The 52,635-nt window shown below is 47.4% G+C and overlaps 1 protein-coding gene and 1 long non-coding RNA gene across 6 annotated transcripts; one reads left to right on the top strand and one right to left on the bottom strand.

The window, feature by feature from the left end:
* The first annotated feature begins 8,973 nt into the window (after positions 1 to 8,973).
* On the top strand, positions 8,974 to 26,670 carry CUNH1orf116 (chromosome unknown C1orf116 homolog). 5 transcript variants are annotated; one of them, XM_004862054.4, is made up of 4 exons: positions 8,974 to 9,045; positions 14,439 to 14,624; positions 16,851 to 17,034; positions 18,312 to 26,670. In XM_004862054.4, exons 2-4 carry the CDS (start codon positions 14,520 to 14,522, stop codon positions 19,787 to 19,789), a joined length of 1,767 nt encoding a protein of 588 aa, XP_004862111.1. In that variant the 5' UTR covers positions 8,974 to 9,045; positions 14,439 to 14,519; the 3' UTR covers positions 19,790 to 26,670. The 5 variants fall into 5 exon arrangements, with proteins under 5 accessions (XP_004862111.1, XP_004862110.1, XP_087050131.1 ...); XM_004862053.4 differs by lacking the exon at positions 8,974 to 9,045 and adding an exon at positions 9,053 to 9,170; XM_087194005.1 differs by lacking the exon at positions 8,974 to 9,045 and adding an exon at positions 9,276 to 14,259.
* Positions 26,671 to 34,190: 7,520 nt separating this feature from the next.
* On the bottom strand, positions 34,191 to 36,719 carry LOC110345286 (uncharacterized). Its single transcript, XR_002388510.2, has 3 exons — positions 36,401 to 36,719; positions 35,878 to 36,011; positions 34,191 to 34,417 (listed from the first exon to the last, which is right to left on the bottom strand). It is a non-coding gene; the product is annotated as an uncharacterized LOC110345286 (long non-coding RNA).
* Positions 36,720 to 52,635: the final 15,916 nt, after the last annotated feature.

Raw genomic sequence — 52,635 nt, 5'->3', positions numbered from 1 at the left:
TTAAACCCGAATTGTAATCTCCATTGTGAAAAACAGCACTACAATTCATTAGGTTTCTGCCATTTTGAAAAATCTATTTTAAATTCTAGTTATGAAGTGACAATTATAAAAAACTGCCCTCCACCCTTTCAGCTGCTAGCTATGAAATGATAATTACAAAAAAGAAAAAAAAATCACATTTTCTCACTCCTGTTTGCCATCCCATTAGAGTCTTGTGCTCTTAGTTATACGGTGAAGACCACAAAGCAAAAGTCCCATTTTTGTCATACACTCACTGTAAAGTAAAGATCTATGTTACATCTCTAAGCCCACAGTGAGTCAGGAATAGAAAAGCAGGCATCACAATGTATTTTCTATTTTAAACTTTCGTTCTGGTTTGAATTTTCTTTGTCTCTAAAGATTTTGAAGTATTTACCAAATGTAATCAAGTGCCAGCATATCACAAACATTTCTGTAAGATCACTAAAACTTTGATAATTCGACATTGTATGAATATGAAGAAATCAAGAATTCATAAGAAACTTGCTCTTAGAGAATCACTAACCCTCTCTGCTTTAGTGCTTGTCTCTCTCTTAACTGCTCTACCTTTCTGACCTAAAAATTCCTTCTTTACAGCAAGAAGAGTTTTCTGGTTTTATTCCCATGACATTTCTCTGTATTCAATTGGAGGATTTAGTGAATCTTACGATATTAGAGTAGGTTTTACGTTGACTTGTCCATGTTCTAAAATGGTAAAGACCCTCTTGCATATTTGCTGCAGGCTAAAAGCTACTAATTTTGGAGTGACAGTTCTCTCAGAAGTCAGTTTTGAAATCAGTGCTGAAGTTAAAGTACAGACAAAATCATCCCTGATAACCCTGCCTTTCAGAGTGCCCACATGCAACCATATCTCAATCCGATACAGCTCCTCCCACCTCAGTGTTAGAAGATGCTTGCTCATTCCTGGGCCGTAGCCTCTGAGGTCCCAAGCTACAGTGAGTGTGGTTGATGAAGGTCCAGCCACTGATGGGCTCTGGACGCCCATCAGGTTCCTCTCGTTCTATTAAGCTGTCAGAAGTTAATTCTCAGCTAGTCATTCTAGAATAAACAAATGTCTCCAGAGGGAAAGTGACCTCAGATATTGGGCACAGAAACCAGATATCTATCCTCATCTTGAGCCAGGCCCGATAATTAAAATTCATTATGTTTTTAGCTCTGCACTGCCACAACAGGAGGGTTCATCTAATTAACTGGCCCAACACCACTGGAAGTGGAACTACTCAGCAATATCTTCTTTGGATAATAACTGACGACCGTAAAGTTTATAAACGTATAGTCTTGGAAGTGAAAATATCAGTTATGAAACAAATTTTTACCTAATTTTTGTCAATAATGGAGGAGAGAAGGGTAAAAATTCGTCAGTGTCCAAAGGGCAAAGTTGCTTTAGCAAGTAACCATGCAGATGTCTAGCACAGTCCAATTCCATCTTGTTGGATATTTATATTGAATTAAATATAAATGGAAACAAATCATTTTTAGAATCTGTTATTCAGGAAATTACACAATTACCCACCCTAACTGGGGCCAGAGCTTTACAGTTATTAGAGTTCCAAACTTTCTTCTACCTAACTGCTATGCATTGGGGTTGATACATCTTTCTGTTATGCAATTTAATAGATTAAGTTACTTCTCCCAGAACTTGAACATTACAAGTGTAAACTAGTATTATATTATCTTAAGATTAAACACAATCAATGCTATAAAGAGGTAAAAATTTAGGTACTGAAGAGAATAATGGACAGTCTAGGGCAGTCTTCTTGAGAAAGTGTCATTTAAGCTGGAACCTGAGACATGAAGAGGAATTAGCCAAAAAGTGAGAAGAGCATTCCAGGTACGAGGCTCAGCATTTGCAAATGTGTCGTTGCCAGAGGAGGTTCGTTTTTCCAGACCAATCTGACCATAGTGTAGGAAGAGACGTGAGGTGAAGTCTTAAAAACGATCAGCAGCCAGATGTGCAGTATCTTTAGCTATAGTAAGCACTGAACACATTTCATATTCACCAGATTTTATTTTCTGTTTTATATTTGTGTACCTAATAAACGGACAAGCAGCACACTTCACAAGGGCAAACATAAGCTCTATTTGTTACTGTATTCTCAGCACCTAATAAAGTACTGGGCACTTAATAGGCATTCGGTATCACTCGATATGTATTCGAATGACTGACCATATGTATAGATGAAGTCAAGGTGTAAGGAAATACGCACTGAGCTTGACAGTTATCATAGAATCATTAGGAAGACATTGAAACATTTTAAGGAAAGCATCAGATTTATGTTTCTCAAAGGAATTTTATTAGCTCTTGTAACTGGAATTCCATAAGAAGTCCAAAGGTTTTCAACGTGACTAGAACCACAGATTGAAAGGAAGGCTTTAAAGCCTTAAGTAAAATATGTCATCATCACCAGTCACCATTACAGAAATTTCAGAATACTGGAGACAAAGATCCCTGAAATTTACAATCAGAAATGCTTTAGATTTTAGAACCAGCATACATTAACCTAGAACTATACTCAGTCATATTATCAAATGCATTGATAGAATAAAGCTATTCTCAGATATACAAGATCTTATGCATTCTTTCTCAGGAAACTACTGGAGAATGTGTTCTACCAGAAGAAGAGAGTTAGCCCAGAAAGAGCACCGTATGAGCTCCAATAATCCAACAAGAGAGGTGAAAGGATTCTTCCTAGGATGATGAAGACAGACAGCAAAATGACAACAGTTGAACAGCCAAGAAGCCACCCTATCCAAACGGAAGCATTTGTTTTCCAGGGTGAAGTGGACAGAATACCTAATGCATTTGAATGCATGAGGGGAGATTCAGATAGTGGGTCGGGGTGGGAGTGAAAAGATTTATAACATATCCCACAATTCCATTGTCAGAGACAATTCTGTAACCATACAAGGAAACACTATATAGACTCTATGTTAAATGTTATGATATAAGAAAGTATGAGGATGAGAGGGTGGGTTTAGATGTAATGGGGACGGAGAAGTATGAGAAGGAAAGCAAAGTCCCCATATCGCACAGTAGAAAGGAGGAAACATCAAGCCACAGCATGTAAACGTGTTGTATGGACACAAACACCAAACGAAGTTGGAGAGCCCAAAATTGTGTATTTGTGAGTTTTCAGTTATTAGTGTTTTGTAACAAGCCTGTAGAACTGCAGTATTTGGCTATGTGTGTGTAAGAACAGCTTTTGTGAAATTAAGCAAAAAACTTTAAAGTGCAATGGATTCACTATACATGAACAATTCAAGAAAGAGGACTGTGAAGGGAGACAGCAGACATGGAACGTAGAGATGTAGGGTCAAAGGGGAGAGGATCAAGATTTAAACTGCCAATAACTCACACTCGCTGAGCTTTCACCCTGTGCCAGGCAGCTCAGTACTGTACAGTGCTAATTTACTGTTGGGAGTGTCATCAACCCAACTTTATAAACGCGGCAGCTGAGGCCGACGAGGTTAAATAACTCACCAGAGCCACCTGCCTCTGAGTGGAGGAGCAGGGGCCGCGTCCTGGCAGTTTGGCTCCGAAGGCACCACCCAACAGGGCAGCGCACTGGGGCACCTGCAGGAGTGGTTCCCATGGTGGGGAGGAGGGAAGGCTGTCGGGACAGAGCTGCTACGGGGAGGCCGTGAGCGCACGTACCCGTGCATGGTGGGATTTTACAGGCAAAAGTAGCAAAGAAGATTGGTGGCAAGGGCAGTAGGCTTGCAAACTTCCTGGCGGGGACAGGGAGTTCCCCCTGCTTAGCTGGTATTTTTCTTCTACATCGTTAAACTCTGCAGCAAAATTACCGTGGAAAGCTACAGGTGGAAAGTTTGAGAGCTGTAAGGAAAAAGTGGGCTCAGAAATGGGGAATTGGGTTTTCTAGGGGAATGCAATTGCCCAGCAGCACGGAAGTCCTCACCGCGGTCGCGTCTGCCTGTAGTGACCAGTGCGGAGATGCTGGAGGCAAGGGAATCACTCGAATCAACCAAACCAAGGGCACGGTGCTCATGGGTACAGTAGAAGTTAAAGCTGACGTCTCCGGGAACCAGGACCTCAGACAGAAGGCAAGTGGTTACAATCTAATCAGTCTGCCTTTTATTTTTTCTTTCTTTCTCTATTTTCTTTTTTCAGTATAGGAGATTAAACTGAGGGTCTTCTCACTGAGCTACACTGCCCGCCCCTTTTTTATTTTTATTTTGAGACAGGATCTCAGTCAAGTTTAACTCCAATTTGTGATCCTCCTGCCTCAGCCTCCCAGAGTGCTGGGATGACCGCTGTACCTGGATTCATTCTGCCTTTCTCATAGCTGCTGCCAGGTTGTGTGTGTTCTGTAGCCTGGCCTGCTGCTCAGGCCAAGTCATTATAGCAAATAAAAGAAATAGTAATAAATGTATACTAATATGTTGTACCAGTTCTATGAAGGGTCTTCCAAGAGGTAACAAAATAACTTATTACACTGGCAATTTCGACAAGTGACTCTGCAGAGCTGTTAGGAGCTTGCAGGGAGATCCCACTGTGACTCTGAGGGTCCCTGACATTGCCACTGAATGCAGTTCTTTGTAAACATATTTCTTATTTATTAGTCAGTGTTTGGATACCCGTAATAATGAGTAAAGAACATAAAGAGTGCTAGAAGCACTGTAAGAGAAATAAATTCAGTCAGCCTATTACTGCATGTTGTCAGTCATTGGAACACAGCCCCGTCAACCAGCGGCTTCACGAGTATCTCAAGACTCCTCGGTGTTGCTGTGATCGGGTAGGTGTGAGAGTGTGCTTCCAGCAGTTTCGCGGGTTGGGATGTTGGTCTGCAGATGTCCATGTTAAGATGTGGTGGGCCTTTAAGGGGCGGGGCCTGGGTCTCTACCGACCCTTCCCTATGCTCTCCTTCTTCTCTGGCAAAGTGATCTTTTCCTCCACCACGAGGTCCTCACCAGAGCTGGAGTGATATGGTTTGGACTTCCAACCTCTTTACATGTGCCACCTTCAGGTATTTTACTGTAACAGTGGAAAACTAACACAGGCATTGTCATAGCAGTGTAAGGTCAGAAACCTCTGAAAACAATCCTGATGCCCATTACTTCTAAGAGTAATGTCAAAGGACAACATTTAGGGGAAAAAACAGGCAAAATGTAGTAATCAATGGCATATCAACACCACCTCAAAGAATGGATTTGTGTAAAGCAAATCTCTTAAAGGACTTCTTTTGCCAAAAAGTTTATCATCAGTCTTGGCATTAATGTATGACTATTGAGTTATGTACCGAAAATTTTGATGCCCTTCATGAATTCAAAATTTACAGAGAAAGAGGACAGTTACATCCTAGTGGGTAAAGTCTAGAGATAGTCACTTACCATACTAATGCAAAAGAAAGTGGTACTGGAGCAGAACCCAGAAAGGGGGATAAGAGAGCACCAGGAGGTCAGGTGGAAAGGGATCCAAGCATGAGCACGAGTGCAAAGGCTCAGCAGGATGAAAGCGTGGCAGTGTCAGGTTGGATGAGGCTGTAGCAAAGACTGTGAATGCAGAAGTAATTGGAGAAGCACGTGTGGTTGGCTCATGAAGATCTCTATGTCAGGTCGAACCTTGAACTTCATCCTGAATGCTTTGAAGACCCAGCAAAGCATTCAAGAAGAGCAATGGTAACTCAAATGTGGGTCTACAGAGTAGAAGATTATAATAAGTAATTGCTGCCATCTGTTCCATCTCTCATGGTCCATGAGCCTACAAATAGTAAAGTCCTGAACCAGAGGAGAGAGGATGAAGAATGTGAACCAAATATGAGAGCCGTCTTTCAGGAGATGTTCAAGGGGCCCTGTGAAGTACTGGGCCACTGTGGACAGGCACTGTGATGCAGTTAGCTGGCTGGCTGGGGGTGGGCAAGGGTCAGCTTAAGGAGTGTGAGCATAGACAGTGCAAGCTCACTTCTGCACATGGCGCCTGGCGTTCATGCAGAACACTGCTGCTGATAGATGACCTCAGCCTTCCAATTTCCGTCCGCGCTGGGAAGTAAGGGATGGCTGAACCCTCCCAATTTTATGGTAGGTGGACCAAAAGGCACTGCTGCCCAAAGGAAAGGGGAAAACCCTACTCCCAGAAACTACTTCATGGTTCAGTAATGCCAGAACCCCTTCATCCAAATCTACTTCATTCCACCCTTAGTTCCCATTCCATTATTTTAGGATTAACACTAATACTATTTCAGTGATTATTTGGTGATCTACTGGATGTCTTAATCTGGCCTATCAAGCCTATGATTTATTGCTGAATTATAATTATCCTCCTCTGAATCATTTCCTAGTTGTGTTCTCTGTCAAGCAAGCTCTTGGTTCCCCAGTCCCTACTTGAATAAAACCTTCCTGACCCTAGTACTTTAGAGGTGGCACGCAGAGCCCCGCCCCATTATAAACACAGGGGCGCTAACTGTATCCTAAGGATAGTGATAGCGTATTTTCAGAGTAACAATATTTCCTGTAATACTGATCCGTGACTATCTGTGGCTTGTCTCAGTTTTAAGTGGTGGTGGGAGGGGCACTCGGGCGAGGAAGTGCGTGCCTCTCTGGGGAGGTCAGTGGAGGAAGGAAGTCATAAACCAGCCTCTGACACTGAAGGAGATGACTGCGCACGCCTCGACAGCTGGCAGAGATGGTCCAGAGGTACAGAAACTGATGAGTCATCACGTGAGCTGAGATGCAAATAGATTTCAGTTGAGTCATTAGGCAAGAATTCATATACCAAGAGCACACTGCCCCCCAACGATGCCCTACATTAATCAGAGAGCTTTCTTTCAAGTATTTCTGACTTTGGAAGTCCTCCCTTTTCATTCAGCTCAGGCCACCCTCCCACTTCTCTTGGAAGTGTAGAGATCTTATTATTTTTCCAAGCAAAAAGAAACCAAAGCAAAACCAAGATCAGTTCCATGGAGAACTTTCAGGTCATAGAGAATAGGAAACACCAAAATTAGGATACTGCTTTGTTCAGCTAGGAAGCGTTTGTGCTTTGAAGGCTGGCAGGTGGCCAAGGCTGGTAACTTCAGCAGTAATGGTAACGTTTGTATTGAACTTGGTGTTAGGTACAGTGGCATCTGAAACATTTTGTAATTTTCAGGAAGAAATGTTTGAAAGGAAAAAGACAAGAAAGGTTATTTTGTCTATATCCCTGCTTCTACTTGGGAGCAAGTAGAGACCTCTCCTATTATCCTAATTTTATTAGAAACTGAAAAACGGTTCATAGACAAGACTTTGCCTCCTTTCTTCTTTGAGGTTAATACTCACAAATCAATTGTTTGTTTGTTGTCAAAGCAGTTGTTCAAGCAACATCTATGAAGCTGAATCAACTTCAGTGACTCCATCCAGGGGTGTAACTAGTTGTATTGAAGTGATTTAAAGATGCCCTTCCTGTTTTGTTGGTATTATAACATCACACATGTTTGAGTGACATATCAGGAGGAGAGGTCATAGCCCTGAAGTTCTCAGTCAACTCTGCTGTCCTTATGCTGCTGCTAGAGTACTGGGTTACCCCAGGCTTTCTCCGACTTCCTTACTACCATTTCTCCTTCTTCCTATTAGTCCTGCCCCACCTCTTCTTCACGGTAGCCCTAGGATCATTGCACTTCTTACTTCCTACCCAACCATAATTGCAGAAAGAGAAAAGATAAAAGCCATGAGTCACCTTGTTATAAAATATACGAATAGCCAAAGCCAGAGATGAAATAGGACAGGATAGATTTAATGGTTAGAATTAGACTTGCAAATTATCTGTGTGCTTCATGTTTCCCAGTTAGGATTTCCTCCAGCATAGAGGCAGATTGGCACCGTATGGGTGTGCGGCAGTGTGGAGGTCATCCTGCTTGAATTAAAATCCTTGCTCTGCCCTTTCCCAGCTACATGATCTCAATCAAGCTATTTAACCTCCTTGTGAAATTTAGACAGGAATAGTAGCTACCATTTGAAGTTAAAACAAAAATTAACTGAAATAATGCATGAAAGTGCTTAGCACAATGCCTAGCATATAGCAAGAACTTTGGCAATTATTACACACATTCATTTTAATTTTTCTTCCTGCTCTTCTAATTTTAATAAGAAAAACACTTTAAAAGTTGATAGGTATTTGAGATAGGCTGTATCCAAGAAAAACCAGCTTCCAGACAAAAATTGTTATCTGGTAAGAGTGGTTTCAATCCCTGAAGAAGACTTCTACCTGAAAGCAGTGAATTCATCCACCTCCTCTCTGCTCCCTACAGGTGCTAAAATCTGCCCACGAAAGAAGACAGGAGTTGCTAAACTGGTTGGCAGCTTGGTTTGTTTTTATTTCCTATTCATCACCCCTTTCTGTGGGTAGCTAAGGAAGACCTACACAGCAGAGTTCAATTCCCTCCTCCAAGCTGACCTGTCGGTTTTTCATCAGGGCGAGGACCTCTTGCGGGAGAAAATGGTGTCATTTCCTGCAGAAATAAGCAAGGCCACGAGGAGTGGTGGCAAACTCTAGGGTGGGCGAGTGGCTCAACTACAGCATCCCTAGGATGAAGACACCCTCCTGGGTGGGCATGTGTAAGTTGCTGGAGTTAGGAGCTGCTAGAAAAAAGGCTTGGGATGAAAGTGATTCTAAACAGCCAGAAAGGCTGATAGAAAAACTGGCCACAGAGGATTCAGCCTGGAGGAGTCGAGAAAACACTTAGCCGGAAGTCGAAGAAGCCTGTTCTAGATGGAAAACGAAGTTTTAAACATCCATGGACAAGCACACTGCTCAGATAAACTGTCTTCCACGCTCAAACTGGCTCTTGCGCCTCAGCCTTCCAGGTGTTTGAGGTTTTTTAGGGCTCTTTACTGGCTCCAAATGGAGGAAGGGGCGGGCAGGAGATGATTGGCTGAGGGAGACCAGCGTGAGGGCTCTTCCCTCCCACACCCTCCCCCGGAACAGCTGGAATGAGAAGTGGGAGGGGAGGCCCGGGATTGGCCGCGAGTCCGTGGCGGGTGTGGTGAGGCAGCCAGAAGAGGCCTCTACCTGTCTAGGTAAGTCAGGAGGAGGTCAGCAGGAGAAGCAAACGGTGGGAGGAGGAAAGCAGTCTCCGTCTCCCTCTCTGCCCTTTGAAACAAGAGGGTCTCTTTTCTTCTTTGCAGCCCCTAACCCAGAGAAGGTGAGTTCATCATTAATCCACTATTACGATTCTGTAGCAAGAGAACGGACTTCAGGGGAGTCCAGGCTGCAGGGTTTGGGGGGAAGGGGGTGAGTGTCCCTCCACATTCCAGCTAGGCACTTTCTTTTCTTTTTTTATTTTATTTTTATTTTTCACTTTATTAAATTCTTTTATTGGTACATTGTAGGTGTATAACACAATTACATTTCTCATTGGGAACTTGTACCTGTACATGATGCATCTTGGTTCTTATGTTTTCCCCATTCCCTGCCCTCCCTTCACCCCCTCCACCTCTCCCTATTTACACAGACTTTGTTTCCATTTTTTCCATTTCTCAGCATTTTTCCTTTCCCTTCTTTCCTTTCCCCTGCCCCTCCCACTACCCCTACCCCTTTGGACCTTTTCTTCCTATTTTACATTATCGATTATTCATTCTAATCATTGGTACATTTTAGGGATACAATATAATGACATTCATCACTGGAAATTTGCACCTTTCCATAGTCTCTCTTGGTTCTTATTTTTCACCCTTGCCCAGCCCTCCCTTCAACCCCTCCTTTCCTCCCTATTTCCTTTTTTCCATTTTCTCATATTAATCCCATTCCCTTCTATCCTTTCCCCCAGCCCTCCCACTTCCTTCCCCTTTGCCCCTTTTCTTCCTATTTCACATGACCTATTATACATTTTAGTCTTTTCTGTTACTCAATTCTCTGCACCTAGCCTGGGACAGAGGAGCGGCAGCTTCTGAGCTTGGGGACCGGACTGGGACAGTCCCGTTCACTTTCTTAGGCTGGGTAAGCGCATTGTACAAACAAGGGAAGAAAAGAGCTTTGTTTTGGGAAATTTCCACCTCTGAGCAGTTGAGGTTGAGTTGTGGATTTGGAAGAGAATGGTCGGGGTGTAAGTCGTCAAAGTGGGGCATCACTCAGGTGAGTAAGGTGCCTTGGTTTTCCATTGCTTTTGTAACAGGAAACTCTCCCGGGACTTTATCAACCCAGTGTCTCCCTTTGTTTTAGCAAGGGGTGCAGTGTGTTGGGGATTGATGGGGGGTGGCTAATAATGGAGCTCTCTGTGGCCAGGGTGCAAGGTGTGAGTTGTGCTGAGTTGTCTGTAAAGGGACTGAGGACTGGGCATGTGGGGAAAACTCCCAGCTCACAATACCAGCTCGTCTTCAGGAAAAATCCACAGATAATCTAGCTACAAGGTCGAGTTTATGTGGGTTCAACTCACTAATTTTCTGACTTTGCCTGTTAATGGTTGCAGACCCTGGGAAACAGCTCCATGGCCATGCAGGGCCTCACCCCATACTGTTGCACAGCAGGCAGCATGTCTACTCTGGTGACAGCACCAGGTGGGGCTCTGGCCAAGGTGGCATGGCACAGAGCACAGAGAAGCCCCGGACCAGGGACTGGCTTTGCGCTGTGGGTCTCAGGGTGTCCCCGTGGCAGTGTGAGTGGCAGGTGCCCCTGCACCAGGAAGCGGGATGTAGACGTTGAGTCAAGTAGCACATCAGCTGTCGCCCGTCTGGGGGGGTGAACACCGTGGCCCATAGCTCCTCTTTGTGTGGAGAAGAAGGAAGTGGGAATTCTTCAGGGCCAGGCTCTCAGGGCCTGGCATGCCCAGCCCTGAAAGGACATTCGAGTTTCTGGGCCTGGCAGGGGCGCTTTAGCCTCCCCCACAGTAAAGGACCAGCCCCCACATTTGCCGCCCGAGCTGCAGACCTGTCCGCAGCGCACGTTGAGGTACGGCCTGAACACACAGGGAAACTTGCTGTGTGCTCACAAAAAAGGTGTGCATGTTTCTGCCTTGCTGGCACTCAACTCGGTGTGCTCATCGGCCCAAGGACATTTATGAGTAGTCACCAAAGAACAGGCATCCAGGTCTGAGAGGAAAAGAAAACCTCTCGGACCGCGGAGAGCAGGGGGCGAGCTCCTGTCGGATGGGCGAGGGCTCCGGGAGAAGGTGACAAGGGAGCCAACGCCTGGAAAGAACAACGCTGGACCAGGCTGGAGCTGTTCTGACCTCACCCACTTCAGATGCCAGAACTCCGCGTGCAGTTTGTTTACTCTCTTCTGGAGGCCTGGTACTCTCAGCAGAGTGGTTAATATTTAGTGTGTCTTTGAATGGGTGGCCCTGATTATAGGCTGTGCATACTTCTTAACCCATTCCCTCCTCCTCATAAGTCTTCCAAAGAGGTCAAGGGTGAAAAGATACCAAACTTTCACCTTGACTGTTTTGCTGGTTTCTCATGTTTCTTATCGGGCAGAATAGAACCAGCTCCAGTTTCGATGGCTGCCCTGATACAGCCCCCAAGTTTCAAGGTTGTAAAACTGGTAGAAGGAAATACAGCATTTAGGTTGGTCCAAGCTGAAAGTGGGAAAAAGAAAATATGTTTTACTGTCCCAACTTTTCAGATTAGAAGACCAGGTGTAGCACTGAGGGGTCACTCAGCTGTGGCTTCGGGCCAGGTTCCTCTCGCAGTGACTGTGTGTTGCCTGGTGACCCGATCTTCGGTGGCCTTTGGGGCCATTTCTTTACTCTGGAAGCATGCATCTGGTCGTGGGTCCATAAGCTGGAAGTACAATGCACAGGGTTTAAGGACAATGCACAGCTTAAGGGATGAAGTGGAGACGCAAGGGTGACCTCGAGGATTTTCATATTCAGTCAGGGTGGCCGATGACCCTTCATTAACTGCACGGCGCCTGGCACCTTGGCAGCCCCTGAAGCATGCCCTGTGGGGCCCAGATGCACGGGCTGCCCTGTATGTGCAGGTATGGGCCGTTTTCGATTTCCCCTAGGAAGGGGCAGGGGGAAGAGCCCCAGCTTGCTCTTCTGTACAGTGAAGAAAATCTCCCTGCCTTCCTGTTGCCGTGTGGATCTGAAGAAGGGATTTGATATCTGGGAGCAATGTGTAAGCGACAGCTTGCTGCGTCCTTGGGAAGCAGTGCCATTCCTGGTGTCCGTGTCTCTGATGCTGCTTCGGGGTCTGGGATCCGAGTGTGGAGGGCGTCTTTGGGAGGAGGAGAGGCGAGCAACCCACTGCAGAGCACAAGGCACATTCGGAAGAACACCGTACTCATTTTCTCTGAAAGGAAGAGGCAGAATCTGTTCCCCTATCCAGAGGGAATATTATATTAACTACATCAAGTCACCTGAAATAGTTACTGCCCCAGTTTCACATACAGGAGACCTGGAACCCAAAACTAGACCCTCGGATCCACACTGATTTCCTGAAAACAGTGCCTCTGTCTTACGCGGTTTCATACCCCTAGTCCTGTTAGGTGCCTATAAATATTAATTTAACCGAAAACATTGCCCGGATTCCACTCAGCCTTATAGTCTCAGGAGATAAAATATTTAAGAAAAAGCTTACACGAACAGGTCAGAAGCCGAGAGGAAGCCATCCGGCTGCACAGCCCAGTAGACACCAGAGCAATGAGGTATTCGGCCCACGCAGGATTGTCCGAGCGCCTGGTCTTGTGGGAAACAGACCAGGCTGTGATGGCCTCAGACCCACAGAATGTGAAGAATGGGCAGAGCCCTGAGCCGGGGCACTCGCTAACGGCGTGCATAGCTGGGGTGGCCACACGTCACCCATTGGCCCCTCGTGCTCCTGTTGCTTTAATGTTCCCGGCAGTGAGGAGCTGACCTCACGAGGAAGCCCTCCAAGCTGTGTCACCAGGGCGCTTCTTGGGTACCCCTGCCTCCCTCCGTATCTCTGGCGAGGTGCTGGGCCCTTCTAGAGCCGTGCATGTCCGGCTCATTTGGGAGCTTTCTTTTTCTGTCCCTGGTGCCCTGCCCCTCCCACTCTGCCCCTTTAGGGGGCTCCTCCCAAGTGGAAGAGGAGCTCCATGGGCCCTTGCTCTTGCCAGCTTACAGGATTGGAAGGGCGACTCTCCCAAGCTAGCCCCAACCTGATGTTGGCGTGGAAGCACTTGTTGGCAGAGGCCACGAGGACACCTGCCACGGTACCGGAACCCGAGTCGCCAGGTCTCAGTTAAACATTTTACCTTGTACTGGGAGAGCAGAGGAGACAGTTAAAACACAGCATGCTGTTATGGACAAAATACAGATTCAGAATCAGATAAACATTACTCCAGCTCTCCCCTAACCTTCTGTTTCACCTTGAAACTGTCTTTGGGTTATAATTCCTTCAGAATTTCATTTTACATGCAGGAGTCACCTTGGCCTGCTCAGCTGTGGCGGAGTCTTTCCCACAAAGAGGCAAATGCAAACCCTTGGGACTCTCAGTGGAGAAGCAGCCACAGTGTCCTTTGATACTACTATTGTCACAAAGGATTTGGATTTGGTTTTCCCTAAGGATTTGGAGTTGGGGGGAAGCTGCATAGGACATTCCTCTTGTTCATCTGACACAGGCTGGGGAGCTTTGCTGGGGACACAGGCAACAGCAGAAAGGCGACACCCAGGAGGGAGGGAAATCGGGCTCTGTCAGCCTCTGCATGTGTCTGCCTCGGGCCAGGGCTGACGCTGGCCTCGTCATGGTGTTGTGGTGGTGTTGACGATGCTGACTGTGACAGCAGCTGACAGTTGCTGGCCATGAGCGGCCGGAAGTGTTTGACGTGAAGCAGCTCCTTATGGCATCGCCTGAGGGTAGGTGCCGGCCAGGGTGCTGGGCTTCTCTCAGGCCTCTCATGTAACCAGTGCCCTTCTTTTCTAAATTCTTGTTCCCCTTGCTGTAGGGAATTAGTTTGGTCCTAGATGGATCTTACCTTTTTCTTATTACAGGAACAATTTTAGGTATTCGTTAAGTGTTTGAGTATTTACTAACAACTAAACTGTGCTAACTGTTTTCTCATGAAATCCTTCCTTTGACCCCATGCAATGAGGAAAAGCAGGCGTGGTTCAAAGCAAATAACTGTAGACTGTACACGGCTCAGCCTTTTGAACCTCGACCCAAACACCGGCAGGCCCCAAGCTGCCATGTCTCTCCCTGTAATATTTATTGTTTATACGAAGAAAAGTGTAGGTTAGGCTCTCTGGTTTGAAGAGCAGAGCAGCTAAGAAAAGTAATGGGAATTCCTCTCCACCTCGACGACCTCCGTGGCTCCTACGCCTCTGCCTTCTGCAGGTGTTTGAGGCGGCCTGTGTCCTTCCTGCAGGCTGGGGGTGGCAATCAGGGCCCGGCTGGCCACGGGCCCCTTCCAGCTCTCTGCTTGCTTGGTGTCTTTGCCGCCGCGCTGCCCCAGGGCCTGGGCAGAGCCGTGCAGCAGCCGGCCTCACACATGGCTTTGATTCTTCTCTTTTCAGGCCCGGCCTGGGACACTCTTCGCTTCCCTCCGCTTCCCCTCTGGGAGCTCCTATCGCCACCCCTGCCCCTTGCTTCAGGCGATGCCTGAGCAGGAGCTGTGGCCAGAAGGGCCTGGCTCAGCACCCGAGACCCGCCTCAGCAGCTGGGACAGCATGACGAGCGCCACCTCCACCCACTCTGGATCTGTATGTACCGCCTCCTGTCGCCTGGCCACACCCCGCTCTGCTCCCAGCCCTGGTCCCCACACCTCCTCTTTCATCTTCCTCTCCTGCCAGTGAATCACAGCATTAGTGGGTGCCCTCCGCCTCTGAGTCATCCCTAGTCTACAGAGAACGGGGCAGGACCGTCTCAGAGAGGAAGACAATAGGACCAATAAGACTTTTCCTCCAACTTGCACTGGCCTGAGGGTTGAGGTGAGGAGAAGCAGTGGGCCTGTGGCCTGAGGTCGGGCGGAAGCTAGAGCACCCTTGTAGCGCCTGGACTCTTCTCTGCGGAGGGCAGCATGGCTTGGTCTTCTCCAAAGAAGTAAAGTAACTAGCAGCCCAAGTTCTGGAGCCACACACATCTGGGTGTCCTGTTACACACCCTATGACCTTGGGCAAAAGACTGAATCTGTCTAACCGCCAGTCTCCTCGGATTTAAAATGGGGGCCGTACTAACACCCAGTTCATAGGTTCCCATGGGGAAATGCACACAGGATATAAAGCCCTGAGCACTTTCCTCTGCGTAGAAAAGAAAACAGCCCATCTCCGAGCAGAGTCGGAGAAACTCGAGGTCAATGTGTTTGTTTGTGAATGGCATGTGATAAACTGATTTTTCTGGGCATGAATTCAAATCTTGGTTATTGCTAAGACTGGTGTGAAGGACTAAGTCTGCCCAACATCCAAAAGCAAACACTTCTTCATTGTTCATCCTTGTCACATACGTAAGAACCTTAGAGAATGTAGCCTTTCTTATTTAATGTTCTATACAGATATCCGAAAATGTAAGATTTAGGAGGGTCTCCACTGAAGGCCAAAGAGGTTTAGTATAGTTCATGGATTTTGATATGTAAAAATGGAGGTGAAAAGCAACACACACACACACACACACACACACGCACAGTCAAAATGTAGACAGCCTGCAGAATTTCTTTTGGCCTTACGGGATGGGAATGCAGAGGCAGCCTCCTGTTTCTGACAGGCTGAGCCCAGTGTGAATAGTCTCATTCTGCTGGACACAGAATGTGACAGAGATTAAAGGCTTTCAAAGCAAATGATCCACAAAGAAGAAATTAGAGAAATTAGCTTATCGTGGGCCAGGCTGTTTCAAGAGGATGACAGTAAAGATGTTCATTCAAGTGACTCCAAGGGCTGCATTTGGGGCTGCCCTTGACACAGAGACCCCATAGAGGCCAGGTAAGTTTTTAAGGCCAGGGGCAGATGGAAAAGTATTATTTAACAACTGCCTCCCCCCTGGATATCATTAGGGCCATCTCAAAATTTTCCCTGGCCATCTGAATGGATCTGGAGACTATACCACTCTAAAGTGTTCCCAATAGCAGGAAAAGACTCAGGCTGGGTTTCTCATGTTCTCCTGTGTTCTTTTGGTCTTCTCTTCAGCCTCAATCTTCCTGGCCTGGTAGAGCATGGGCAGAACCATCGGCGGGGGGCGCCGAAGTACCTTCTTCCAAATATCGCTTTGTGCCTTCTCATCATGAAAATGGTCTGCTTTAATGTCTGCCTCATATTTAGCACTAAGTTGTTTTCCCCACTAACCAAACCAACCAGTTTCTCCACCCTCCTTCCTGAAGTTAATATTTGCTTAAGAAATGACACTTACTTGAATGTCAGCCAGAGCCAAATGCCATCGAGTAAGTCAATATACAAGGGGGAAAATCCTGCGTGGAATGCAGTTCAAAGTGTAAATTATTTGGTGAGTGTACCTGTGGTAGTCATGCTGCTGTTTTCACTGGCCTGGCAGCCAGCAGTTGGCTGCATCTCCTGTCTGTTCTCGTACTGGCCTTGGCATACCAGATCAGGCATGCAGAAGACCTCTGAGAAGTTAAGAGCCCTACCATTCATTTTGTTGTCCACATAACTCCATTGAGAGGGAGACACCTGTAGTACAATGTTTGACAAAGGTCCGGCAGAGTTGGACTTAGGACCTGGGTCTACTGACCTGTACCCAGGACTGAACAGGAGAAGGGGCCCCTGCCCTCTACCTGTGCCACCGCCAGAGCTGGTGCTGGCGAGTCCCCAGCCTGACCTCTCTCCTCTCCCTGATGCCTGGTTTCTGGAAGGGACAGGTTTGCAAGTATAGCCTGAGTAAAAGCTTCCAGCTCTCTGCATTCTTTCCCACAACAGGGTGGTTCTCGGGTCCTGTCAGTCTCTACAGAGAGAGCTGTCTCTCATGACTCCTTCTCCCTGCAGAGTGATAACAGCTACGACTTCCTGTCAGCTGAGGAGAAAGAGTGTCTGCTCTTCCTAGAGGAGACCATTGGCTCCTTGGATGGTGAGGCTGAGAGCGTTCTGTCCACTGACCAGTCAGAGCCAGCGACAACTCCAACTCCCCGAGGTTTCAGAGCACTGCCCATCACCCAGCCGGCTCTCCAGGGTAAGACAGGCTGTCCCGGGAGCAACACCAAAAAAGTCAGTGCCTGCTTCTGGCCCTTCCCACCTTGCCTGCCCTCTGTTCCCAGAGTCACGGCGGAAGTGGGACCCACACTCCTCACCACCCTCCTGGCCTTGTCCCTGGAGGGAAGGAGGGACCTCCATCCAGCCAGCTTCCGGTCTGTCCAGGAAGTAGCAGAGGCCTGACAGGGAAGGGTTTTAGATGGCTCCCACACTCCCGTGAAGAAATTCTAAAGAGATGAGACCCTGCAGGCTGGGAAGGGCTGGAGAGGCCTGGATGGCTGGCCCTGGGGAGACTGAGACAGTCTGGGGGCTGACCTGCAGGGCCCAGAAGGTGAGGCTGCAGCAGATGGAAAAGGAAAGGGCTTCCAGCAGCAGTGGGTGGCACCTGGAGACCTTTGTTAGAGAAGGTGGAGAGCCAGCGGTGTCCAGGCCCAGAAGGGGATGCAGCCTGGTCCTGTGTCCCCGGGTGTGGGGAGAACTTTATGTTTGAGGACACTCGCAGTGGTATCAAGGCTACAATCACTTATTCATTCATTCAGCAAATATTTATTGACAATGCATTAGACCCTCCCTGGAGAGAGAGTAGGAAACGGGAACATGGTGCTAACTGCCCCTTGGGACTGACTCACCGGCCTCATGACTGGCAGCACCTGTCCGGCCTGCCGGAAGGAAAGACGCCACGTCCCTCTCCAGTGCACGGCACTGTGCGGCTACACAACCATCCAGGTCTCACAGAAAGTGAAGGTAGAAGAAGGAAGAAGCCCCAAGATAGCGGGAGGGAGCCAGCTTGAATTCCCCAATTCTGTAGAAGGCCAGGAGAGCCTGAACCAAGGATGAAGAGTAGATAGGCCCAACCATCGGGAAAAATAATCCCCAGTCTAAAGGAATCTGCTATTACTGTACAGATCAGTGGTGGCGAACCTGAGACTGATTGTTCAAACACAACCAAAACCCACTTGTGTATCGCAGCGTGCCAACACTGCAGTCAATCTTGAATACTGAGGTTTTAGTTTGGAGAGAACAACTCAGTGTTAACATCTTTTGTCGTAAAACAAAAACAATAGCACCCATGCCATAGGTTCGTCACCGCTGGTCTAGATGATATCCAGATAAAAGTGTTGCTCCTTTAAAAGCAAACAAACAAAACAACAAAAAAAGCCTACCTGTCGCTGGTTGGAGCCCAGGGTCTGGGAGTATTTGCTCTTCCTCTGCAGCAGGCCTCTCACCTCCGTGCACTCTTTTCTCCTGTCCTCACAGGAAACCCAGAGGAGACAATTACTCAGCTGAGCCCAGAGCCCAGAGGAGTGACCGAGATTCCCTCATCCTGTCCTCCTGAGGGGGGCCTGGGCCTCAGGTCTGGCTCCTACAGCCTCCCGAGGAACATCCACATTAGCAGAGACCAGAACTTCAGGAAAAGCAGCGCCCAGACTGACGGCCACTTCTCAGGACGAGGATCTGAGGGACACGTAGCAGAGCCCGGGAAAGAGGGGGGCAGCCAGAGCAGTGAGCCACTCGGGACACCAGCCAACCCGCAGAGGGCCACGCTGGGCCTGGACGCAGTGCTCATCCCCCCACCCAAGGCTTTCCAGGACACCTGGCCGGAGAAGCGTGGGGAGGACAGCCTGCCCGAGGGGCTGGGAGAGCAGAGCCACGCGCCCCCGAAGAGAGAGGAGGCCATGTCCCATACAGCCAGCAAGAGAGGCACAGCAGGGGCCCCTGGACGTGCACAGCCCCCTCCTGCCCAGTGGCCTCAAGATGCTAGAGCTGAAGACGCTCCCCTCCCATCTGGGGACGACTCACTGGCCCGTGTGGGCCCTGTCACCGCCCCGAAGCCCCGGAAGCTGCCCCCTAACATTGTCCTGAAGAGCAGCCGCAGCAGTTTCCACAGTGAGCCCCAGAGCTGGCTGTCCCGCCACAGCGAGGCTGCAGACGCTGCCCCGGGCTCCTCTTCCCTGCAGGAGCAGAGGAAAGCACGCAGAGAAGCACTGAAGAAACTGGGGCTACCCCAGGACCAGGAGGAGCCCAGCCTCCACCTCAGCCACCCCGCCAGCTCCATCAGGCTCAAGAAGACCCAGGCTCAGGGCCCTACTGCAGGCCCAGCCCCACCTCAGCCAGTGGCTCTGGCTCCAGTCTCAGCAGTTCTTCCTGCTGCAGAGAAGGCTCCGGCTTGGGCTCAGGCATCCTCTCCAGGCAAGGTTTGCACCACTGCCCAGGAAGCCCCTCCAGGAAAGGCCACAGCTCACAAATCCATGCCAATTCCTATCCCAAAGACCCCAAAGGCAAACAGTCCCCTGGCCGGGCCAAAGCCAGACTCAGGACCGACTCTCCAGGAGAGCAGCATCCCAGGCCTGAAACAGATGAACTTCAAGTCCAACACTCTGGAGCGTTCGGGCATCGGGCTGAGCAGCTACCTCTCAGCTGGGAAAGACCCCAGCCCCCAAACCAGCACCTCTCTGGGAAAGGACTCCATCCTGGAGAAGACTTCTCCCAGTGTGCTTCGGAACTCCCGGCCACGCCCTGCCTCCCTGGGCACTGGGAAGGACTTTGCAGGTATCCAGGTAGGCAAGTTAGCTGAGCTGGGGCAGGGCCAGAGCTCCAAGCATCTGTCTTACCAAGGACAGAGCCGTGACAAGCTTCCTCGACCCCTCTGTGTCAGTGTCAAGATTTCCCCAAAGGGCGTCCCTGATGGGCACAGGAGGGAGGCTCTGAAGAAGCTGGGGCTGTTGAAGGAGTAGCTGTGCCACAGACTAAGCCATGGGAGGGGCTCTCGGGTTCCCCTCAGGAGCTTTGCGACCTCAGAGCTCGGGGCTGGCAGGGCGGGCTTTTCTCAGATGCCCTCACTCTCTGAGGTGAGGGAACGGAGAGACTCGCTTCCAAGCATCTGTTTATATCCAAGGCCGTTGGCCACTGAGGGCCTGCATGGACATAGCTCTACACAAGAGGGTGTGTGTGTGCGAGTTTGTCTGCGTGTGTGAGGAGTTGTGCATATCACTATTTATGTAACACAAGGAATCACTGCTCAGAGTTCTGCTCTTGTGGGAGCTTTTCTTACAATGGATAGAGTTCAGCCTTCGCAGAACTGAGTGGAGGGAGGTGGCCAAGCTTGAGAAGAAAATCAAATGACACAGTGGATGTGCAAGTTACTTTAAAAAATTACATTCTGTGCATAAAGGTCCCAAGAATCCCTGCAGCAGATGCAGACTGGCTCACACCTTGCTGGACACTCTCGGTTCAGGGCCTGGACAGAGCCTGGAGCCAAGAAGAGCTGGTCTGTTATCTCTTCGCCCACGGCCCTCTCGGTGTCACACACCCCTGCGAACAAACCTCTCAGTCCACTGATCGCAGAGCAGCTCCCAAGGGCCTGGCAGGGCAGGATAAGTAACCGCACCCACACCTCACTGCTGCCCTGGGGGTCTGCGCCCATGGGCCTCGGCCTCCGTAGATGCAGTAGAAACTGCTGGGCTCCAGACCGCCACCCTGTTCTTCCTGCCCTCTGGCTCCCTATCTCGCTCTGCATCTGCCTGACTCCAGGCCTGGTCGTCGCAGAGGCGGAAGCCCCAGCCCAGAGGCTCAGCAAGGACTGCAGAACTGTTTCAGGCCTTGTCCGTGCGATTGCAGGTAGCTTTCTGCGATTGCAGTACAGCTTCTCCAATGTCCTCAGTTCCCACAGTGGAAATGAGCACAATGCATAGAACATCAGAGCTCCAAGGGACCCTGGGGAAGTCACATCCGCCCTTTCGGGGTGGACAAGCAGCCCTTCAGGGTTACTCTGCTATCAGCAACCGCTGAGATGGGAACCTGGGCGCCTAGTTGCCTGAGCACTGCCGCCCCTCACTGCTGTTCGTGCATCCACACAGACCTCAAAAGTGCACGGTCACTGTCCACGCCTCAGCCCTCAGGCCCTCTGACGGCCCGTGTCTTCTGAAGCACCAAAGATTAAACGCTCAGGCTAATATTCAGTATTGTGATTTTTAAAAAGATTTCATCTCCAGAAAGTGGCTGTGTAATAATTCATTCTTAACCAAGACACTTCTCTGCTCAGGTCGCCTGACCACACTGCACAACTTGAGCAAACACCAAAAGAGGGAGATGTGTGTGAGTAGGGATGTGGGCTTGTGAATACAAACCGGGCGACCAGACATGACCCCCGCTTCCCCTTAGGAAATACGCCTCGTTCATGTCTTTGCCAGGGTTGGAATCCAGGATATCCAGATGTGAGGGGCAGATAAAGCCACGTGGTTGGAAAGGTGATCCTTCACATCTGCAGAGCATTTCTGGGCCACGTCCTTATGGACTCATCACTGTCTGAAAATGATGAGCCAGTTAAGGCAAGGATGACAAATCGCTCCTCCCTGTCATGGCATGTGCTGTGTAGGTGTGGCAGTTTCTGTGTACACTCCTGCACACACACTCACACCCAAAAGCCCGGTGCCACATTCCTGGCCCTGGGGGAGGAGCGGGTCTGTCATGGCCACTGGAGGCTCCCACGCAGGTGAAGCTGAATCTTATTACAGGCTCCCAAAAAGAGAGCAGGCCTCTTTCACAGGATGGATTCAGCATGCTGTACTAGGTGAGCTGCTTCGTGTGTGCATTTCAGGACGCAGCCTGATTCCTTACTTATTAGTTGCCCTGAAGAAAAGGAAACAGGAGACTAGCTGTCAACTGAGACATGGTAGGAATCGGGCTGTGGCGTCAACAAGAGGCTGACCAACCCTGGTCAAGTGCCATCTGCTACAGCCCCACCGCTGAGGCAGGAGGTCTCTCTCCCCAGCTAACAGAGCTCCACACGGCCCGTACCTGCCCGTCCATGTCTTTACCCCAGTGATGTGCTCATGCCCCCAATTCTCTTCAAAGATACCACACTTCCCTGCATCCTTACCCTTCAAATACTGCAGCCTGCTTTAAGGCTGATCTAGGGGATTCAAGAATAGTAATAAATCCAAACTTGGACCTCTTCATTTTGAAGAGGGTTAGGAGGACCCGGTGAGGACATCCACCTCCCTGACCATGTGATGCTGGACCCACCTGTGATAAGGTGATGGGTCTGTCCATTGTATCTACACAGGATTGCTCTTCGCTCAGCTTGAGCTGGTTTGGGGGAGGTGATAGTGGGATCAGAAGATTTGGGGTAGAAGTTTGTAAAGATCACCTGTCTAACTTTAAAAGCCAAAGTGACAGTTCTTCCACTTGACCTTGGGTCTCTGCTATGCCCTGCCATAGTCTTGTTGGTGCTGGGCACAGACCATCTGCCAGGTGCAGGTGGTGGCCTCTCTAGCCCTGCCCAGTGGGGTCTGTGTCCTCAGGTGTGTCGCCAGACACTCCTGTGAGTCACCACTTATTGCTGCCCTGGCAGTCCTGCACTCCGACTTCCAGTGTGGCAGTGCAGACCGATGTGTCTCACACTGAGACACATAAGTCAGGACAGGTCGGCACCTCTCACCTCCTCCTGCAGTGGGAAGTGTGATCTCACAATGGGAGGTGTGCAAGCATCCATGTTGGTTTCAGGGAAGGAAGGGCCAGTGAAGGGCAGGAGAGCAGGACCTAGCTGATGTTCTGGCTTGGAGCGGAAGGTGAAGGCTGAAAAGACTACAAGATGTGTGAGCGTGTGAGTGAGCCCCTGCCTCTTTGGGCCCACTGTCTGTGTGGGCAGAGTAGTGTCACACCATCAGCACGTGAGGCTCGTGGGTGGACAGGAGGAATTGTGTCCATCTCCATGGGAACCCAAGGAGGAATGAAGATGCAATGCTTCTAGATTCTCTTCCTCGTGTGAGTGACTATGGAGCACATCAATCTAGGCTCATCTTCAGATCCCATCACTTACCAATCAGGTACTCTGGGGAAATCCTTTGACTTGTTGACCCTAAGAGTTCTCCTTGTAAAACGGGGAAGTACCACCACCCTGTCACAATTGTGGGGATGGATAAGGGATATAAAATGTGTAAAGCTCAGTGCAGGGTACAGTGGAGCCGCTCAGTTAGATAGTGCTGTCTGGGGGATCTTCATCCTTTCCCAAAGGAACCAGACATGGAGAGCTTTGGAAGCCAAGAACTCACCCAACTCCGCAGAGAGGAAACAGAAGAGAGATTTGCATATGAAAGTCCAAAGTAACAACTAGCCTTCCGCACACCCTCCAGGTGACTCAGCTTCTCCCAAGCCAGGTTTGCTGGAATTTGAAAAGAAAGGAATCAGTAGGAATCAGGTTTATGCCATGGTAAGCCTGAACCTATTGCTTTCAGCTTCTGAATCCTCAGACCAAATTCCCCCTGACTGTCAGTCTCATGCTGCCCATGACCACATAGTGTTTTTCTTTATGCTTCCTCTGACTTCCTTTGGTTGTACTGTGCGGTTCATGGAACTATATATTGTTTTATAGTTATTTTTAAGATGGAGGGGGAATATCTTATGTAACACAAAAAACTCTGGCTTAAATTAGAAAGAGAAGCTGAAAAGTTTTAAAAATTCCTGGAGTGTTAAAAAAAACAAACAGGGGGGCTGGGGATTTAGCTCAGTGGTTCCACTGCCTACCCCACAAGCGCAAGGACCTGAGTTCGATCCCTGGTACCAAAAATAAAAAACCCAAACAAACAGACAGGGTAGGCATCTTTCTGGAATGAGTCAGGTATTAGTTATCAGGAGACAAGTGCGTGGCATGACCCCTCTAAATCCCCTGGTGCAGGGACACTAAATTGCAGGAGTCATCACCGCCTTCGTGGTCATCCCTGACACTAGGACACAAATGAGGTAGAAACAGGTGACATTCCACTCCACCTTGCCATTCTCTCCTGCTGCTCACTGTTACCTGCTATTTTGAGCGCTGGATACTATAAAATACGAAGGCATCCAGACAGAGCTGTGGACCGGGTGAGCCTTAGCATTTCACTCCATTGCCCTCATAACGGAGATGCCTTGGACACGATGGTCTCCTTGCCTGCCAGCCCAGAAATGCATGTTTCAGTAAGTCCAAAAACGTTAGCTAGGAAGCTCAACACCCTGCGAAAGATCTCACTATAACCCACTGAAGGAGATTCAGGTTTTCCAGTGCAACTTCCCACCTACAGAGGAGCTCTGTTAACGTATGTATGAGTGTGTGTGTGATATGTGTGTGCATGTGTGTGTGCGTGTGCGCACGCGCGCTTAAGCACATACTCTGCATACATATATTCAGAAAGGTGACTGGGTGGGTGGATAGGTGGGAGAGAAGAAGGGAGGGAAGGGGCAGATGGAGAACATGGCCTGGCCAGGAACACGGGTTTGGGAGTCAGGCTTCGGGGCCTCCGCACCTCAATCCCTTTTCCAGCCATTTCTTTTTGCTTCCTTCAACTTCTTTATTGTGTAGTTCAAGACACTATATGCTAACATATAGAAAATTGTTTATGTTTTTTAAAGAGGAAAAAGTGAACTTAAATCACAACAGGCTGAAGCCCTCCAAGGTAAGTCAATAATGATACTTGCCCTTGCGGGTTTTATGAGCATAGAGTCAAATGAGATAATACACACAAAACCCTTCGCACACAGCTCAGTAAATGCTGTCTCTTAATCCTACTGTCATATGCACCTGGACTTCCGATGCCAGTGGCCCCCATGAGGACTGGATCACCTGCAGCCTCACCTAGATTCCTCAGGCTGAAACAACGTTCCTCCAGTTTTCACAACCTTCTGCAGCCGAGTGCCTCAAAACCCTGTTCCGTCTGCATCCTCCGTGCGCTGCCGAGAGCGGCTCACACCCACCACTCCTCATTCTCTACTCTCCACCTCGCCTTCTTCTCATCCCCGCTGCAGAGTCAGAGCCCAGGCCTCTCCGACTGAACAGCAGATGATGCCAAGCATCTTCTTGTTTTCTGAGTTTTACCGAAGCTCAGACAGGTGGTGCCAAAGTGCTGACCACGACCACATACCCCACCGCCTCCCAGGACCCCTCTCCTCTCTCTTCCCTCCCAAACAGTAGAACAACCAGGAAATCCTCTCCACCCAGACTTGGGGCCCGTCATGATCTAAGCATTAACCTGAGACTTTTCAAAATATTCCTCGGGTATGAGCAGAGGAGACTCACTGGACTAGCTCTCCCTCCTCAGCGCGGGCCTGAGAGGAAGACCCACTGAGGGGTGCTCACTTCCTCCAGCTGACCTGCACCACCTTCCTCCGAGGGGCTGAGTGAGGCGGACTCCACAGAGGCCTTTGGATTGGTCCCCTGCACTGTCCAGCCGCTCGGATATGAGGAGACGTTTGTTGCCTCCTCCCTGAGGGGCAAGGGTGCCTCTGCATCTGGAGAGCTCCCCTAGGCGCTAGTGGTGAGAGGAGGTATTGTTCAGACCGAGTTATGACATCACTGGCGCTTTCCCGTGACTTGAAAACAGGCACAATTCTAGCCTCACCTTCCCTCCTCTGCCTCAGGAACTAGGAACCACCCTGTCCTGATCCTATGAGCTGAGAAGGGTTACCCAGTCCCCTGCCCCTGAGCAGCCAGCCTCCTGCAGGGAGAGGTCCAGGTCACTGCCAAGGTTCCATGGTGGCTTCTCTGGTCCTCCTTCCTCGTGGGGCTGGAATAGCTCCTCAGGCCATTGCACTCGAATTTCCAGACCTAAGTGTCTGGAAGAGCAGGACCGAGCTCTCCCTGAGGAAGCTTCCCCCCAGACCACCCCTCTGTGCTCTGTGCCACAGCTGTCTACGCCACGTCTGAAAGGGAGCTCAGGCTCAGCAGCCCAGAGAAAGAGCCATGGGACCCGTCGGGTCCTTTAACAGTGTGATCTGCCTCCATGAGCACCATGGCGTTCATCAGCCCCCGATGCCCTAATGACCCGTTGCCGTGTCCTCTCCACGGCTCACAGAAGTCGCTAGTCCAGTCACGTGCAGGTCACCTCACACCTGTCCTCTTTTCTCCCTCTCTCCCTATCACCTCTCTCTCTCCTCTCTCCTCCCTTCTCTCTCTCTCTCCTCTATTTCTCCTCTCCCTCCTCCTCCTCCTCCTCCTCCTCCTCTTCCTTCTCTTCCTCCTCCTCCTTCTTCCCCCCACCCTCAATGTAAAAGCAGTGGTCTGGTGGTGGCCTGCCTCCAGTTCCCCATCTGCCCATCAACCAGGAGGATTTTGCACCGGTAGCACACTATGTTTCATGTAAGGAGGAGGAGACCTGAGAGAATACATGTGTCTGCACATATGTGGAGAAAGAAATACAGGAGTAACCAAAAGCCGGCGATCAATTAATTACCTAGAGAGGGCGGGCAGGGATGCAGCAGAAAGAAAGGAAGGATGGAAGCAGGAAGAAAGGGGAAAGGAATTGTACTTCCCTGAGTATGCCTATTTGTATGGCTCAAATTTGAAAGCCCTAGAATACTTCACATGCCCATTAAATACACACACACACATGCAAACAAATGCCCAGAGTGTGTGTTTAGGGAGATAGGGAATTCCAAATGGAACACACACTGTAATAAATTAACCTCTGTTAAGAATGAATACCATCACCAAACCAAAGGAGTGGAGGAGAAAAGAGCTTTGTAAATAATTTAAATATATATATATATATATAGGCTAAGTGCTTTGTAAAATAAAAAGCACAGATTCTATTCTAAATGTGTTTTTACATTTATGGGTCAACAATTATAAAACTATTTTATATTATGTTGCTTCGGTGTATGTTTAGATCCCCCCCAAAGCCTCATGAGACTTTCTATTTCAGAGGTAGTGGAATCTGGAATGTGTGATGCTGGGGTTAAGAGCATGTGGTTACTAAGCTACTACACCTGATTGATTAGTGTCTCACCGCCCTAATCCTGGTAGTCTAAATAAGATAAAAGGGGAGATAAGATAACAGCAGAAAGATGCTGTTAAACTCTCTTGTTGCCTTCGCTTCCTTGCGTGTGCCATGTTGCCATGTTGTTCTCCTCTTCAAGGCCTGTTTGCCATCTCAGCCTGGGATCCAGCTCTACCCAGGGCCTGGGATGGAGCCAGGGAAAACTCCTAGCCAGAGACGGAAAAACCTGTTCATCACAATTCAGCAGGACCTCCCTTTAGTCCTGGAGAAGAACACTGTGGCTTATGAGGACAAACAGTCTGGAATAGATGTGGGGGCCCATCTTGAGAATCATAACCAGAGGTAGCCTTTCCTGCAGTTAATGTACACAAGACGCAGGCCATGCACTTTCCATACATGAACAGTTGGAATCTTAAATGTTCTCCAAGGCCCACATGTCATGACTTGGTCTTTGGCACTCTGGGAAGTTATGGACACTCGAGGAAGTGAGACTTAGGGAGATATTTAGGTCACCGAAGGCTGCCCTGCAGGAGATTAGGCAGCCTCAGCCCCTCCTGGCTGGCTTGCTCCTTGGCTGTGATGTGGGATTTTGCTCTACCACACACTCCCTGTCACCACAACCTGACACCCCCACCAGACCCTAAAAGTGATGATCTGTCCAGTCAAGGACCAGAACCTTCAAACTGTGCCAGAGCAACCCTTTTCTCTTTCTACGTTGATTCTCTCCAGTATTTGTTATAGTAACAGAAAGCTGACGAACACACCACGTGACCTGCTTAACCCTCACACCTACCCTAGTATTATGGCCATTATTTCAAAAGGGGAAACTAAAATATAAAGAGATTAAGAGATTTCCCCAAGTGGCATCAGGCTCAGATCCCCAGCTGTTACACAGACTCCTTAAACCTGTGCTTTCTCTGTCACCTGCTCAGAGGCTGACATGGTCCCACCTCTGGAGACATCTAAGTAGGAAAGGCTTCTTGAGAGACCTCTGTCGGCCAGCTCCCTCTGCTTGTCTGTCTTGTCAGCTCTGACCGCATTTGCAACGGTGTCTGGAGATGCCATTCCGAGTTGAGCTTCACTGGTGAGGGCTGCACAGCAGGAATTTGGGGCCCAGCAGGTTGGCAGGGTAAGGGCTGGTAGACACATGAGCAGGGTCGGGGCCTTAATTACGTGAGAGCAGGCAGCCCACCCCACCTCAGGGGACAGTTCTTGTCCTGGACTCATCTGAGAGACAGGGCTGTCAGCTGCATGTGGGGTGGGGCTAGGTTTAGGAGAGTGAGACTTCTACTGCATTTTCCTGAAAATAAGACCTAACTAGAAAGTAATCAGCCTTGAAAACTAGAGATCAAAAATGCCACCCCCAATCACCTTGCCCTCCCGTCATTACATAGCAGCCACCGAGAAAGAGGATATGGAGGTCTAATCTTCTGCCTGAGGCTGACCATCACCATGGTAACAACCAGCATTTATTTTCCAGATAGGTCTTATTTCCCGGGAAACTGACTCTTCAGCCTCCTGCTCACTTCCTACCGGGAATTCATTTTTTGAGTCCCAGGGAAATTGCCTCTACCCCTAGAGCCCCTCCCGTTCTCCTGGGAGCATGAATTCACCAAGAGCAAACTTCCCCACTCCGTAGGAGCTCAACCTTCAAGTCCTCTTTCCCCAGCTCTGTGAGAGGGGAAGCACTAAAGGTCACAGTGCAGAAGGTTGTCACGCTTGGTGCTTCCTCCGTGTGACAGTCCTGTGCTTGGAACAAGTCTCCTGACATCGCCGATGCCTTTCCTGGTTCTCAGAGATTTTAATTTCACTTTATCGGTAATGTTTGCAGTGCATAATGCTTACATTCATCACAGGGAATTGGTATCAGGGTTGTTCTGAGACTTACATGAAATACATGTTTATGGAAGTGTTTTCAGCGTGCATGTGTTAGTAACTGTGCTTCTTCCCTGGCCCAGGGACAGGGACCCAGAGCAGCTCTGGAAGAAGTCATTGGCATGACAACTGGCACCTGCACAGCGGAAGGAGGAAGGCTTTGGTTTTGCTGCCCAGCAGCATTGAGAACCCAGCTCTTCTCCAGGAACTGGGCATCCCAGACAGGGTCCACCAATTATGGATGCCTCTCCTCACTTCCACTTCAACTCACCTTTGTTGGGCCCCTGTTACAAGCTAAGCATTGTCACATCCAGTATCTCATTTAATCCTCATAAGAAACACACACACACACACACACACACACACACACATTCAGGCTCAGAATTTCCCTAACTTGCTCAGTTTTTATAAGTTAGTAATGAGTAGATTCATGGACTTGTACTTGGGTTGGCTGTCACCACGGCCAGTGATGTAGAAATGCACAAAGAACTTAGCAGACGTCTCAAACAGCCCTGAGGTCTAGACAAAGGTAGAATTACCTGTCTTAAACATGAGAAAAGTGAGTTTTCAAGAGTCGATGGGACTGTGAGAATAAACTAGAGGCAAGAGTCCAGGCCCCTGGTTTGGTGCACTCTTCCTTCACTCACTCATTCACTCACTCATTCACAAACAGTTCTCTGATGTATAGCTGTCTACCCAGTAGTGGAAAAGCACAGAGGAATCAGACAGATCCAGATCATGGCAGAGCTCACAGCCCAGAGAAAGAGAAAATGACGTGGCTATAATAAAGACAGTAAGGGTAAAGAGCCATAGAGGGTGGAGTTCTAAGAGAAGATGGGGGAAAACTGGTTCCAGACAGAGGAAACAGATTGAGTGAAGAGAGTGTGGAAGAGCACAGAACGTTTGCAGAACTGTCTGTAGTGTACCTCGTCAAAGAAGGAGGCCAGAGAAGCAGGCAGTGGGGGACGGTAGAGGACTTGTGTGCTATGTTCTTCTGCAGGCAGTGGAGAACCGATGGTGGCTTTAAAGTAGGAAAGTGATAGGATCAAGTTGCGTTTTGCAAAGGCACTGGCCAAGGCTGAGAAGAACAGAAATCAGGTCAGAGATTTTACCAGCTAAGGATGCATTTGGCTGCAAGGAACAAAATGCCCTGTAGTCTAAATACAAGGAAGTTTATTTTTCTTCCACAAGGAGAAATCTGAGGGCAGGGGGCCACTGACATTGGTCTGGGACAGAGGCTCTGGGATTCTGTCTGCTTTTCCCTCAGTGACTACAAGATGGCAGCTCCACCCTTGCTGTCGATCTTCAAGAATGAAGAATGAAAATTAAGGGTGGAATAAATAAAGGGTTGTATCTGCCCCCCTTTTTATCAGGAAGCAAAATCTTTCCCAGAAACTTTCTGACACCTTCTCTTAGGTCTCATTGCCAGAGAGAACTATGTCACAAACTCCCCCCAGCTTTAAGGGAGGCTTGCCCTTGGTAGAGAGCCAGCCTGGGAGAAGGGGGTGGGTCTGAGGACTCTGTTAGTGGATCCACGGGGCCCCCAACAGTCTCGTGCAGACCAGGTGGGTGCAACAATTCCAAACATATTCACAAAGCTAGCTAGCAGCCTGGAGGCTGATGGGATATAAAGAGGAAGGACAAAGAGGAGTTCCACATGACATCTACCTTGTGGGCCTGGACAGGTGGGCGGGACTCAGTTTGGGACATGACTGAGTTTGAGGTTGCCATGAGACTCCCAGGGTAGAGAGACTGTGAGGCTACAGCTCCAGAGAGAGAGAGAGAGAGAGAGAGAGAGAGAGAGAGAGAGAGAGAGAGATGGTGACTAGAGTCACTGAGTGTAGGGAGCAGTGGATGAGGTTGTCCAAGGAGGATGAGTAGGAGAAGACCCAGGGTCCTGGGTGGGTCTCTGGAGACGGTGACATCTAAGGAGGCAAAGAAAGAGAAATCCATGGAGAAATCTGCACCTCCAATTTCTTCATGGCCCCTGCTGTGCCCAATATATCCCACAGAAAAACATTAAAAGAAACAGACCAAACAAAAACATTAAAAACCATTCTAACCCCACCATCTTGAGAGCAAGGTTGCCCAGTGGAGCGTTCTGCAGTGACAGTAATGTGCCGCATCTGTTCCGCCCAGGCAAGGGTCCACCCACCACAGGCCGCTTCAAGCACTTAACACTGGTAGTGTACTAGAGGAATCTGCACTTTTCACTTTGTTTCATTTTGCTTCCCTGCATAGCACTCACCACTATCGAATCTCCCTTTGATTCGTTTGCTTGTTTTATTTACTTTCTCTTTACCTTAACCAAAAGTAAAGTGTGTGCGAGCAAGGACTTTTTCCAACTTGCAGAATTCTTGGCATATGGCAAGTACTCAATAAATAGGTGTTTAATGAATATAGAAAAGGAGTTCTTGGGGCTGGGGATTTAGCTCAGTGGGTCTGCCACCTGCCTCGCAAGCACAAGGTCCCAAGTTCGTTCCCTGGTACCAAAAAAAAAAATTATAGAAAAGGAGTTCTCTGAAACACAGAAAAGAGAGAGAGATCCCTGAGTAGGGCGTTGCCCCTTTCCCCACCTTCTCATTCTCTTTCCTTTGCTGACCTAGAATCTCCTCCACTTGCAACACATCCTCGGGAGAGGTGTGGCTACAATCAGTGTTTAGCAAACATTTGAAGAACAGGGTGTGTGGTACTCTGGCTGTGAGTGGAAAGAGGGGAACTTCCAGGCCATGGCTGGAGACATAGATTTTGCCCTCAGAAAGCATTCTGGTGTGGGGTAAAAATCCCTCATCCGGAGACAGGAAGAGCCTCAGCCTGTCCCCTCCCTTCTCCTGAGGCCACCACATGAAACCTAGACTCTGGGCAGCCGCCACCTCTGCACGGGTCCTAGCGGGGGGGGGGGGACAATGGGCTGGGGCTTAGCTCAGGAGACAAGGGGCCCTTCTTGGGAACCCTGGCCCTGGCAGACTCTTCCTCTCTGTAAGCTTGGACTCCTTCAGGGCAGCAAGGCCAGGACTCGGTGGTGAGGAGGTGGCCCCGTCCTGTCAGAAGGTGGCTGCAGACTGGGGGTGCCATTTGGATCCTGACCTCTTATCAGGCTTCTGCGAATGCCCTCTGATAAACCCTCTCAACACCCAGCCATTCTGTACTTGGCTCTGAAAGAGGTGGGGCTGAGACTCGGTGAACACGTGGCCCCCGGGGGTCCACACCAGGGACAGCGTCTCTCAAGTGGCCCCCCACAGCCCTGGAGGTGGCTAAGAGTCACCCAGTTGTGGAGACACACACCTGTAATCTTAGCTACTTGGGAGGCTGAGGCAAAAATATCACAAAGTTGAGACCAGCTTGGGAACTTAGTGAGACCCTGACTCAGAATGAAAAGGGGGATGTAGTTCAGTGGTGGAGCAGTCCTGGATTCAATCCCCACCAGAAAACAACAAATAAAAAAGAGCAACCCTCCTGGGGCTGTGGATTCCCTCCCTCTGACAGGTCAGGATGGTCTTCTCTTCCTCTCTCCTGTTTCTCAAGCCCCATGACATATTTCCAGAGATAGACAGAACCCATCCCTCGGGCTGGGCCATCTCATCACGAGGCAGGTGGTCCCACAGCAGTACTGCACCCTGGAGGTCGGCACAGTCCACTGTGGGAGAAAATCCACCCAAGTGCCATCAGCACGAGCCTTTACCCTCTTTTAACTTGACGAAGGAAGGAGAGATGCTATGCAGGACTTCAGCTTCACTCTGGAAGAAGAGTTGGATTAGCAGGTGTTGTTTGGGTGATTTGGATTTTAGCAAGAGGGAAGGAGAAGAATTTAGGGCTACAGTCACATGTGGGACAGCTGCTGAGAATAAGGACAGGTACAGGTCTTGTGGGGAATCCTCAGTCCTTCTGGCACGTAGGAACACATGGATGTGCCCCCTTCCCGCCCCTTGGGTGTCAACACCAGTGCTGCCATTGTCCCGCTGCCAGGGTGGCCCTTGGGGCTGACAGAAAGAGACTGGGCCCTGAGAACAGAAGAGGGATGTGAAAGCTAACAAGAAGGGTAGATTTTTGTCATTCTTCCCCTGGCTGAGGAAGGGAGGGTGCAGGACACTGAGTGCCCAAAGGGTGGAGGGGACAATGAGGGGCCTCAGGAGCCTGGGACACAGGTGAGTGCTCCCCTGGTACCCCATGCTTCTGCAGCACTTGAGGGTGACTGTATCCTGGTCCTGATCCTGGAGGGCTGCATTCAAGGAGGGGACAGGGCAAGTTGCTCACAGGAGGACAGAGTCTGCCAGGGAGTAGGCAGGCCTGGCTGGGTGCCTCATGTGAGTCACAGGACGTGCCCAGCCCAGAGGGAAGACGAGAGCCCATGTTGACTGGGAGAGGGTTGGCCCGCTGAGTGTAGTTGGGCCAAGGCTGAGATTATTTCCATAGGATTTTATAGAAAATTATAAGAAAGGCAAAAACCCCAAACAAGAAAATGCAGGAGCCATGAAACAGAAGACTCTTCTGAGCTCAGATTCCTTATCCAAGTTCAGCCACAGAGCAACACTGTTACTGGGTTTTGGGGTGCTGGAGTCTCCCAGAGGTGGATTCTAGGTTACTTCTGTCCTGAACAAAGAATTGGTCAAGACAAGTGCTATAGGTAGAGAGGTTTTATATTTATTAAAGGTAGGAAAAGACATATGATCTGCAGAGCCAATTAAAAGTAGGAAAAGAAGTCCACTACAGGTGAGAGTGGAACATTGTGAAAGAGACAGCAGTGGCCAAGTGCTCAAAGGCAGCCATCTTTTGTATCTCCCACTCCTCAGCCTGATGTCAGGTCAAGGCTGTCCTGTGGAAAACCTGCTCAAATTATCCTGAAAAGAACTGAAATAGGACTTGATGATTGGTTCCAAGTGCAGAGCTTTGGGCCATGTTCTGCCCTTGTGTCCTGGAACCCTGATGGACAGGCCACACCCACTTCCCCAGCCAGTTTGCCATGCCCTAATCTCCTGCCTCATTTCCCCCTGAGAAATATAAATCCTCATAATTCTTCATGGGGTGCTGAGGAAGTGAAGGTCTCTGTCTTCGTATAGCTGCTTCCTGCTGAAAGGGGCTGTGGGCCCTACCTCCTGGGGATTATGTTTTCTCTAACTATCTTAGGATGTTGTGGCTCACTGCTGGGTTGAAGAAATAAAAACCTATCAGAAGACAATAAGAAAGGAGTTAGTCTCTATGTGTGAAGGACTGTTGAGCTGTTTCAAGGAAGAAGCTTGGTGAATTTGTCAGGAGAGTTACTTTACTATTAGGTTGGGGATGTAGAGCCCAAATATGAGAAGAAGCAGGTCGAATTCCTATGCTTCCTCTGGAGGAGAAAGTATGGCAAAGAGGGATGTTAGATGAATCACCAAGATCCTGAAATCATGGCCTTAGCAAGATCGCCCACATTGTGGATCTAATTAAAAACAAGAGTCTCAGTACAGGGGCCCACTTACACTGTGGTGAAAGCCCATTAATGACTTTATTTGTCTGCACCCAGAGTGGTGCTGGAGCTCTGCTTTTTAAAGAGGAGCCTCGGGCCGGGGATTTAGCTCAGTGGTTCTGCCGCCTGCCTTGAAAGTGCAAGGACCCAAGTTCAATCCCTGGTACCAAAAAAAAACAAAACAAACAAACCAAAAACTAAGGAGGAGCCTCAGGTCTTCCAAATGTTCACAGGAAAAGCTTCCTTCTTTTAGGTGGTCTCTTTCTTCAGATGGTTCAAGGGGAGCTGTCTTTATCCTAGAAAGATGAATCCAATTATCTGTCTCTGCCACCTTTTCTGCAGTAGATGTGGCAAGGATCACTGAAAGGGGGCCCTTCCATTTTGATTTTACTTGGTCTGCTGGAGTCCCTTCTTTACAAGTTTTAATGAGCATTTGGTCTCCAAAGCAGACACCATGTAGTCCCCTTGGGCCAGGAGCTGGCAGGACTTTGTTCCCATATAGTTGGATAGCCAGTTTTACTTGGCCTACATTAATAAGATATTGTAAGAGTCTCATAGTCTTTGGGTCTACTATAATATCAGAAGATAGAAAAGGCCTCCCATATCTCCACTGGACTCATAGTTAGCCCAGTTTTTGGCATGTTTTGAACCCTTATGAGGGCTATTGGCAATAATCAGAGCCAAGTCTCAGAAGTCTCTTGGCAAGGTTTTGCCAGACCTCACTTTAGGATCTGGTTTGCTCTCTTAACCTTTTTAGAAGACTGAGGTCTCCATGGAAAATGGAGATGGTACTTTATTCCCAAACCCTTTCCCACCCCAAGTTATTTGAGAAGTAAAAGAGGCCCATTGTCACTCTGAAGGGATTGGGGTGGTCCAAACAGGGAGAGATTCTTTGAGGAGCACATTGACTACCTCTGTAGCCTTCTCTGAAGCCTCAATCCAGTAAAGATGTCCTTAAGGCAATATCTGTTTAAATCCCCCACATGGTGGCTTATGGGTAAAGTCTAAGTGCCAGTCCTCCCCAGATTATATCCCTCTCTTCTGAATAGGTTCTAACAAAGGAGGTGATTGGGATTGCCAGGGTTATTGAAGGTGCGGGGTGGGCAAGCTCTGTAGACCTGTCATGTGGTTGCCACTAGTTGTGAAAATTTGACAATATCCAGTGTAGCACCTCTACCCATATGGAAAGAATCGTGAAAGGTTTTTATAGCCTCCCACTGTATCCCTTTGAGGAAGGAACAGTTTATTTTCAAAATACCCCCAGAGTCCCCTTTTAATTCTCCCTTGTCCTAAGGCCCATTTATCACACTGTGTGGTATAGACTGGTTTTAGTGGCTCTTCAGGAATTGGGAGTAAGGCTAGGGTCTTGAGGGGCTGTAAGGCTGCCCTTCACACCTCCCAATCAGCCTTTTGATTTCCCAAAGAGACTTTAGGCACATCTCTTTGGTGTTCTTTGCAATGAGTGACAGCAACTTGCTTGGAAAGATAGATTGCCTCTAGGAGTTGTAGAATTTCCTGCTTATGCTTTATAGATGATTGTTTATTAGTTAGCAAGCCCTTTTCTTTTCAAATAGCTGCATGGGCAAGTAGCACCGGAAAGGCATATTTGGAGTTTATATAGCTATTTAGCTTTTTGAGTTTTCCTAATATCAATGCCCACATGAGAGATATGAGCCCTACTTTTTTAAGCAGAGTTTCCTGAGGGAAGGAGTTTGAGCTCAGTGACCTATTGTGAACTGACAACTACATAACCTACCTTTTGATGGAAAAAGCTACTTCCATGAGTGAACCATATCTCCTCAGGGTCTTGGAGGGGCAGGTCACTGATGTCCTGTCTGCTTGCATAGTTCTGGGAAATCACTTGTTCACAAGAGGAGCTAACCTCTGATCCTTTAGGCATCAAAAAATGCAGGATTAAGAGTAGTGCAAGTCTTTACGGTAACCTCAGGGGTGTCTAGAAGCATGGCCTAGTGTAGTCCCAACAGGTAAAATCTGCCTTGGCCTTTGCCAGAGTTTGAGAAATGCCCTCAAATTTTCTAATAAATCCCTTCCTAGTAAGGGAGTAGGACATCATAGGACAATTAAAAACTCATGGTTAAACATTTGACCTTCAAAGTGACATATCAAAGCAGGAGTAAAGGTGCTCTGACTAGGGGTCCCCACCACCACCACCACCACCACCACAATTATGGCTATAGCTCTAGAGGACGGTTTTCCAGAGAAGGAAGTTGAAACAGAATGAATTGCCCCTGTATCTACTGGTAGTTGGGTTGGCTCACCCATGACATCCAGGGTCATCCAGGGTTCCTCACAGCAGATGGTGATGTCTGTGGACAGGGGTGTTATGGGTTGCACCAGGCCCTTTAGTCTTTATCAGAGAGGGAGATGAGGGTTCTTGCTGGCCTAGCCCCTCTCTGGGAGCAGGGATAGTTAGTCCTCTAGTGCCATGAGTCAGGCACATTGGCTGCCTCACACTGAGAGCAGGGTCTGGGAAGTGGCTTGGTATAGTGATGTGCTCAGTGTCCAGTCTTCTTGCATTTAAAATGAAAACCTTCCCTTAATTGTCCTGGGTTTTCCCTTAGAAGACTTGGGTGAGTTTGAAAGATTGCCCATTGTGACACCTAGAATTCTGGCTCTCCTCTTTTTGTCCTCATCTAGATCCTGATTGTTGAACACAGAAAAGGCCATGTCCAGCAATTGGGTCATAGGGGTCTGGGGACCCATCTAAAGTTTTTGTAATTTGTGTCAAATATCTGGAGCTGATTGACAAATGAAATGATTTCCCATCACTACCTGTCCCTCCTTGGAAGATGGATCTAGTTTTATGTATTTAATGAAATGTAGGGAACAGGGAAAGGGGAAGTTACTAGAATCTCTGCAGTTAAGTCCTAGTCTCCTGCGAGCCACAGCAGCACAAGGTGAACTACAGGAAAGGTAGGAAAATGAGACTGAGAAGAAGCTGAGCTTTGATCAGTGCTGCTCTGGGCACCAAAGATGAAAGCCCCCAGCTTACCGCACCTTTTATTCAGTACTCAGTACATCGGGAGAAACACATGTAACAAATGACTCAAAGAGAGTTCAGTACATCCGCGTAAACAAGATGTAACAATCCAAGAACAACTAGGAACTGAGTAGATGTTTGTTCCTCCCAGGATGTTTTCATCTCCCAGAATCACAGCATCACCAGATCATTGAGGTCTCAGTTGTGACCAGAGGCCAAAATGGAGTTATGTCTCAGAATTCCATAGCTGGGCTGTAGGCAGGAGAACTAGGCTAACCAAATGATTTAACCCTAAAATTATGTACCATTGCTCCCGACAATGAAAGGTTTCTACTAATCAGCTATGGAAAACAGCTGGATTTGCCTCTTTGCCCTGTATTACCTCCTTCACCTTAGTACAATTCACAGATGGCTAATGTGCTTTTTCATTCCCATGAAAAGAGCAGCTATATTGTCGGACATCCTTTTCAGCCCTTCAATAGTATTATAGTCCCAGCTGGTTCTGTTGGAGAAATAAGACCTCTCTGGGGTGGTTTCCTTCCCTTTTACAGTATATTGTTCATCTGCATAGCTTTAAGTATCTTCTAGGATTCTTTCTTTTTCATCTGGAGTATAGCAAGTGGCCTCGATGAATGGGATATTTGCCTTGATAGGTCAAAAGCTAGGGTCAGAGTTAAAAATCCATCTGCAAATGTTCAAGGATCTTTTGAAAGTCAGCCTGACCGTTGCCTTGCATTTTTGGATACCTGCAACTGAAAAAGGAACCTGGACTCAAGTGGTTCCCTCAGCTCCTGGTACCTCTCTCAGGGTGAGCTATGAGTTAGAGCAGTAAGAGGCACCACTTCGAGAAGATCTTGTAGAACTTAAAGCTATCTGAGGAGCGTGATGAGCGGCCTGAGGAACACTGAGTTCCTCTAAGGTGCTAAGCTCTAGTGAAGTTCCTGACTCACTTAAATAATGGGGGACTGATTTACCAGCTAGAAGACCATAAGGAGGAGGCCAAGGCACCTCTCAGTGTGGCTGTCTTCGTTAATCAAATGGGAGAGACCTGTATCCCCCTGGGAGACAGCTGGGGATCCAAGGACCGGACATCCAAGATATCCCTCTCATCCTCAGGGGCCATTCTAAATACCATAGTTGTGGGGTTTTACCAGAGAAAAAAAGCCATAAAAGCCTGAACATAAGGGATTTCACTCCATCTTCTATGCTTATGCAGAAACAATTTAACTGAAAAATGATATCATAATTTAAACTGCCATTCTGCACCCATCTCTTGCCATCCCCTAGCACATACTGGACCCAGATCACATTGCAATAATAGAAAAATCATTCCTTTTTAAAATTGGCAGGGTCAAAGTGTTCCCACCGATCAAGGATATGGTCTAGTGGTGAGGTCAGTGGGATCTATGGGGTACTGTTCATGGTGTTTGCCATGGCTTACCTTGGAGCCTAAGGGGAGGAAAACTGGAGTTCTTCAGATGGTGTTCAGTGCAGAAAGAGGAGACCCAGTGAGTTCACTAAGAAGCCCCTGTGAGATTCAAGTATTTACTAACCAGACATCTCTGCTCAAAGCTGTGGCAGGGGCACTGGTGCCTTACTAGAATAGTGGACCCTTCTTGGGGCTCTCTTAGCCCAGGACTCTCCATACTTCAACCCACTAACTCCTTAGGGAGAAAGGTGAAGCCCTCTAGTGGCTCCCTAGGAAACTCACATAAAATCAGGGTGAAGCCCCACCCCCACCCCAGGCCTCCTTAGACCCTGGCTCACTGATGTTTTAGAAAGGTGAAGCCTCTCAGGAGCTCCCTTAGAATCTCCTATGAGATCAGGGTGGAGTCACTTGGAGAGTGCCTTAGCCACTTGAGCCCAGGAGATAAGAGTGGAGCCCTCTCCCCGGGTCTCTTAGAAACAGTAAACTCTTAAGAGATCAGGGTGGAGCCCTCAGGGAGGGAGGCTCCCTTAAATCAGCATGCTGGCCCACCCAGGGGCTTCCTTAGTCATTTGAGAAATAATATTCCTTGCATTTACCCCAATAATAAAAACTTTGGTACTTTGTTTAGGGCAGTAGAAGCAAAAACCTCTTTTTCAACAAAACTTTTAAAACCTTTTAAAAGTTCTAAGTAGAGGAATGACTCTACTTTTGCATACTCACAGCCACTTGAGTTGACCTTTACTGGTTGTTTCTTTGTTCTGCTCAAGCTGTTAGGCATAAGTTTCTAAATTACCTAAATTTCTGTTAGAGAAAATAAACAGGGAAGGGATCTAATCCAATTCAGAAGAGAAGAGAGGAGGAGGTCCATATGTTCCCTAAAATCAAAGGCTTAGCTCTTATCTACAAGAGTGAGATTTCCTGGTGACATACGGCTAGTTTAAAAAAAAAAGGCAAACAAACAGCACAAACATGTGACCAACCCACATGACCACTAAAATGACCAACAAACATGGTGAAATCTATGTGGCTGACCCACAGGATAAACCAAAGGATGAACCACAATGGCCACCAAATATGGCAGACCCATGTGACTACCTCACATGATGAACCAAGATGGCCACCAAATATGGCAGAAAGGTGGACATCGATTAAACAAGGCCCTGAGAAAGTGACTGACTGAGGATACTCAGAGATAAAAGGCCATCTGGGGGAAGAGCACAGATGAGAATTTGAGCATAAAAAAGGGTAACCTGGAGTAGGCAGCTACTCAAGTAGGAGACCAAGTTACCAATAGCTACTTTTCCCAAAAGAGTGAGAAAGTTGAGCAAAGGACTGCAGAGAACAAAATCATGAAGACAAAAAGGTATACTAAAAAAAAAAAGGCATGCTAAATTCTAGGTCACACACATGGAATCTGAACAATCTATTCTTTGACTGGGTTAACAACAGGCTCTCTGGCAGCTCTTTATTGACTTGTACTGGCAGTGAGTGATTGGAAAATGGGAAAGAGAAGAAAGAAAAGGGTAGATAAACTTGAGGCAGACCTGTGGGCCTCTTACTGGCTGGTAAACACAGAGGCTGTGTGCTTCTCCTCCACTGTCCCACATGGTGGGGCACACTAGGAAACTGTTCCTCGCACCACGAGAAAGCTTCCCAAGTCCCAGCTGCCATTATTTTTTACCACTCTCTTGTTCCTGCCTCTCCCCAGCAACCAAAAAGGATTCGAGCCTTCCAATAGATGAAAGCCTGTCCTTGGATAGAAGGGATAAGAAAGTAGTTGGAGCTTTCCAAAGGAAAAGAGAGAAGGAAGGAAAAAACCTTCTCAGCCTTAGATTTTAGAGAAACAAAACAGTGCCCAAGGGCTTTATCTGCTCCTGGCTGGCTTCACCAAAATATGTTAACGGGTTTCAAGGTGCTGGAGTCTCCTTGTAGAGGTGGTTTCTAGGTTCCTTCTGTCCTGAACAAAGAGTCAGTCAAGACAAACACAAAAGGTAGTGAGGTAGGAAAATAAACATGCTCTGGAGAGCCAATTAAAAGTAGGAGAAGAAGTATACTCTACAGGAGAGTGGACCACTGTGAAAGAGACAGCGGTGACCAAGAGCTCAAAGGCAGCCATCTTTTGTATCTCTGATGTGAGGTCTAGGCCATCCTATCAAAACCCTGCTCAAGTTCTCTTGAGAAGACCTTAAAATAGGACTCTGAATGGTTCCAAGTACAGGACTTTGGGTGACGTTCTCCACAGGTGTCCTGGAACTCTGTGATGGACAGGCCATGCCCACTTCCCCAGCCAGTTTGCCACACCCTAATCTCCTACCTCAACTTGACTGGCAGGAGTCCTAGCTATTGCTCTAGCACTTTTCCATGGACAACTGGGGGAACAAGGCTCTATGCTCTGCTCCCCCACCCCCCACTCCTAGCAGTGTCTGGGCTCTACTAGTTCTGTAAGGGCATACTGGGTTATGTGCCCTTATGCATACTGACCGGATTCCTACCACAGAGAAATGAGGAGCGGCTTTACTCATATGGCACTTGTCCACACACCTGGCTGCCCTAGGGAGAACCCACCTTTTCCCCCATCTCCTTCCAGTCCCCACCCTCGAGGAGCAATGACTATCCCAAACAAATTAGCCATATACAATTGGGCTAAAATGATGGGTAAAAACCAAAGGTGTTTAGAATGTTTCCTTAGGGTAAATTTGATTTTTAGCAAAGTGAAAAATTCTCTGTGGACCCTGGGCAATGTCCTCCTTTTTTTTTTAACCTTCCCTGGGCCCTTTCTGTGGATGCTGCTGTCTCCATCTCTCCACCAGCCCTCAGAGTTCAATCTCTCCACCTCTTTCTCTGTTTCCCTGAATCCTGGGCCTGGCTCTCTATCTAGAACCTTTTTCTCCTCCAGAGGCACCTACAGCACTTCCATGTGTTCAGGGTTGAGCAGCTGTGCACCGGTGAAGGACAGCCAGCCAAAGGTGTGGAAGTCCCCATCAAGCATGTCTGTAAGGACACATCCCCAAAGATCGCTGGGATGGAACTGGCACAACCAGATGTTCTGTGGTCATGCTGGTTAGTAAGAATGGAACACACACTGGAGTTTCTATTTTTCTTTAGAGGCTTTGGCACAAATAAATGAAAATCCTAGCCCTAGTAAGGCATCTCCTGTGGAATGCACAGCCAATGTATAGTGTAGGCTTCCTCCTCCACAGCATGTAAAAAGCATCACGTTTTAAAGTTAACCAGCAGAGAAAACTAGTAAGCATTCTTTTTCATTTTCTAACAACTGAATTTGATGAGCTACACCCACAATTTAGAACATAAATATGCTACAGGTGATGAATTCTGTGTAGAAGGGAAATGGGCTAAGGGAAATGTGAAAGAAGGATTTTAATCCATTTCAGTATTTGGCTGTCCGCAATTCACTTTTTTTTTTTTTTTTTTTTTTTTTTGCCAAAACAGTGCAATGGATTTATCTGACTTCCTTTCGGATATTCAGCAAAGGAGAAAAATGAAAGGATTAGAGGATTGGACCAAAAATTTCTCAGCACAGTGACTTAAAGCAGGAAGCTTAACAAATAGAGGATGCATTAACTGAAAGTGACAAGCAGTGGCGGAGAGGGGTGACAAACACGGGTGCAGGGTATTGCTCTGTGAGGGTGCCTGTCCAGTCCTGGGTGAGGAAAGGCCCTGGCCCTCTGTCCCTGTACTGGCCTGCCCACCACTGCCCTGCTCTCTGACAGCAATCCCTCCCCCAGCCCAGCACTTTTCTGTAAACAGGTTGTCTACAGTCACAGTCCCACCGGGGCCTCAGAACCCAGAAGCTGCAATTTGGAATTTTATTTTACAGTTGATAAAACTGAGGCTCCAAGGGGTTATGTGCCTGATCTGAAGGCTCCCCAGTGCTGCTCCCAGAGTTAGAACCCAGTTCCCCTGAATCCCACCCGGGCCGTTCTCCTGTGAGGCTGCTTTGGATTCAGCGCTCCATGTGGCTCCACCCTGACTCTCCCAGGACCAACTCTTTGGTGCCACGGACCCCATCACTGCTCACTGCAGTGTGCCCGCCGGGAGGCCTTCAGAGCTGGGACCCAGAGAGAGGCTCAGTCACTGCTTAGCTTGGAAAAGTCTTTCTCTACCCGAAGCCACCACCCTATGGCCTTTCTGTTACTGCAGTCACCCCCTAGCTGAGCTCCCCATCAAATGGACCTTGTGATATGAGGAAAGCTTGCTGCACCTGGGGGCAAAACACCCAAGCCCGGGCTGCAGCTTGAACTTGCCAGTGTCCTGCCTCAGCCTCCCAGAGCGCTGAGTTTACAGGTGTGCCCTACCATCCCGGCTGTGTCTCCCTTTTCTTATCAACTGTTCTGCCTGTTTCTTCAGGGCAAACCAGGCCTCTTCCTCTGTGAGTTCCCACAGAGCCAGCAGGGCTGAGTAGGAATATGGGGTGAATCTTGGTTCTGGCTCCTAATAGCTATGCAATTTGTGGGAATACAGTCTTTCTTGGCTGTAAAAAGAGTTACTTAGCTTCTTCCTCAGAAAGTCTCTCTGTCAATATAGTTGCCTAGGAAGTGTTTATGGGCATCTACTATGTGCCAGTTCTGAACTTTCCAACTCACAGGAATTCATCTAATCCTTTCTTGCCAGGGTGATTGATAAACTTTAGTCCTGGAATGCCAAGCTCTAGCATGAAATTTGTGGAAACTAAATAAGTTAGTTAAAAGTTTAAACAAAGGTGTGCCATGGTGGACCACAGAGGTCCTTAAGAGTCTTTACCAAGTCTGAGTATTAGGTCCTCAATAAATACTAATTAAACTGAATCTACTTGGCTCACACACAATATTGCAGCTATTATAATAGGTAGAATCGCTTCTCGGCCTTTTGGCTAAGATCAGGCGTATAGTAAGTAGAATTACAATATGCTTAGGAGGCATCAGTCTGGCAAAGATGGGTAGATATTAAATAAATAGCAGCAGCATCGCCTCCAGAGCGCCTCTCCTCCAGGTGACACCTGTTCAACCCATCACTGTCGTATCCACCATCTTCCTTCCAGTGGGGTGGCCAGGTCTGGGGCGGGAAATGCAGCCTCCACCCCACTGAGGTGCAGGCTGAGCCGCAGACTGGTTTGAGCTTGTCTGGTCCGCACTGGCTTCAAAGTACAGCCCCACCCACCGCTCACAGCAGCCTCTGCATTCCTGTGTCCACGAGCACCCTCCCGATGACCACAGCCCAGCCTGATTGCTCCGCACTCCTACGGGGTGGGTGGCTTCTGGGGGCAGGGTGAGCAGCGAGCTTCTGGATTGCACTGTGGAAATGAGACCCAGTTTCCAGTTCCTCTAGGTCCACCCATGGAGACAGCTCCGACACCTCAGGATCAGGCAGATCCCCTGACACTCGCTGCTCCACATTCTTCTCTTCTGATCTCAAACATCGGGGTGGCCCTTTGCTGGGGTCGGGGGACTTGGGCTTTATCCTCTGCTCTGTCATCACTGTGGGCAAGCCATACAGCCTCTCTGGGCTTCCTTCCACCGAGAAATGGAGAAAGGCTCCCGCCTGTTGGGTACCTCACAGGGAAGAAAGACAACTGAGAAGAGCATTCGCAGCAGTATCGGTGACAACGATAGCAACTGTGTCCGTAGTGACTCAGGCCTGGTTGCCAAAGCACTGAAGATCCTTGAATTGGAGCACTCAGACAGAACTGAGGACACAGGGCCACATCCCCAAGCCAGTTTGCCTTCCTGCTCCTACTCCGATGTCATGGAGACCGGGACAGAGGTCCTCAGTTACACTGCATAGGTTAGAGATGCTGCCCTCCTCCAAGGGCCATGCCACCTCTCTCCGCTGAGACACCCTGGTCCCAAAGCTCCCTGTGACTAAAACACGAGGCACTTCCAAGGGAAACGGGTGGAGCTAATGGAGACAATTATCAGCTCAGAAATGCAGGGCAACTCCCCAAGCAGGATTAAAAGCAAGGTTTAAAATTAAGAAGATTCCTGGAAGGATTCAGGATGCAGAGACCAGCCAGAAGGGATGTTCTAAGGCCAACAAGAGGAAAACATATTAACTCTCTGTGCCTTCCAAGTCCCAGGCTCTCCTCCCCATCCATGTCTCCAATCTGCTGGGGTTTTCATTGAGGTGATTCATGTCTATAAGAAAGATCATATGTTTAAGCCAAAGAAATAAATCTATAAGAACACACAGACCTACACTAAAGCCCAATTAGCCAGGACTACTAGGCACAACCCTGTAGTCCGATTGAGCCAGACGCATTGACTCCGTGCAGCAGGGAGGACATTCCAGAGCAGAGTGATGCCCAGCAGAGCAAGGAGGGGAAGCATCTCTTGCAGGGTTTGGGTTTCTACTGTAGATTTGCAGGCGAGTCTCGGGAAATCCAGGATCAGCACTGAATTAGTAGGCATTTCTCCTGCAGGATTAGAATGGGTGGAAATTAACTAGGAGTGGATGCGTCATGAGCAAGGCCAGTTGAGCAGCTGGCTGCCCTCGGGGACTGGCCTGTTGAGCGGCGTGGGTCTGAAAGCATCGTAGAAAGCAGGGGCACTCACAGAGCTGCACGACATTTTACGGCTGCTGCCTAACTTTACAAGAAGCAAAGTTTCCTGTTAGCTTTGTGTCGGGAGCAATGCTACATAATTGTAGGGAAAAATCATTTGGTTAGCCTAGTTCTCCTGCCTACAACTCAGCTATGGAATTCCGAGACATAATTGCATTTTGGCCTTGGGTCACAGCTGAGACCTCAATGATCCGGTGATGCTGTCTGTGATTCTCCAGGACAAGAAACATCCTGGGAGCTGAAAACATCCTGGGAGGAACAAACATCTACTCAGTTCCTCCTTGTTCTTGGATTGTTACATCTTGTTTACGCGGATGTACTGAACTCTCTTCGAGTCATTTGTTACATGTGTTTCTCCCGATGGACTGAGTACTGAATAAAAGGTGTGGTAAACTGGGGGGGTTCGTCTTTGCCGCCCAGAGCAGCACTGATCAGACCCAAAGCTCAGCTTCTTCTCTGTCTCATTTTTCCACCTTTCTTGTAATTTGCCGTGTACTGCCGTGGCTCGCAGGAGACTAGGACTTAACTGCAGAGGTTCTAGTAACGTCCCCTTCCCCTGTTCCCTACAGCTTTGTACCTGGTTTTGTCTGTGTCTCTCCTTTCCACTTCAGCACCGCAGGGCTGCTTTTTAAATTTTCATCCTGGGTGGATCTTTACTCTTAAGTTTGGCTCAGGTTTTATCTCTGACCTAGCACCACTGCTTAGAGAACCTTCAGGTGGGATGATGCTGTATGTGCTGTTTATGTTCGCAGGCAGGACGTTTGGAGACAGAGCCCCTCCCTGGGTCCAGACTGTTCCTGCTCCACCTCCCTCTTGTCTCTGAGGTCTCAGGCAAGTTATTTACCATCTCTGACTCTAGGTTTCCTCATCTGCAAAATAGGAATAGATACGGTCCCTTGTTTCCGTGGGCTGTTGTGAAGATTGACAGATAAAACATGCAAAGCTCTTAGAATGATACTGTGCCCTGATTAGTGTTCAATAAACATTAGTTTCTTTTCTTATTGTTTTTATTTTAAAGATAGTATAACTTCTAATTAATGACAGGTATGCTACACACATTTTCTTCTCTTCCTTATAGGGCCCTCTAACTTTGAATAAAGGATTAAGATGTATCAACTCCAAGCAATGAAGAGATCAGTAGAAAGGTTGCTGGCAGATGGGAGACATCAACAGTTACTCAAAAGAAATGAAGCTAATGGAGGGGGCACAAACAGTGAGGCAGAGAACAGGAACCCAAAATAAAAAGAAATTTATCTTTAAAAGTGAGGAAATATAAGCCATGAGTGGTGGTGCACACCTGTAATCCTAGCACTCAGGAGGCTGAGGCGTGAGGATCATATTGAATTCAAGCCCAGCCTGGGCTATATAGTGAATTCAAGGCCATCCTGAACCACACAGCAAGACCCTGTCTCAAAAAAGCAAAACAAAACAAAAAGAAATTAGGAAATATATTGTACACAGAAGCCGGTATGTATATGTCTAGATAGATACAGACAGGCTCTGCATATACATAGAGTTTAAATTCACTTGAAAGAGTAATATGTACTATGAATATAATACCGTGAGCACCCATATGCCACTACCAAGCGTAAGAAAGAGAATGCAGCGTTACCAGTCCCTTTAACATCCCTGTGAATTTCTCTGGCTCTCCCTGTTCCGATCTCTCGATCCAGTTGAGATAATCACTAACCCAGATTTTACAGTTAACTCTTCCATTTTCTTTATACTCATTCTCCCTAAGCAATGCATTGCTTAGATTCTTCTTATATTTGAACTTAATGTAAATGAAATCACATTTCATATACTCTGGGACATTTTGTTCATTGGTATTCTGCTTGTTTTTAAATAACAGCTTTATTTATTTTATTATTTTTTTGGTACTGGGGATCAAACTCAGGACCTTTTGCTTTTGAGGCAGGCAGTGGCACCACTGAGCTAAATCCTGGCCCAGTAACAGCTTTATGAAGATATAATTCCTATAACATAAAATTCACTCTTTAGAAGTATACAATCCAATGGCTCTTAGTATAGTCACAAAGTGATGTACCTTCCCCAGCATTTAATTCCAGAGCATTTTCATTATCTAAGCAGATGCACCAATACTCTCTTCATTCAGTCACTCGCCAAGCCCTCCTCAGCCTGGGTGCCCCCCCCCCCCCCAGCAATCACTAATCTACTCCCTGTGTCCATAGCTTGCCTTGTCCGTACATTGTGTGTAGATAGAATCATACAACATGCAGCCATTTGTGTCTGGCTTCTTTCCTCTAGCATGTTTTCAAGGTGCATCTGCATTGGATCATACTGCATCAGCACTTCATCCAATTTGATGACTGAATAATGTTGCGTTGTGTCTCCATACTATATTTCTGTTTATCTGTTCTTCAGCTAACAGACATTTGAGATGGTTCCACTTTTGAGCTATTACGAATAATACTGCAGACATTCGTGTACCATTTCTTGCTGAGATACATGTTTTGCCTCTTAGAGAAAAACTAGGAGAGGACTTGCTGAGCTGTCTGCTTACTCTACCCATACCTTTCGTGTGGAGCTGCAGGACAGTTCGCCGCAGTGGGTGCGCATTTTACCTTCTCAACCCACAGTATGGGAAGCTCCAGTGGTGTTTTCAGGTGCGTTCCTGGTGACGCTGTCACCGTCCACTCTGTCCGCACCACGCTGTTTGAACACTCTACAGTAGATGCACATTTGAGTCAGTCCCAGTTTCTTGCTGTTACACACAGCACTTTGGTGACCTCGCTCTACAGGGCGTCCGGGCTCGGTGAGCAAGAGAGCCTTCAGAGTGCACCACCCACCATACCTGCAGCTTCACACCTGCAGATTCAACCAGCAATGGTCTGCAGGTATTCTTTTAATCCAGAAGGTTCCGACGAGCAAACCTTGGATTTGCCATGCACCAAGCACCGCGCTGAACCCACGTGAGTGACATGAGGTTCATTTGCCCTCAGCGCCTGCTCAGTTGCTGCTCTCAAGGTACGTACTGCTCAACTTTATTAGCTAATGCTAAATTGTCTTCTGAAGTCTCGCTCTAATAATCACTTCTGTCCTCGGTGTTTAAAGGTTAATTTCACATCATCTACAACTATAAGCATCAGCACATTTTAAAATCTTGGCCACTCTGGTGAGTCTGCCACATTGTCTCATCATGCGGCCCTTCTTTTTCAGTACAGGCGACTGAACCCAGGGCCTTCGCACTGAGCTGTACCCTCAGCCTATTTTTATTTTCATTTTGAAACAGGGTCTTACTGAGTTGCTAAATTGCCCAGACGGGACCTAAACTTGCAACCTTTCTGTCTCACCCTCCCAGATTGCTGGGCTTTCAAGTATGTGCCACCACACCTGGCTTCACAGGGGCCTTAAAACGGCATTATCCTGATGATGCATCTCCCGGAGTGCTTTTGCACACGTTTCTGGACCATTTTGATTTGTGTCCAGTAAAAAGTGAGGTGTCTTTTGCTGTGTTCCTCTTGTATTTGTTTGTTTGTTTGTTTTGTTTTGCAGATTTAAAATAATTTTTTGGTTTTTTTCCTTTTAATTTTTATTAGTACATGGTTGCAATACATAATGATGACCTTCATCATGGGGAGTTGGTACATGCAGATCACACATCTTAATTCTTTCTATTTTTCTTATTCATTTGTATTTTCCCAAGGTTCCAGATTCAAATCCTTTGTCAGATATGAGTGTTGCAAATATATTTTCACATTTTGTGACTTTTCTTCCTTTTCTCTTCATGATATACTTTTTTTTTTGGTACCAGGGATTGAACACAGGTCCTTGTGCTTCTGAGGCAGGCGGCGGAACCACTGAGCTAAATCCTCGGCCCATGATATACTTTGACAAGCAGTATCAATGAATTCAAATGAGGATAAGGCATTGATGTATTCAAATATATACACCTTTCCCTTAGGTTATAAATTATGTCTTAAAAAACACTTCTTTGACTCAACGTCATGAAGTTATCCTATATTTTCTTCTTAATGTTTAACATTTTCGTCTTTTATATTCAAATTTTTACCCCACCTAGATTTTTCTTTTGTAGCTTATAAATAACAGAAAGCTATTTCTCACAGCACTCCAGATGCCTCAGAACTGTGGCTGGCGGGACCCATTTCTTGGCTTTAGATGGCACCTTCCCTATGGCTCCTCAAAGGAAGGAAGAGGCGGGAACACATTTTTACATCCAGTATGGATTAGGGACTTGATTTGCCCCATTAGATGAATACTTGTCAGCGTCACCCCTCTCACCTTCTAGCTTCCCTCTGTGTGTGCAGCTGTTTCTGGGCTCTTACCATGTCCTGGAGACCAGTTTGCTGCCTTCCTCTAGCGTGACACCGTCTTAATGACTGTAGCTCAGGGATAAATGCTGACACAGAGGGAGCCTGTGTCCTGCCCCAACGTCCCACCGCCAATGACCTGGCTCTTCTTCGGGGGGCTTGGGATGCTCTTGCTCTTCCAGACTTTAGGGTAGGCTTGTCTCACCCTCCAGAGAACAATGGAACACTTTCGATTGAAGTTTTTAAATTCTAAACTAAAATGGAGACAGTGGATCTAATCAGATCTAATCTTCCTTTCCCCAAATACATTATGTTTTTCGATTTATTTCAGTCTTCGCTAATAAATTTCCGAAAGTTGTATCATTTTATACATGAAGGACTTATGTACATCTTGTTAGAGTCATTCTTAGACATTTTCTTTATAATTAGGAACTTTAAAATGATATTCTTCTGTTTATTCTTGGTGTAAAATTAAAACTAATATTTGCATATTGATTTTGTAGCTGGCCACTTTGCTAAATTTCCTTACTAATTATAATAACAAATCTGCATATTATTTGGAGTTTCCCGTGTGAGCTTCATATTGTTGGCAAATAGAGTTCTGTTTCATCCTTTTTAATTCTTCTAGACCTTCTTCCTCTTCCTCTTGTCTTGTGGAGCTGGCTAAACGCTCCACTGAGATCTTTCTCTTCTTCTTGACTCTTAAGACTCGATGAGGTTAACACTTTCTATGTATAATTTCTAAAGAGTTAGTTTTTATTAACAATAAATAAATATTGAATGTCTTCAAATGACTTTTCTAGCCCTATTGAGACGATTATCTCTTTAAAGCTCTTTATGCAATAAACCGTATGTGCATGTTTTCCAATATAACTTCCTGGACTAGAGCCATACAGTATTCTTTTAAACATGGCTGGATTACGTTTGAGGTATTTTACAGTTTTTTCATCTATATTCATTAGTGAAACTCATGAGTAATTTTCCTTTTTTAAATCTACCTGTGTATAGCTTGGAGATCCACGTTTGTGTGCAATCAATTTGGGAATACTGTCCCTCCCACTCTCTTCCCGAAGAGTTTAAGTTTGGATTACCTCTCTGTCCCTTGACTACCTGATAGAACTCACTTGTGTAATTGTTTGGGCCCAGTGTTTTCTTTATGATTCAGTTCTTTAGTCATAAAATCATTCTGGCTTTCTATTTTAAGTAACAGTGATCATTACCTGTTTTTTCCTGGGAATTCGTTAATTTCACCGATGAATACAACTTTATAAGCTTAAGTTACTCATAACATTGCTTTATTACTTTTGATCTCGGAGTTAGCCCCTTTCGTGTTCCTGGGGTTGTTTGTGGGTACCTTTGTTTTGCTTGCTTAAGTGATCTTGTCAAAGCTTTAGTCTCTCTATTTTGTATTTCTTTTTTATTTTCTAAGTGTTGTTCTTCTCTTATGTTTTCATTCATCTCCCTCTTTTGGGTTTTTGCTGTGATTCTTTTTCTAACATCTTTATTGAGATATTTAATCCAATTTAATTAATTAATGTTCAGCTTTTCTCCTCTTTTAAAAACCAGTAATTTAAATTTATAAATTTCCCTCAAATTTCTACACTAGTTTTGGAATTTAGCACAGTTACTGTTGTAATTCATACTATTTTTGTCTTAGCTTTTGAGATATTAGAAGTCTCTTAACATTTCAAAATATAAAGCTTCTAAAAAATACGTATATTTTTGTTATTGAATTTTAACATTCTCTTAGGATTACATAACAAGTTCTATTTCATGCTGATTCATTAGCTCTGGCAAAAGTTCGTTTATACAAGTGAGTTCTGTAAGGTGGTCAGTTCTTGAAATATTTTTGTGTACTTTTTTTTTTAAAAAAAGAGTGGCTTTTGTTTAGTTAACTGTAATACTAAGTACATGTCTATTAGATCAAACTTGTTAACTGTTTTATTTCTAAAGATATTTTGAGAAATGCAAAAACTGGATAAATTTACCTATGAAGCCTCCTTTGGTTAGTAAATTACTCGTGATGGGCACCCATAGGTATGGGTAAAGCAAGATAGAAGAACACTTGGGACCACAGAAGAGTGGCTGTCACTCGGGGGAACAGTGACACCCTGGGTTGGCAGCTGTGCAGCGCGGCTCATGAGCTTTCCTGTATAAATAACTGAAATTTTATTATTTTTATAATAAAATCTATTTTTCATGACAATTCCTATTTCTGCACAGCTGTCTTGGGAGCTGGTTTTGATGAGAACAACACTGGGGAACTCTCCCAATAAAAGGGGAGCAGAAAAAGTGTGGAGCAGGGGCTGAGGGAGAGGAAATGCCAAGCCCAGACCTGAAAGGCAGGACAAGCAGCTGGATAGGGCTGGTCCTGAAGCCAGCACTACTAATAGACAGTATGCCTGTCCCCGGGGACTCCGAGCAAACGGTAGCTCCGTGCCTATTGAGAAGAAGGGAACATTTGAGACCATCATGTTCACTGGAATAAATCAGACACATGAGCTTAAATATTGCATGGTTTCTCTAACATGGGAAACTCAAATTATAAATACAGACTGAAATAAAAGATAGATAATAGGAAGAAGGGTGATCTTTCTCGAAGGAGATCAAGAGACAGAGAAGGGAAGGAGGGGAGGGAAAAGGCATGAGAAAAGGAATCAAGATGTGTTATTCACTCGTACCGACTTCCTGCAAGGAATGTAGACATTATGTCCTGCAAATATGTCCAATAAAAATTTAAAATAGAGAAAAAGAGGATACTCTGTTTGAGCCTTAAAAGGGCTGGCTAGAAAAAAATGTGTGATAGAATTACAATAATATGCACTAATACGTTCAAATGCATGCAGTACTGACAAGGTTGTGCATGTGGTAGGGTGGCGCTGAGTAAATAATCAGAGTTCTGAGAGTTTGTTGAGAAATAGGTGGAGTGAAATACACGAATGAATCCATTCATTCCAGCCAAGGGCCTGCTCAAGGTGTGCCTCATGCCAGCCAAGCATATGAGATTTCATTACGTGCTTGAGAAAGAAGGGAGGCGAAAGAAGACAAGGGGAAATGGAGGCGGCTGAGTCTTAGGTTGTGGGCCCTGGGCCGGCAGCACTCGCATTGACTGAGCTTTGTTGGAAATACACATTCTCAGGCTCCACCCCAGACCCACTGAGTCAGAAACGCTGGAGGGGGCTCTGCATCTGTATTTTAACAAGGCCTCCGGGGACTCTGATGTAGTTAGCCTTTGT

The sequence above is a fragment of the Heterocephalus glaber genome, unplaced genomic scaffold (assembly GCF_053883595.1).
Source record: "Heterocephalus glaber isolate CG9 unplaced genomic scaffold, H.glaber_assembly_v1.0 deba00001600, whole genome shotgun sequence".
Classification (NCBI taxonomy): domain Eukaryota; kingdom Metazoa; phylum Chordata; class Mammalia; order Rodentia; family Bathyergidae; genus Heterocephalus; species Heterocephalus glaber.
This window is presented reverse-complemented; position numbering and strand designations above follow the sequence as displayed.

Coding starts and splice junctions, on each gene's coding strand:
- CUNH1orf116 (XM_004862054.4), top strand. CDS start 14,520: ATGCCTGAGCAGGAGCTGTGGCCAGAAGGGCCTGGCTCAGCACCCGAG. Junction 14,625..16,850: donor CCTCCACCCACTCTGGATCT/GTATGTACCGCC, acceptor TTCTCCCTGCAG/AGTGATAACAGCTACGACTT. Junction 17,035..18,311: donor CACCCAGCCGGCTCTCCAGG/GTAAGACAGGCT, acceptor CTGTCCTCACAG/GAAACCCAGAGGAGACAATT.